Source organism: Schistocerca piceifrons, chromosome 7 (assembly GCF_021461385.2).
Source record: "Schistocerca piceifrons isolate TAMUIC-IGC-003096 chromosome 7, iqSchPice1.1, whole genome shotgun sequence".
In the NCBI taxonomy this organism is placed as follows: domain Eukaryota; kingdom Metazoa; phylum Arthropoda; class Insecta; order Orthoptera; family Acrididae; genus Schistocerca; species Schistocerca piceifrons.
The window spans coordinates 592,794,168-592,866,256 of NC_060144.1; positions in this window are offsets into that span (position 1 = coordinate 592,794,168).

Sequence of the window (72,089 nt, forward strand, 5' to 3'; positions counted from 1 at the left end):
GCTACCGGTGATTCTAAATTTCTTCTACAGTCTTTTCCTTCTATTTCACTTTCAATTTGTTTAACTTGTTTTCGTAAAGTCTCGAATTCCCTTTTAACGCGTTCATTAAATTTTCCCTGATTTTCGACATGTTTATTTATATTCTGGTACTCTTCTGTTTCTGCAAATGTCAATGGAGCTGTATCATCTGAATCTCTGTCCCCCTTTAAACCAAGACTTGTCAATTTATCTGATATCTCCTCAACTTTTTCCGTTAAGTCACATATTTGTTCTTACTGTTTATTTACGTCTTCCGTAAGTGTCGCGACTCGGTTTCCAGTATTGGCACATTTAGTAGTTAACTGTTCATATTGTTGTGTTAGGTTATTTATTCTGTCATTTGGTGCGGATTCCTCAATTCTTTTAAATATTTCTCGCTTATCGTGTGCTCGTTGTAAATTTAACTCTGAAAATTTTTGTACTATCACGCGATCTCTTTCTTCGTGTTCTCTATCCTTTTCCTGTTGTCTATTTTTTATTGAAGTTAATATATTATTGTGAGCATCCAAAACCGGTAGTACTTCTTCTCTAATTTCTTTCTTTAATTCATCTTTCATGTTTTCAAAACATGTCCCTATTCGTGAGTCTAACCCTGTTGCCATTGTTCCCATCTCTGTTTTAAATTCAGATCCTAACCATGTTTACATTGTTCCCATAACAGTTTTAATTGTTCCTATTTGTGATCCCAAATTTAATATTGCATTCATCAACTGCTCCATATTAACTGGCTCGAAATTCTTTTCGCCCCTAACATTTCCCGTAAAACTACCTTCCTTCGCAATAGCCAAAAAGCTATCTGTGTTCAATACTATTCCAGAATCTTCTATCATTAATCTCGTATTCCGAAAATTTTCCGATTGTGAAAAAATTTGAACTGGTTCCGGACTATTTTCCCGGCTTATTAAATTGTTTTCTACTTCGCTATTCACCATGCTGTTCTCCTGTGTTGGCGAGTTCGCCATGTTAACAATTTCGCTACTCTGACTATCCATCATTCTTGCCTTTTTCATCGATCGCGTAATCATTTACAAAACAGGCGAAACTCGTCACTATACGAAAACTACACATAATATATCACTTTATGACGAACAATATCATTCACAGGAAATGCTTCTCGACAAACACGATTAACAAACAATTAAAACCTTCACAATTGCACAAAACTGTCAAACCCGTACACGACGCATCAAAAATTAAATTCTACAAAAATACCATTAGAAGAATGACAAAACAACTACAAATGTTCAATTAGAAAATCTACATATACAATATAGACTACAATTACTGAACTACAAATTACCACAACACTACTACTGTCTACTATTTTTAATATCAAAAGAATTCCAAGGGACGATCCGAAGCAGCGGTCGACACGTGCATGGGGGCTTAAATAAAAAGAAAAGACTAATTTTAATGAATAAATGCAATAATTTTACTAGCTGTGTGACCGGTTACGAAGTCTCGTAACCGGTTGGCCCTGACTATTATTAGCACGCAATCTGACTGCATAAAATAAAAGTAAAGAACGACAAGGAATTTCCATTAACACAATTGATTAATTAAGTCCCCTGCAACTATAAAAGCTACTAAACAACAAAGCACAAGTGTAACTGTTCTGTGTGTGATAGTGTGACTCAATGTACATGTATCTGGCTCGGTTCTTTCTCAATACGACAAAATATTTTAAACACCATTTACAATGAACTTATTGAAAAACCAGAAATACTATAATTGCACATAGAAACCAGAATTACAAGTCTAATAAATGAACACGAGCCAGATGCTTTGTTGACTGTACCTGTGAGCAAGAGGGATTGTTATTAAAGAAAACTGTAATATCTTTTTACCTCATTATATATTGACGAAAATATTCAATTACGCCAGCATCATAAACCAAAAGCCCATCTACTTTCTCAAATATATTCTGACGCATCTTCTTCCATCTACACATACACCAACCGAAAAGTACAACATTTCAGTAAACATTCAGATCGTCTACTCTGTCGCCCAACAGAACAACGACTCCTCTCGACATCTTCTGAACTACTACTGCGCCAGTGGAGGCGGCGGAATAATAATCTTTGGCGCAATCTCTGGCTCTGTGACTCAGTGTAGCCACCTTTCAACAGTAAGGGATGAACATTATCTAGGCACCCACATGAAATGTGGAATTCAGCACTAGATGTTGCAAGTATAAAATGTGGAGGGGAGTCGCATGCTATTAGTTGACCAGAATGAGACGGTCAGGTGCGGAGCAACAAATCTATCAGCGAATTTTAAGTGTTCTAAAGCTCAGAGGTTGACAATACTGTTACAGTTGTAAGGCTCTTTTTATTTAATACACGACCAGTTTCGAGCTATTACATGCCCATCATCAGGTGTCATAACATTGTGCTGTGGCTCCGAGCGGCGCGGTGGACGAGTGACAGGACGCGGTGAATCACCAGCAAGGGCAGGGCTCGGAGCACTATGTTGTAGTTAACAAAATTGTAAGGATAAATTTCGCAGTATAGTTTCTTTTAATAAATTTAAAAATAAATTCCAAGATTTCGGAATATTTCACGAGCTTAAGAAAATGAAAATTTGGCTTTTTCTACTGTGTGTCTGTATTTATGAGAAATTTCGTACTTCATAAAGATAAAACCTTTGTTAAGAATTAAATAATTAATCTATTGTCAGTTGTCTGAAATATCGCATGTAAAGTATAATTTCAAAAAATGGCTCTGAGCACTATGGGACTCAACTGCTGAGGTCATTAGTCCCCTAGAACCTAGAACTAGTTAAACCTAACTAACCTAAGGACATCACAAACATCCATGCCCGAGGCAGGATTCGAACCTGCGACCGTAGCGGTCTTTCGGTTGCAGACTGCAGCGCCTTTAACCGCACGGCCACTTCGGCCGGCTACAATTTCTAGGGTACTACTTTCCTTAGTGCAAGATTAATTATGTTGTGCACGAATTTGGAAGTATGAGAGGTTTTATCAAATATAACAGTGTACAACGTAAAGATTTGGGAAACATGAAACACATAATTTGCAGCTGAAATTTAGTGATTTCGATTACATTTCAGCAAGATAAAGCCGACCCGCAAACTGTGAGAGTTTCTACTGTTTTGCTTTGTGGTTGTGAACCCCACCCCCCGTCCCTCCCCCCGCCCTAGCCAACAAGGTGACCAGGTCTCACCCCCATCGAGAAAGTTTGTAGCATTAAGGGCAGGGCCATTCAGCCATGTCGGGATTTTAACGTTCTTACTCGCCAATTGAACAGAATCTGGCACTATATCCCTCAGGAGGCATCCAACAACTCTATCAATGAATTCCTCGATGAATAACTGCTTACATAAGGATCAGAGATTAACCAACACATTACTGAGTTGCTCAATTTGTGAAGCTCTTTCACATGGACCAATCATCAACTTTTTTCTGAAATTTTAATGTTCGCCAGAAGATGATGGGTACGAAACTCATTGAAACGTTGCGATAAGATGACGCCACCACTCGGCTGATAACCCGAGAAGAATTCATCAGTTATAATCATTTCTTTGTCTGAACATGTACAACACATCTAGCGACTTCCATCCCATTTAGACAATTCCTTCGTGGTGCTCGTTTCCTTTTCTGTATTACAGTGTATTATCGAATGTCCAGTCTTATCTTCCATGGTAGTCTGGTCTGACTTTGTCTTCTAGGTCAATAACGTGTGTCACCTTACAGTGAAAAAAAGCCATCCCCTCTTCCCTTCACCTTGCTTACGTTGACCCATTCGTAGCCACAGCTCCTGCAAATTCATTTACCACCAAACTGCGTTGAATCGAGTGCTTTTATCACAGGGAGATGAAAATCCAGGTCACAGCATTTTGCTACTGCAGTCTTCCATGTATGAGTAAAATTCTTTTGATGTCTTGAGTGTCACTGCATGCGGCACTCCTAGCTGTGGAAATCTCTAGTCGTGTGCCATTCAGTTAGCTGGAACTGTTACGGGTGAAAACCAAAACTGTTTCTCACTTAATTACCCTTGCGAGATAACCTGCTATACGGTACGCTAAAACCCCACAGGAAATTCAGCAGAGGCATCCTAACTTCTTCCCGATGCTGAAAAATGCGTGTGCCGATCAGTAGTGCAGAATGGACCGTGATTAAATATTCTCTCTTGACATTAATTGATTGTTCCGCTCATTGTTGATACGATATTTGATACCTAATGAATGAGAAAACATGGGACGCTGGTAGAATACGACGTTACACCACTGCCGTGCGTTTCTCCATTCATAATATTCCCTCTTCATTACAGAAATTCCCAATATTTCTTTTTTTTAACTTCCGATTGTCTCTAAATCACCTGAATGCTTTAATCGTGCAAAGCTGTTTTTTAGTGTGTCTTAACGTCATTACTCAACAATCTCCCCTTTTAGTGGTCTGCCTTAGAGCACGTCAAAAGGAAAAAAAAAATAAGACGGATAAATACACCAACGTACAGTGGCCTGCGGAATACAGACATAGATCTCATCAGTGCTATTACACGTACATATCTACAGCTGTGCTCAGTTGCTTTCGATGCTACTTCCTTTTACTGCTTTTTTAATTAGTATTGGTAATACTTGTTGTGGTATCAACGTTCGATGCCACACTTGTTATGGGTTGCAGATATCGACCGCAGTCCGTAATAGATATCGTTGCACCCGCGAGTCGCGACTAGCGCCGCTCCGCGGCTTGTGACAAAAGTATCTAGCGAGCTCTCGCCCACTCTTGTTCGGGATGTCAACTAGGAATGTAGCATAGCCTTCAGCCGATAGGAAGCAACCTCTAACAAGGCGCTTAGTCAAGTATGGCAAAAGTGCCGGATGCTGTGCCCGAGCGGCTCTAGGCGCTACAGTCTGGAACCGCGCGACCGCTACGGTCGCAGGTTCGAATCTTGCCTCGGGCACGGATGTGTCTGATGTCCTTAGATTAGTTAGGTTTAAGTAGTTCTAAGTTCTAGGGGACTAATGAGCTCAGAAGTTAAGTCCCATAGTGCTCAGAGCCATTTGAACCATTTTAAGCATAAGTAATGCCTCTCTAGATATCTGTTTGTAGTTATATGTATGCAGTATTTGAAGAAGCCTGTAACACAAGTACATTATATATTATTTTTTGCCAACGGCTACTAATTATTTCAGTACTTGCAGATACAGACTATGGAGCCAGCTCCTTAGCGACTTCACTGCCAAACCTGCAATATATGTTTCTATTTAGCACTGGCCACCTTCCATCACAACAACTGACGACGAGAATCATAACACTTGTGCCCCTGTATTCTTCTTTACAAGAAGTAGAACGATATTGTGAACGTCATAGAGTAATCAATTAGGGTAACATCAATAAACAATATGGACCAATCTGATCCATAATGGAACAGTACCGCGTAACAAATAAATTTGTACACTAAGCATGTACGACGCACTGATAATAAATTGGTGAAACTGACCATTTGCTTATTGAAAAAATGGAAATGAAGTCCCATGCTTCTTTACAGAAAAATATATCAACGTGTGCCCACGTGAACACACACATTAAATGAAATGACATTTTTGACAGGCAACTCAAATGGTTCAAATGGCTCTAAGCCCTCGGGACTTAACATCTGAGGTCATCAGTTCCCTAGACTTACAACTACTTAAACCTAACTAACCTAAGGACATCACACCCATCCATGCCCGAGGCAGGATTCGAACCTGTGACCGTAGCAGGCTCGCGGCTAGAGTGCCTTTAGAAAGATGCAAATGTCGACTGTCTGACAGAATTACTGAATATGGAGTCGTTGATGACTGGTCGGATATCCAATTCGTCCAGAACATCTCGGTAGGCATGAAGAACAGCCAAGTTGTTCAATCATTTCTGTCCCATTGTTGATCGGGGATATGACTTCAGACGTCTAAGGGTGCTAAATGACCGTTCTGCTGTTGCCGTCGTGATTGGAACTACTTGGAGAAGCTTAATGCACATCACTACTTCACATAACATTTCTCCAACTGCAGGCTCTTGTGTAATGTACTTTCTTACATCACGCATGTTTTTTTAAGAGCTGTTGTTTTTTGTTAGCAATATCGTTAACATATTAAAGTGTAAGCGCAGTCTCTCAGTGTCTAGGTCATTACTGAAAAACTCAGTTGATTTTTCCAAATTTGTTTCACCTCTGTTTACTAAAAGCAAGCACTCTTGTTCAACTGCAATGAACTGTGTGAGTCCAGTTGAAGCCAACCGCTCAGTAATGCAAGACTGCATCGTTTCACAAACTTCAATGAAATATCTTTGTAGTATTCCTTTCGGGATTTGATAGTGTGCGGTGAGTTGGCTTCATGGTTTTCATACCTCTTTGGTATACTTCGATTCCGAGGAAGTGAAGGATCAACTTGTGAAGGTTTTTGTTTTAAACACAATTCCTAAAAGTGTTCAGAACTATCACACCTTCCATTCAATACACAAATCAAGCCCTCATATATTTTTTTCCAGATCAGCAACATTTATATGAGGGTATTGAATTTTTTCATTGACATCCTCTACTGGGTTCACTGCATGGCTATAAAGATGTAAAAAGAAATAAATCTTGAATTCTAACATTGACTCGAAGGTAGCCTGCACATTTGGAACATGCCTCTGTATTGTCCTCTGCAGAAAATGTTTCAGAAAACTCTAGAAGTTCCTCCAAGTTTTTTAATATTCTTAAGACACTAGATGCTCGCGTAGTCCATCGAGTAGGGCACAGGGGTCGTAGACCAGCTTGGTCGTTGGTGCTCTCACATCGTATGCTTCTGAAAAGTCCCATCCTTTTGTTGGATTCCCTTACAGTGTTTATTAAGTCCTTTGCTAAAGCCATAATATGTCTCATAGACGTAAGATGGCGGTCACTGTCTACAACTGCCAAGCTTAAACAGTGAGCAGTGCAGTGCACATAACGTGCATTTGGTTGTATATCCGAAACGAACTTACTTAGTCCTTTGAACCTACCTCTCATATTCTCTTAAGTTATCCATTGACAAATCAAGACGAGCAAAAACGTTGTAACCTCCCCACCGTAATTTTATAAGAAATGTAATGACAATACTTAATACAAATGGGAGCCGAGTGTAACCTCCCCACAGAAATTTAAAAGAATGGCCAATATTATTTAGGGATGCTAATGGACATTGCGCTAAACGTAACCTGCGCACAATGAAATGTACTGACAATGGCAACAAAAATGTGAAATTCGCAATCTGACTCAAATATAAATTCCTGATGAAAAATTAAAGTCCATTCAGTGATAAGAAAATTTAATTAAACCGAAATATCGGTCTTTGGCCCTGTGTAAAACAATCAGAATTAAAGTCTTACCTCAGAATAAATGGATGTCACATATCTGCTCTTGTTGTTGCGCACCGCTTGGAGGAACTGCATTGCAAATAATAATATTCTCTTTTTTTGTGATTTTAGTGGAGTTTTTCTTCAAAGGAAGTGGAATGAAATGGGAAGTGCAACGAAATCTTGAGTTCAATAAAAAATTAAATTTTTGAGAAAATGCTTTTGAAATAAAAAAATTATTATTGGGAGACTTGTTGGAGAATAATTACAATAAATAAAATTTTTCATTATCTAATGATTATATTAATTAACAGTATACCTTATTCCTCATCTTGACCAGTGTTGCCGACCGCCTACATCACACAACCGCACTGGGCTGCTACTACAGACCGACCGCTCTGCATGACGACTACAGACTGAGTACTGCTCTCAACTAGACAGAGCTACAGACTCGCAACGACTGAACTGACAGACTCGCAACGACAGACTACTGCTACTGACTAACTGAGAACCGCTCGCAACACTCGCGCGGTCAAGCGCATACTCTCTGGTCACAGATGCTACAATGCCTCGCCATCGCTGCTATGTTACATACGTGTTTCATAACCCTCCACTGGGGGGGCAAAAATTTGGCAGCGATGGTGAGTCATTTGGACTTGCCAAGCGCGGCAAAATTTTTCTTTAATTAACAAAATTCTACAACTTACAGAGTATTTAAATGTTGTGCACACGCACTAAGTACAAAATATATCAGACAAAGACAAAATGTGAGTACAAAACATAGTAGCAAATCAGAAAAGTATATACAAATTATTTGACAGATAAAGTGCACAGGCACTGAAAGAATTCTTTAGCATATTCAGAACAAATAAACAGACTGGCAAAAAATATTATGTTGACAAGTGACATAAGTGTACTCGCATTGGAGTTCAGCGAATCGAAAAATGTATAACCTATGAACATAAATGATGTTACCAAAAAATTTTTCTTTATGTGACAAGAATCAGGATAGGAAAGGGAAGGATTGCATCATGGTTGTAGCACTTTAGATTGCACACAGCTGCTCTGAAAGTCCATATCTTTCCACAGAAGTACAACACCAAGTGACACAACTTGAAGATCTTTTCCCATCAGAATTTATCAGTGTAGCAAAGACACTGAACTGTCGTAGTAATGTTCCATGTTTTCATTTTGGCAGTACATTAGGTACACCAAACAGTGGGACCATAATAACGTCTTCATTGCTCACGGTGGTGGACAGCATGTCGTGTCAACACCACACTCTTACAAGGCACACCAACGTAGAATTAGTGCAAAACCAAAGATAGTGCTCCATGATCACTAGGATAAACAGGACAAATGGACATTGCAGTAATTCAGGGTAGTTAGCTTATGAGGAGAAGGACATTATGTCACATAATATTGACAATTACAGACTTAATTAGTAGTTTGTGGCATTCATAGCCCAGTTATTGAGCATTTCTGTACCAAGTATGTAGTATTACAGAAAAATGTTCATTAATTGTTGTACATAGAATCAGTAGCCTTCTTTTCCTGGTTACAAAGCATTATGAAATAATCGCATTCTTTTCAGTTACAGAGTATAATCAAGAATCATTAACCTTCTCCTAATTACAGTTAATTAATCATTTGTCATTCCAATAATCATTAGCCTTTTCCTAATTACAGTTAATTAATCATTTGTCATTAATTAATCATTTGTCTAATTACAGTTAATTAATCATTTGTATAATTACAGTTAATTAATCATTTGTCGTTAATTAATCATTTGTCTAATTACAGATAATTAATCATTTGTCTAATTACCGTTAATTAATCATTTGACGTTAATTAATCATTTGTCTAATTACAGTTAATTAATTGATCATTTGTCATTTCAATATAGTAAGAATTATTAGCCTTAATTAATTACAAAGCATTATTAAACAGTACCATAGTTAATTAATTATGTGTCATTCCAATCTATTAAGAATCATTAGTCTTTTCCTAATTACAAAGCATTATGAAACAGTCACATTCATTTCCAACAACAAAGTATGGCATCGTTAATTAATCATTTGAAATTCCAATATATTAAGAATTATTAGCCTTCTCCTAATTACAAAGCATTATTAAACAGTCACATTCATTTCAAATTACAAAGTATCAACATTGGAAACAAGAGCTAATCAATGGCATAATTAATCACAATTCGTGCAGTGACATTAATTATAGGCACTCAGTGGCCAGCAAGTATTGAATAGAATCATCATTCAGTATTATTCAGATTATTACGAAGTCATTATTAAAAATCAGTTAATTACAGTCAAATCATTAATAATCACAGGCATTATAAGTGGTAACATTACAATAAACAGTGTTCCTCCTTCAGTAGTATTCAGACCATTACAAAGTCATTATTAAAATCAGTTAATTACAGTCAAATCATTAGTAATCACAGGCATTATAAGTGGTAACATTACAATAAACAGTGTTCCTCCTTCAGTAGTATTCAGACCATTACAAAGTCATTATTAAAATCAGTTAATTACAGTCAAATCATTAGTAATCACAGGCATTATACGTAGTATCATTACAATAAACAGTGGCAATTATTAGCTAGTGACAAAGCATTATTTTGAATATAGTCTCATTAAGTGGTCATTATTCAAGTGACATGCTATTCAGAGTTGATCAGTATTATTCAGAATTATCATAAACTAGTGACATTATGTGCGACTGGTAATACATTTTTTTTTTTGGTAGCAATGCATTGCGTTGCGATCGATAATTAATTGCTGAGGCATAACACTTTTTGCTTTTGACCTATTGCTGCAAATGAGGATAGTAACGTCATTCGTCATGAGTCAGCTGTAGCAAGGTTATGTAACAAGGCAGTATATGTGATCACATTTATAAATGATAAACACAAATGGGTAAAAAATATAAAAATGCAAGTACTAGAACAGGTATAATAAGTAACAGGTTTAGTAAGTATCATGAAAAAAACTTCTCCTGGAAAAATTACAAAAACGGATTATTGACCTGAAAGAAGAAACGCACACTATGCTGAAAAGTAGTGAACTTCGAATTAACAGGCAGTGAAGTGTGTATAAAAATGTGTTCCATAGCTGTCCTTTCCAAAACTTTCAGTCATCCTACTATGCAATGTAACACCTGCTGTCAAAGCAAACTGCAACAAATATTTAAATAACTACGTAGCATAAATACATAACTTCAACCTTATCCTCATCTGTAAAGAAAAAACTTCATTATTCATTATCCATATTATCATAACTTCATTATTATCATCACCTGTAAAGAAAAACTTCATTATTCATAACAGCATATCCTTCATCATTATTCATCAGTATTCATTATCATCTGCAAAAAATCACTTCATTACTCATTACACAACTATTCCTTATCACTAGCATATTTCATCACTAAAACTAAGATGTGTAGTTCTCTCTGACAGCCTGCATCAATCACCTTGTATTCTGAAAGAAAAAAATTAGTTAAGACTGCTATTCTGTGATGAGTATAGTATATTCTTGTTAATGTTTGTTAATCCTGATCCATTTACTCTTCCTCATAAAGTTATTGCATCTCCTTTCGTTTATTCCGTAGGTGAAATTCCCATTTATGTTAAATTTATTTCTTAGAATCATCATTCCTTTCTGAAATTGATGAACAAAGATTAATGTCCTGCATTTAAATCATATACCCACTAGATAATGACTGGTTTATGGTAACATAATTAACCCTACAGCATAACATGACAGAAAACGTAATATGTCAAAAACATTGACAGTGTTCAGATGCAAAAATGTACACAGAATAATACAATGCAGTAGCAAAAAAAATGTAAAACAGTCACGATGTTGAGATGTCATAGGGCAAAAAAAATGTCAAAGTCGACTGGTGTGTGTTATATCTTAACTATTTCACAATACATACAAACAAAACTGGAGTACAATCATATACACAAAAAAGTGGAAAATGTGCACGGTCTGATGTGTAACGACAAGAAAAGCGACCTGCTAACCTTACCTTGCCGGGCACTTGCCAAGAAAAAATACGATAATCATCAGTAATTAGTTAGGTGAATTAATTGCATTAGTAAATGACATCATAGTGTGTTGAATCATACAGTGGTTTCACTCAATAAACGGTTTAATGTTTGAGATATGGTGATTGCCTTTCGATTTTCTGGTTCTCAAAGTTTCGACGTGTACAACATTGGGGTGAGGGATGCTGCGAATCCGATACGGACCTGCGTATAGAAGTTCAAATTTACTGCACTTACCTTTTAATTTACTGGATAAATAGTGTGTACGTATCAATATCTTCTGTCCAACGTGAAAGTCGCGGCGTGTACAAACCTGTTTTTGCTGTCTTCTCCGGCGCTCTGCGGCACGTTTGATGTTCTTCAGCGCAATGTCAATTATTTCGTGGTGTCGTAGGCGACGACTTTTGGGAAATTCTATTAATTCTTTAATTTTGTTCGGTGGTTCAACGTTTTTCAGTATAACAGACGGAGATAGCATAGTGGATTCATTTGGTATGGAATTAATTACATCTTGGAATGAGAGTATGTATATATCCCAATCAATATGTCTTTTGTGGCAGTATATTCGGCACAGCTTACCAATTTCTTTCATTAATCTTTCACAGGGGTTCGAAGAAGCGTGGTACTTGGATATATAGATCGGAGAAATGTTTCTAGCTCGTAACATGCGTGTCCATACGCTACTACGAAATTGTGATCCATTGTCAGAAATTACTTTCATCACATGCCCTACATGAGATAGAAAATGTTTTATAAATGCATTTGAAACAGTTTTAGCAGTAGCTTTGCGTAATGGAGTGAAAGTAACAAATTTTGAAGTGAGTTCAACAGCGACAAAGATGTAGCAAAAACCTGTGTTAGTTCTGGGAATCGGACCAAAAATATCTACTGCGGCCATATGTCTTAATTTAACAGGTATAATGGAATATAAAGGAGGAATATGTGAAGTGGTGTCTGATTTAGCTTTCTGGCAAATTTTACAAGACGCTAAAACTCGTCGTATACGTTTCTCCATGTTGGTAAAATAACAGTTCTGTCTCAGTATAAGAAAACATTTTCTTGCTCCGTAATGTGCGTAACTTAAATGAGTGTACCAGATTAATTTGTTAACCAGTTCGTCAGGAATGCATAATAACCAATTGTTGCTGTCAGGATGAGAGCGGCGAAACAGAATGTCATTGCGTACAGTGTAGTGGTTCCTAATCGTAACATTATTCTTATCTTGCCAAAGGTGTTTAATTTCTTTCCACACGTTGTCTTTATTTTGTTCTTGTGCTATGTCCTGTAATGACGATGAAATAAAATTTTCAAATGCTACTTGCTGAATGTACATGACACTGAAATTTCTTTTGCAGAAGTTGGTTGCTACGTCTTGCTGCTTGTTGCTCAGAGAACGCGATAGTGCGTCTGCTATAACATTTTGCGTGCCGGGAATGTGAACTATTGTAAAATTAAATTCCTGTAAATACAGTTTCCATCTACTTAATCTATCGTGTGTGAATTTAGCCGAAAGTAAAAACTGTATCGCTCTGTGGTCTGTGTAGACGGTGGTATGTCTGCCATAAAGAAAGTGCCTAAATCTCGTAAAAGCCCATACAACACATAATGTTTCAAGTTCTGTAACAGAATAATTTCGTTCAGCGGGTGACAAAATGCGGCTTGCAAATGCGATGTTTTTAATAACTGTTGAACCATCTTCTTCAATTTCCTGAAAAATGTGTACGCCTAAAGCGGTATTGGAACTGTCGGTGGCAATGGAAAAATTTCTAGTAAGATCTGGGTGCGATAAAAGTGGAGCATTCAACAAAGCATGTTTCAGGTTCATGAATTCAGAATGAGCTTGCTTATCCCAAGACCAAATACTGTTTTTACCTGTTAATTGACATAATCTGGGTGTGTCTAAAGCAGAGTGATGAATAAATTTACGAAAAAAGTTAATTAAGCCCAAAAAACTGCGTAGTTGTTTCTTCGTCGTAGGAACACTAATGTCACGTAGAGCTTGAAGTTTTTCCGGATCAGGCGTAATGCCTTCTGCTGAAATTACGTGTCCAAGAAATTTTATAGAAGTTTTGCCAAAATGCGATTTACTGAGGTTAACTGTAAGTCCTTGTGCATGGAAAGTTTGTAACAGTTGTTCAAGAATCAGATTGTGTTCAGACCAGTTAGCTTCTGCGATAAGAATGTCGTCTACATACGTCGTAATTCTGTCTTTAAGTTCTGTCGGAAGTATTGTGTTCAAACCGCGAATAAAAGCTGCAGAAGAAATAGTTAAGCCGAACGGTAGTTTGCAAAATTGATAACAGTCGCCGAAACAAAGAAATGCTGTGTATTTTCTGCAATTCGGATGAAGTTGAATTTGCCAAAATCCCGATTTCAAATCTAGTGTAGAATAAACAGCTGTACCGTGAAATTTCTGTAAAAGTTCCTCTAGTGTCTGTGGTCGATCTGTTTCGTTAATAATAATGTCATTAATGTGACGTGAATCAAGTACAAGGCGAAGTGAGCCGTCTTTTTTCTTAACAATATGTAGTGGGTTTATGTACGGACTAACTGCTGGTTCTATAATTCCTTGGTCGAGCATATCCTGCAATTCTTTTTTAACTTGTTCTCTGTGAATATACGGAATGGGATAATGCTTTGCTTTAAATGTGTCGTGCGGTTTGACTTGAAATTCATACATAAAGCCGGACATAGTACCAGGAATGTTGTCAAAAACTGGAGCTTGCTGTAAAAGAATTTTGTGTAATTGCGTTCGTTCATCGTCTGTAGTTGCACTGCTCTCTTTAACCTTATCAGAAATTAACTGCATAACGTCGTAGTCAGCTTCGTCTGGAGTATTATAGTTATGTACGTACGTATCCGTGAACAATGTGGGATTACAGTCTATGTTACGTGTTGCGGAAATGACCTCTGTGCGGTTAATTGTTTGTTCTTCCGCAGATAAAGAGTGCTGAAATTCTAAAGCCAATTGTACATTTTCATCCTTTAACATTAAATAAGAATTCTGAAAATCGATAACTGCGTCGTGTTGTACCAGAAAATTCGTGCCTAAAATAATGTCTGTTGTCAATAACGGAACAATCCAAAAATTAGAGTGGAAAGTATGACCTCCAATACAAAATGATAAATGCGTCTGTAATTTAACGTCTATTCCTTTACTCGGTACTGCTCCCTTCACTTTTGTTTTGCCTAAAGGTAATGTCGGATAGGTATTCTCTTTGTTGCACTCATTAAAAGTCTCCTCATTTATTACTGATATAGGTGAGCCGGAATCAATTACTGCTGAGAATTTTGATGAACCAATTTTAATTTCGATAACAGGATGTGAAATGGTTTTCTGAATAACTGGTCTTTCCTGTAAAAGAGTGTCTCTGATGTCGTCAAAAGTAATTACATTTTCGTGAACAACATTTTGCGTGTCTAAGGTAGTGCTTGTATTATTGGAAGATGCGTCCTGTACATTATCTAGTCAGATTCTATCTGACGTGTTATTATTATTAGGAGGATTCTGTGGCATTTCGACTATTTGAACTGTCCTATTACTTCTTCCAGGCGTGTTACGCTCTGGATGGTACCTACTGTCGGGTTCATTCATGAGAATATGTTCTTGTGAATAATTTTGCTGTTGGTGAGACCGACTGTTATTATATGTACGCTGATAATTGTGCTCGTCGTTTTTACGTCTGTCGTAATAGTCATTCCTATACGGTGTATTGCGATGGGAATTGAAATACTGTCTTCTTTGTACATAATTGTTTCTCTGCTCCCGTGCGTTACTATTTGTTGAACCAGGGACTATACGTCCACGCGGCGAAACATTAAAGCCTGGTTGACCTTGTGTATTCCATTGTTGGTTAGGTATGCTAAGCGGTTGACTTTCATGCTATTGTGGTGGAAAACGTCTATTGTTACCAAAAAATGCGTTTGCTGTTAATTTTACACATACTGATGATTACGATTTTATCCGTTATTAAAATTACGCTGGTTCTGGAGTGCCTACTAAAATTGTCACATTCGGTAAAGATTTGTCACATCCGGTTTTCATTACTCGTTTCTTAATACTAGGTAGAGCAATAGTTAAAGAGCAGTTTTGATAGATATAAAGGATAGTAGAAGAAAAAGCAGCAGTGCAGAAAACTAAAGATGAAACAGCACTACTACAGCTCGGGGCCCTATGCTCGCTACGGCACATATTCATTAAAGCGTAATGAATCCCCTGAGGTCAATTACGCACTGCAAATAAATTTTAGCTTTTGCGTTACAGGCAATAGCGGTATAAATTCAAAAGCAAATAGTTGTATCCAAGTTAATTCTGGTTTCTTCATTATAGGCAATGCTGTTGTAAATACAAAAATAAATTGTCGCATCTGGTTCAAAGCTAGTTTCTGCATTACAGGTAGTAGCGGTGAATGTACAAAGATAAATTGTCGTATACAGTGCAAAGCGTGTATCTGTGTTCTCCCATTATTAAATTCCTTACATTTTCTTACAAATGCACACTGCTTATTATCAACGTTCTCGTCACTGAATTTGAGAACACGTTCGGGTTTGTGTGTGAATCTGTTTGTCTGTGTCGTTTCGTACTTCAAGTTACGTAGCTTTTCAGATTTTAAGTCGCGTGGCTTTTCGGATTTTAAGTCGCGTAGACTCCATAAATTGCTTAAGTTATACGCGCTGCGTGAGTCTGACACATGTTCATAAAGTGGCGTCTGTTGTGGCATGTTATTAACTGAAATGTTTTTTATCTCTGTTACTTCTTGTTGTAAATTTGATAACTTCCTACGTAACGTGTTGTTAGATGAATCGATCTCATTAATTGTCTGCTGTAAATTTTGAAATTCAGGTGTTTGGATAAATGAAACCGGTGCAGTATCGTCCGATTTATTGTCATTAGTATTTTCGATAACATCAATACGACTGGCCAATTCATCACATTTTTCAGTCAGTATTTTAACCTGATCATCGGTTTTAGAATCGGACGCATTAATCTGTTTTTCCAACTTGCGCGTAGTTTCGCTCATTTTTTTAACATCAGCTTTGATGACATCGCAATCCTGTGTTAGATCTAATTGTTCGAATCTATCTGTTACTGTTTGAATATTTACTGTGTGTGTATCTGTTTTTGCTTTAAGATCAGAAATTTCATCCCGTAATTCCGCGTTCAATTGTTCTATGGTATTAATTTTGTCGGACACTGTAGTAATATTATTGTCAACATACGTTTTTGCTTTCGCGAACATTTTACGTTTGTCCTCTTGTCTTTGTGCAGTGATTGTTTCCATGACTTGTCGTTTTACTTTGTTTTGATCTTGAATAAATCTGCGGAAACGCGTATCACTGTTCTGTATGTGCTGATTAAAGCGCTCGTTAATCTGAGTGTTCTGCTGTTCGAATTTCGTGTCTATCTTTGCGTCCATAGTGCGCGAAAGTTCTACCGTCATTGCTCTAAACTCGTCCCGTAATTGTGCAGCTTTTTCAGAGCATTGTTTAGCGACTCCGCTAATTTCGTCTCTGAGTGTATCTGTCGCGGCTGTTTGCATTTCCCTTAATTCTTGCGCAACAGACTTTATTTCTTCGCTATTTTTTTGTGAACAAGCCTCAATTTCCACGCGCAACTGTTCCTTAGTGTCATGGCACTGCGCGGCAACGTCTCGAATTTGTTCACTAAGCTGTCTGGAATTGTCGTCTAATTTTTTATTAAGTTGTTTGAGATTTTCGTTATTATTGTCAAGTTTTTCATTTAACTGTTTATTCTGCTCACTAAGGTTGTCTTGTTTTTCGTTCTGTTCGTTCTTAAACTGTAGCATTATTGCTATAAATTGATCCAAAGTAACATTGCCTACTCCATTATCTGTGCTGTTTGATTGTGTACCTGGAATTGTCGCGCTTTGTGTGACCATTTGGTCATTCTGCAATTTACAAAAAGGATTATCAGTCGGACCTACACTGTCACTCACTATTTCGGAATTAAATAAATCCGTCGTACTTTGTGTATCCTGTTCATTTTCATTAGACAAATTTGTCTGTACATTACTTGGATTTTCTAAATCGGGTGTGTTAAGCTCGGCAGCGCTCATTACTATAGAGCGTCCCGCGTCATCAATTGTCGTCAAATTAACAGACGAGACAATTGAGTTCGTTTGTTCATCATTAAGACAAAAGTCATCATTAGTGGTTGGAATGCACTGATTGTTAGTGAACGCAGGATTGTCATCATTACGTTGCGTATCACAATTACTATCGGTCACGTTGTTTAAGTCGGTAATTTCATTCACAATACTTCGCGATACACTATTCACAGTCTTTCGCGGCATTTTTACAATAGTCAAAATTTTTCACAAAACAAATCAACACAATGCAAAAGCAACACACAAATACAACAAAGCAACAAATTGCCGTTGACCTGTAGAGAGAAAGTCACAAGATTAATAAAAGCGTAGCGCCAAATCCTAATTATACTTAAGCAAATAAGAGCAGATATCTGACTGTTGCTCAAAAGACTCTCAACGAAATACGATCCTGGACTGGGTGTCGCCAAGTGTAACCTCCCCACCGTAATTTTATAAGAAATGTAATGACAATACTTAATACAAATGGGAGCCGAGTGTAACCTCCCCACAGAAATTTAAAAGAATGGCCAATATTATTTAGGGATGCTAATGGACATTGCGCTAAACGTAACCTGCGCACAATGAAATGTACTGACAATGGCAACAAAAATGTGAAATTCGCAATCTGACTCAAATATAAATTCCTGATGAAAAATTAAAGTCCATTCAGTGATAAGAAAATTTAATTAAACCGAAATATCGGTCTTTGGCCCTGTGTAAAACAATCAGAATTAAAGTCTTACCTCAGAATAAATGGATGTCACATATCTGCTCTTGTTGTTGCGCACCGCTTGGAGGAACTGCATTGCAAATAATAATATTCTCTTTTTTTGTGATTTTAGTGGAGTTTTTCTTCAAAGGAAGTGGAATGAAATGGGAAGTGCAACGAAATCTTGAGTTCAATAAAAAATTAAATTTTTGAGAAAATGCTTTTGAAATAAAAAAATTATTATTGGGAGACTTGTTGGAGAATAATTACAATAAATAAAATTTTTCATTATCTAATGATTATATTAATTAACAGTATACCTTATTCCTCATCTTGACCAGTGTTGCCGACCGCCTACATCACACAACCGCACTGGGCTGCTACTACAGACCGACCGCTCTGCATGACGACTACAGACTGAGTACTGCTCTCAACTAGACAGAGCTACAGACTCGCAACGACTGAACTGACAGGCTCGCAACGACAGACTACTGCTACTGACTAACTGAGAACCGCTCGCAACACTCGCGCGGTCAAGCGCATACTCTCTGGTCACAGATGCTACAATGCCTCGCCATCGCTGCTATGTTACATACGTGTTTCAACGTCTTTTAAAATACTAAACAGAGTTTGCGATTCAGTGTTGGGATCTCGTATAAGCAAATAAAGTCTTCCTTGATGATTAAGGAGTAATCGACTGCACGAACACAAAGTGACACTTGTTCGTGAATCGAAGAATCACGTATTTCGTCAACCATAACAGAAAAATGTTTAGTTTTCTGAATTGATGCCAATAGCTTTCACAACACAGACATTCCCAGTTGATCAATATCGTAGGACGTCCATTTCTACCCCTGACCCCCTAACCAATCTTTAAACGCAGGCATGTCATTCTTTCGGAGTTCCAACAACTGAAACAATTGAGTTTACATCTTAGTGCCCTCTAATTGCTAGTCCTTCTTGGCATAGAAATTGCGCGGTAGTGAAAATTCTTTCAAGAGATAAACGGCCTTTCTTCATATCACTATCTAACTTTTCATTCAATTGGAGACCACACTTTGGTTAGTGATAGAATTTAGTTTCAGAACATCTTCTTGATGCGTAAATGTATTTTCATGAAGACGGAATTTTTCCAAAGCCTTTTTTCTAGTTAGAAAACCCTACGGAAGTATATGCACCTTATTTTATTTTGGAAGAAAGTTATAATAAATTTTTAGCATTTGCCTCTTCGCGGGTTTTGCAAAACACTTATTCGGTAGATGACTCATAATCTAGACATGTATATTTTTTTAACCAAGACTTCTGAAATGATCTTCCCTTACCGAATCCAGGTTTCGGCTGTGAACGGTTCTCGCCTGAAAACGACGAAGCAATTGACGACACCATAATTGTCGGAGGTTGACTTGCAGTATCATCGGCTTCCAAGCGCGCCTTTTTAGTAACAAATTTATCCATTGTAAACCTAATACACGATACAATAAGAGACTTCAGTAAACGAATAAAATATAGTAACGTACAATAGTCCACTAGACACTAAAGTCTGAACACAAAACACATCTGCAGCATGCAATGAACTGAACTATCCACACTGAATGACTGCCACAGCAGGGTGGGCTTTATATAGCCGCGGCGTCGTAACGTCTCGAAGCGTCAAGCCGATGTGAGGCGGAGGATTCCAGGCGCTTCTGCTCCAGTCCTTTTGATGTCGCCCTGGCAAAAGCTCTGGCCCTCCGGCGCCAGACTTTACCCGAAGGTTCGCGCACCGGGACAAATTCTAAGTGAGCCTGCAGCACCAAAACGCAGTCATATTTCACACCACTCATTTTCAGTTAGCCTGATTACTACCGTAATAAATATTTGTTTTAACTCATTACTGAATGTATTTTAAAAGGTAACTATCGTCAAACAAGGAAAATAAAAATTCCAACATTATTTTGTCATTTTACAAAGCATAATATAACTACCAATTTTCATAAGTTATGTAGGGGGGGGGGGCTCCGCTCCCCCCCCCCCCCCCTAGAGGGGCTCGTGCCCCCTGGAGTGGGCGCTAGGGGTTACATGTCAATAACTGATTCCAGCATTCTAAATTCTTTTTAGGAGCCTAATTCAAAGAAATAACCTCAAGTGTAGAAGAGAGAGTTTATGCAGCCTGGACCTTCTGAGGAGACAAGTACAGTATTTGGGAATTTGGCTAGTGTTAATTTTTTTGAAGCAGGAGACCACTGTGTGTCCTTTCCATTGCTGTAACAACCAGGAGCCAGCAAGATTCATCGCAAGCAATTATAAATATTTTCCTGACGTAAGAAATTATTCTACTGTTATTGCTATGTTGATAGCGATAATATTATTATTTAGCAAACTGGACTAACGACATACGTGATCTGGTTTGCATTCAAACCCCTCAACCTTACAATGAAATAAGAGGCAAAGCTGCAAATTATATTGAAAGACATGTTATGATAAGCAAACATTTTTCCTACTCACTAGTCCACCATGATATTATAACACTTTGCCTCGCATGGCCGTTAAAGAACACGTGGTGACCTTACAGTAAAGAAGTACAGCCAGAATATTATGACCAGCTACTCAATAGCTGATAAGTCCACTTTTGGTATGGATAACAGCAGCGATGCGTCGTTGCATGGAAGCAATGAGGCCTTGTGGGGTAGGTCACTGCAGTGAGTCGGCATCACATCTGCACACACAAGTCACGTAATTGCCATAGATTCCGGAGAAGGAGGCAATGAGCACTAACGCCACATTCAGTCACATCCCATATAGCGTCGCTCTGGTTCAGATCTGGCAAGTTTTGGGGGGGGGGGGGCAGTACATAAATTGGAACTCTCCGTTGTACTTCTTGAACCACTCCATCACACTACCAGCCTTGTGACATGGCGCATTATCTTGTTGAAAAATGCCTCTGCCATCTGGAAACATTGTCAACGACCAGTGTAAGATACTCCTTGGCCGTCATGTTGCCTTGCATGAGCTTCACTGGATCTGTGGATGCCCATGTGAATGTTCCCCAGAGCAGAATGGAGCCGCCGCCAGTTTGTCTCCATCCAGCAGTGCAGGTATCAAGGAGTTGTTACCCTGGAAGACGAATGATTCGCGACTTCCCACTTTCGTGATGAAGAAGGTATCTTGATTCACCAGACAGTGCAATGCTCTGCCATTGCACCAAGATCCAGTGCCGATGGTTACGTGCTTATTTCGGTCGTATTTACCGATGTTGTGGTGTTAACACTGACGCATGCATGGATCGTCAGCTGCGGAGACCCACCGTTAAGCCGTCGGCACACAGGCCGTGCATCCGAACGTTGAGCGTTGAGGGTGCCGAGTTTCTGGCGTCATAGCGTGGAAAAGCACACGTGGGAGTCTTTCCGAACGTGCACAGCAATATCTGGCATGTCAAATATTCTGAGCGTACGTCTGAGCGTTGACCAATGAGATGGCACAACGCCACCTACGTCACAAGCACGCCGTCTCCCTTCAGTACAGAGTTGTGAGGCGCCATATTGGCACTTCCTTTCAATCCTATAAGTTTATATGCCTTGTCTGAGCTCAAGCAAATTGAGAATCACTGGAAAACCCGTTGTTAACTGTGTGATTCGTTCCAATAAAATAATGAGAAACGTCATATTAGTGGCAAAAGAATTATTGTAACTTGTGTATTATGAGAGTAGGTTATCTGAAGGCAGCGGCACACTGAAGATCACCCCAAAACGTATTGTTCTTGGTACAATTTATTATAATTAAATTTCAATTAGTAACATATCTACGATTAAGGTTTTCAGCAAGGGTTAACATAATATGATTAGACAGCTTCAGTGTGATGTTGGTTTAGCGTACAGAGTAGCATCGCTGTCCTGTGTAAAGATGTTTGTGGGGGCAGTGGTTTGCGTCTTGGCACTTCAAAATTTTTTTTCCTAACATTAGTGTTTTTATTAGTCTCGGATACTATATTATTAGTTTAATATAAATATATACTATAATATTTGATGTTATGTAAATATAAGTTCACCTTTTTTGTGGGGTGGCTTTGTTCGATTGGCTTAATCTACAGGACAGCTTGCGCTACTTGTATAAAACTATTTTGCTCCTTTTTCATTATACGTTTCGTAGTTCACATATTGCAAAGATTCTGCTACTGGGCAGGAACAGTGATCAACCCTTGGGGTTTTACTAAAACGTGGGAATGATGAAATAATGTTTGTCTTATGCAGAGAAGTATTCCAAATTTGTAATGCATTGTTTGTAATGGAACTTTTATAAGCCTGTGTCCTTATTGATTGGACATTGTACTTTCCTATTCGTGGACGAAGGAGGAAATGGGCGTTTTAATAGAGCTCACGTACGTGCGCCCGTTGAGTAAACAGTGTGATTTACGAACTAAAAATATCCCTCAACTGCCGCTGGATCGCGTATACCATTTGGGGCCCACGTACGGTATGCACAAGTTATCATTCCTGAGCGTTCAGCAGCACGTTGAACTTGGCACGCTCAACGTTAACATTCGACAGCACGGTGCCGACGGCTTTAGGAATGTTCGGGCAATGTGTGTTCTGACATACTTGTACTCTGCCCAGCATTAAAGTTCTGCGACAATTCGCCACCTGGCGTGTTTTATCTGTCTCCCTACTCTACGACGTTCGACATCTGTAATGAGGGATGGCCACTTAACCACATAATGTCTGGACATGGTTCCACCTCGTTTCGTCACGTTTTTAAGACACTCACCACAGCACTCCTTGAACACCTGACAAGTCGTGCAGTTTCGGAAATTTTCGTGCCGATCTTCCACGCCATCACAGTCTGCCCTCGGTCAAACTCAGATCGACCTCGCTCCCTCCCCATTCTACACAAGGACAGCGTGCTGACTGGCACTACGAGGTGTATTCAAGTTCTAAGGCCTCCGATTTTTTTTCTCCGGACTGGAAAGAGATAGAAACATGCGCATTGTTTTAAAATGAGGCCGCGTTCATTGTCAATACGTCCCAGAGATGGCAGCACTGTACGGCAGATGGAATTTTACCGCCAGCGGCGAGAATGAGAACTGTTCTAAATACTTAAAATGGCGACGTTTTCCTTACTTGAACAGTGTGCAGTCATTCGTTTTCTGAATTTGTTGAAGGAGACATGTGGTGATGGAGTTATGGATGTGTCGAAAGTGCGTTCGTGGGTGCGACAGTTAAATGAAGGCAGAATATCGTGTGACAACAAACCGAAACAACCTCGGGCTCGCACAAGCTGGTCTGACGAGATGATCGAGAAAGTGGAGAGAATTGTTTTGGGGGATCGCCGAATGACGACCTGAAAATGCGAAAAGTGTCATCCAGGTGGGTGCCACGAATGCTGACGGACGACCACATGGCTGCCCATGTGGCATGTTGCCAAACAATGTTGACACGCAACGACAGCATGAATGGGACTTTCTTTTCGTCTGTTGTGACAATGGATGAGACGTGGATGCCATTTTTCAATCCAGAAACAAAGCTCCAGTCAGCTCAATGGAAGCACACGGATTCACCGCCACCAAAAGAATTTCGGGTAACCGCCAGCGCTGAAAAAATGATGGTGTCCATGTTCTGGGACAGCGAGGGCATAATCCTTACCCATTGCGTTCTAAAGGGCACTACGGTAACAGGTGCATCCTACGAAAATGTTTTGAAGAACAAATTCCTTCCTGCACTGCAACAAAAACGTCCGGGAAGGGCTGCGCGTGTGCTGTTTCACCAAGACAACACACCCGCACATCGAGCTAACGTTACGCAACAGTTTCTTCGTGATAACAACTTTGAAGTGATTCCTCATGCTCCCTACTCACCTGACCTGGCTCCTAGTGACTTTTGGCTTTTTCCAACAATGAAAGACACTCTCCGTGGTTGCACATTCACCAGCCATGGTGCTATTGCCTCAGCGATTTTGCGGTTGTCAAAACAGACTCCTAAAGAAGCCGTCGCCGCTGCCATGGAATCATGGCGTCAGCGTTGTGAAAAATGTGTACGTCTGCAGCGCGATTACGTCGAGGAGTAACGCCAGTTTCATCGATTTCGGGTGAGTAGTTAATTAGAAAAAAAATCGGAGGCCTTAGAACTTGAATGCACCTCGTACAGTGTGTTAACTGTAAGACAGCAGAGTTGTGAGTGCGGGGAGAGGAGGAAGCAAGCATTGGCTGGGGAGGGGTGGGGAGAGGAGCCGTTGAAGGGGGGGGGGGAACAATGCACGCCCACCAATTGCAGTACTGGCACTACAAATTGCGCGTCATGCTTACACGAAAGGAGACGAATGGCTTCGAAGTAAAACTCGCCTTAAATGTTGTTCGTAAACGAAACTGAAATCGTCATGTACATTAAAATCTATATATATATAAATGAATGTATGTATGTTTGTCTACTATGGGCTCACAAACCATTCATCCGATTGCAATGAAACTTTGGTGAGTTGTTCTCTGAACGCCCGAAAAGAGTAATAGACTATGTTTCAATGACACGCTAATTGAAATCATCGATCATTACTTCGATTTCTCCACTTCTTTTCCTAAGTTAAAACAGAGAGAAAGATTTATAAGAAAATTCCTTCTGCACTGCATGTATTTTTTGAATTTGGAAATGTACTGTAATGTGAATGTGTTTCGAAATAATACAGTAACCAGTGGTGTTTCCATACAAAGCAATACGGTAGCAAGGAAAAATGAAATATAAGGTAATTCGGACGAAATATGGGGCTCCTTCAAAGTGATCGCGAACAAAATATCTGAAATGGAAACTCACCTTTTCTTGCCAGGCGTTTGTGGTGATAGGCCAGGATGATTCTTCGAAAACAGTTTGAATCTTCCAATGCTACGCATGCTTTGTCCTGTGTATGTAGCAGCTCTCGCTGAAGATTTGTAAATGGGGTGAAGCAATTTTTTCTGCTCCCTTTCCCTTTCGCAGCATTCAATCACAAACAATATAATTTTGCGAGCATCGCTACGTAATACTGGTTTCCTTCTAACCGTAGGCCTACCGGTAGGGGTTGTTGGCGACTCCCGAGATGGGCCAGCAACTGCCTCTTCACTCATTTTGATAATGTTTAGCACAACTGCACAATAAAAACACGCAGAACAGTACAGCGCAAAACAATAACGAAGCAGACGACAATGGCTACCTTGTACAACACAGCTACGTAATGTTGGCAGCAGTCGAAACTGCGTGCCTACCGAAGCATCCCGACGTTTACCAACTTCTGCTGATTCAGGACCAGGGAGAAGCCTGCCATCTAAAAGTTTACACACTGTACATGCACGGTGCGTGTGTCTGACTAGCATTCATTCCTCGCCACGCGACGCTCCTATCTCCTGGACGGGTTTATATCGATAGTATGTCGGTGGTAATAAAGTTGTATCTGCTCAATGTACAATGTTGTTTGGTCAGTGAAGCGTATACTATCAAATAGTACAGCGTGTCCTCATGGAATGTCGTGAGTAGTGCACGGCGATATTATACATAATAAAACAGAGGAAGATATCACAAAAGTGGGCATTCAGGTGAAAAAGGGCTTTCATTTGAAGTTGTACAATTTTCCAGGAAAAAAAAGGAGACTCGGGTAATTATACCTCTACAGATAAAAATTTTGAGGTCAGGAAAAATGGTACCGAAGTCAGAAATAACAGTAAAATAAATTTTGACAGACTAAGGAAGCGGGAGAAAAAAGTGGAAACTCCTAGAAAACAAAGGCGTTCTACAAAAGTGGTTTCCCTAGGCGACTTCGACACAGCAAATATTCGAAGAAAATTTTTCAAGCGTTATGACCAGAAGAAGGAAAACTCAGCCATAAGTAAGCTGCCTGTATTTTCGAAAACAGATAAATTTTCTGTGGGAAGCAGGTAATTGAAAGATATGAGATTTCGTTTCTAAAACTTTTGTAAATAATAGAACCGTCCAATGAGAACGTTTGACATTGTTGTAAAGCGTACAGAATACTCGAGAGCAAACAGAAATAATGAAAAGGTGCCCTGTATACAAGTGGTATACTCATTATACCTTGAAAAAGTGTTAGCAATATGAAAAATTTTCGGACGTAATGAACTAAAAGCGGTGTAGGCCAAAGGGCTATATTGTAGTCCGAGCTGGAGGAACGATGGGTTTCATGAAGGGAGCAGAATTAAAATACGATTCGAGATCTAAATCGCAAGATTATCACGATTATATGAATTGGGATAATTATCACAAATGGTTAGCAGGGAAAACGATTTCTGACGTATCAGTTGGGAGTATTGCTTTTTGTGATAATGCATCGTATCATACTGTTCGGACAAATAGATTCCTCACTACTGCAACTCGCAAAAACGGCATAACTCAATGGCTCATTCAGAACAAAGTTAGTTTTGAATTCACCTTAACAAGAAATGAGCTTTTATAAATTGTGTGCTATAAGCCAAACCCTGTTTTTAAAGCAGATGCTGTTTCGAAGAGTGAGGTGTTCACTGTTCCGAGGCTCCCACCTTACCGCTTTGATTTGAATCCTACAGAACTAACCTGGAACACGATAAATAACTGCAGGAAAATAGTTTCTTCCATTAATTTGACTACCCTAAAATACATAACCAACGATCATGTAAAAAAAAATTGAAAATAGATACTGGCTCAGAGATGAGTTGATCGAAGAAGCAACAAGGAATATAATGATCAATTTTGTTCTGGTAAGTGAAGGTTAATATGTAGCACATGATGACGCCAATGATATGGAAATTTACACGGCGGGTGAAATTGGAACGAATTCAAGTGAAACTGATACACCACATGAATTACTTGACGTCTGCCACTTGTGGTAGGGACCATGCACCTGATAGCTCTAATCAGTGAAGTTTTCATTGCACAACTATAGTTATATCGCCCTTCGTTCCCTCCGCAAACCCATTTACGCCATGGGTCACTATAAGTCGACCGGAGAGCCCTTTTTCCCAGATGCAATAATACTGTGCTCGACTGATATTTCCTCTTTTGTTTCCGTCACTCGTCACTGCAGTTGTTGTCCCAGTCGTCTAACTGACTGTTCCTCTTTCTTTAGAGGGTTTCAGAGTTCCTATTAAGTCCTTATACGTTACTAAATGGTCATAGGCCATTTTAATTCATTTTCTCTGTCTTGTTTTTTATGTTGTTAATGTCATCTCATTCCAATGAACAGATACTGGGGTGTACAGGAGGGGGTGAAGCATGTACAACAGCGCATACACAAATTAATGATAATTTATTAAAACTAAAGCGTGGCAAATATTTAGCATAGTAACAATTATTGTCCACACAGATGACATGTATTTCATGCTGTCGCTGACACGTATAACATTAGCACAGCGATATGATATAGGTGGTGACTGGTAAAGATAGCTACTCAAACTGGTGGAACTAATGTGCACTTCGTGCAACTGTTTCAGCGTCGTGATCGCCCTCATCTTAATGCTGTCGTTAGGCGTGTCAACGTAGGGCTGGAGAAGGCACGGATGGCAGAGGGCGTGGATCACGTTTCACTGGAGCCAGTTGAGTCTATTAATAGAGCTGGTTTCAAGTGGCTCTAAGCACTATGAGACTTTACATCTGAGGTCATCAGTCCCCTAGGCTCAGAACTCCTTAAACATTTCTACATGACTGTGCTTAACCTGACACACAATATTTTGTTAGCGCAACGCAATCTGACTTTCAAAATTCCCTACAAAAGAATGGCCCTGACTAACATTAGACTATACCTTTCACAAATCACTTACCTCACAAAAATCTTCGCTGCTCAAGCTACTGCAATACAGCGAGCGCCACTACTGCCAGCTAAATAAAAGATTCAAACTATGGAAGGCACTAACTACTGATAGGGATAGTTAGCAAATGAAAGATATTAATAGAGACCAAACAATGTATTTACCTTGATATCATCATATATAAATATAGCAGTTCATGACAAATTACAAAACTCTGCCATCTCTCTCCCCACATCCACCACTGCTGGCGGCTCACCTCCAACTGCGCAACGCTACGCGCTGTTCACAGCCAGCTGCCGCTGCCCAACACTACAATGGCAGACAACAATGCAAAGCAGCCACAGACTGCACACAGCACAGCCAGTGATTTTCATATTGAGCGCTACGTAACATTGCCAATAAGAAAACATAAACAGCCTACTTACATAGAGAAAACATAAACAGCCTACTTACATAGCCCCCATGCTCCCCACAAAAATTTTTACAAATGTTGTTGGGCACTGGCCAATACAGATTTGACAAAAATTTTTCACAATTACAGTAACAAAGATATAAAATGCACACACTTATTAATATTATGTTGGTCAAAAGATCAAAATTTCTCACAGTCCATAAAGACAGTCCACATTGTTCATCACAGTAAAAATGCAGAGTTTTTCTCAAAGTCCAAGCAGTAAAAGAAAATGCACATAGAAGTAGTGGATTTCCATGCAGTCTTGAAGAAGTAGTGTTGACCTTCCAACGGAAAGACAGTGCTGACTCTCGACATGCAGACAGGTAATGGGCGACAACAGAGCAAACCCACAGCAGAGTCATTCGAAGTTTGGAAGAATATTGGTAGGTAGGTCATCACAGAGCAGACCCACTGGAGTCCTGGTAGAGATTGTGGTATTGGTGGGCCACCAGAGGTGCAGACCCACTGCAGTCCTTGTAGAAATGGCCAGCAGCCATCTGTTGCGATTGTGCAGGTGCACATTCACCATCGAAGATTCTTGCAGAGAATATAGCAAGTCCATAAACCACCACTTGTGCACTCAGAAAGTTTTTCTTTTAATTGTCCTTAGAACCAGCAATGCTGTTATCCAGTCCCTTGCCGAATTACCAACACACGTGCAAACACTCACAGTCCCAACTTCTCACATATTGTCCATATACTATGACCAACAGAAACGTGTGCAGTGAAATGGAACTTACAAGTTAATAATATCATGAACTGGTGACAATTACAATTTTATAACAGAAGAATACAATAACAAAGGTACAAAATACATCATTAAAGAACATAACAATACAGATAACATTTGTAGTAAAACAGGCGTTACAAAAGAATAGAAATAAACATATACATCAGTGTTACAAAAATAGTGACATAAGTACATACATAAAATAATGAGAATAGTTTTCGAAACATTAATTTCACACATGAACATTGAAACAGAACAGAATTGTAAACAACTTTACAAAGAAAATAACATATTATTAATGCCACTTATATTTGAGGATAACAGTATTCCTCATCATAGTGAATGTAGCTTAATATTAAAAGAGAAAAAAAATTCTATGAAACTACACAGAGACAGGAAGAAAACAAATACACAAGGGTACACAAACACATAGTGGGGTAACACCAATAGGAAAGGACAGGGTTCGTTTTCAGTGTAACATTTGGTACTGCAGTCCAACCCAAAACTTCATTCTATAGATCTTTCGTCTTATTTCAACCTGTGCTTCCCCCAAAAAAATCTTATCCAAGCATGCTTTCTGTATTCTGTTCATATTTCTTTCAAAATAATTATTTCTGATTGTACAATACTCATTTGGGCCCAAATCCTTTTTATATAACTTCGCAATGCATTCTTTACCTATTCTCCATAGTCAGTTTCTCATATAGTCTACCCCCTCTTAAGCTAACTTAAATCTACTGAGCTCAGATGCTAAACTAAGGGACGAGGCAATGCAGCAGCACAAAACAATTAACACAAACATCAATGACAAAAATACAAATGCCAAAGCAATTGCAATATTACAACTCATATAGGGCACTGTGCAGCAAAAAAAAAAAAAAAAATAAATCTGGCTTAGCAGAGTAACACAAATTAAAGTTCAGTAGCACTATGCCTGGCAAACAGCAGCTTATATCGAAACATGACATAGCTCAAGTAGAAAAAATAGTACACTAAAGATAACAATGCAGATAAGGCAAATGTATAATCACATCTTAATGTCTAAGTAATTAAAGTGGTGCACCACAAGAAGTTATTCTACCAAAAAGTTACCAATTACTTGAAAAGAAAATTATGAATGCAGTTACTAGTTCCTTCTTATTGTTCTTTCCTTTCCAAGTGCTCCTTTTTTAAAGAATGTGGATCATAAAATAATTATTTAATAGATCTGTTGACAGAAAGTGTTCACATTAGCAAATGCATTTCATTTTATAAAAGCAATGCTGCAACACAGCTGAAAAACAGGTATCAAATGAAATAAGCAGTTACGCAAACCAAAGCATAAAAATATCATTCAATAGTCATGTGACATTTCATAAGTTAGTAGAAATTCTCTCAACTCTCGTAGAAAGACGCTTGTCGTAATCAGGTGTGCAGATGTACGAATATTTCCCATCAATTCATAAGCATTTCAGTAATTAGCACAAAGTGCGAGTAATCATATGTTTTCAAGTAACGAGGGTGTCGCATTAGCGATGAAAGGCACACCCTAATGGCTTGTTCTCCAGGTGTTTGACACGTCCCACGTCTCCTTTTTTTTTTCTACCTGTGCCGCTGAAAAGGGCTCGCAATAATGGCTTTTTCTCCAGGCGTCTGACACAGCTGGGTGCCCGCGACACATTACGTGCAGGTGGTCACTTAACTTTCTTACGGAAATATTTACCGCTACAGTGACAGCCTCACATAAAAATATTTCACAGGTCAAGAATTAGCGTTGCAAATCTGTAGAAACAAAATCCTATGAATATAACAGTGTCCAAAAAATGTTCAGTGGCATTGTGATACATTCACACATGATTCACACATGTCATAACTCTTAAAGTACGATTCTTGGTTTCCAACATCCTTTTTCACAAGTCAAGAGTCCCTACCCACTATTCATTACTCCTTACCTTATTACACATATACGTATCCATCGACACTCGTCAATATTTCGTCATTATAAATATGAAGCATAATCAAATAACTCATATAGTAGCCTCAGCCTATTAATCGTAAACATACCTCAGCAGCATAATACACATCGTCGTCGTAAAAATAACATCATAACACCTCGGTCAAATCTCAAAATCGTCGTAGCTTCCTCCAATAATTAAAAAATTCTCTGCTCATGTCAAAAGTGTCATCTGCCTCAAACGTACTTTAAAAATCATAATCCCTTTACCAAATACATCATTCAAAGCTCTCATAGTATCACAATGGTTCCAAAAAAATATGAAGAGTTCACACAGTACAGACAAAATACAATTTCGTAAGTGTGAAGTTATCCAACGGTGTAATTACGTAAACATCTGTCACTGATATAGTAAAATAAATGTTTGTCTCTCTCAGTTACATGATCAGATAGCTGTGTAATTTGTGTGTTAGAGAAATATGGTACCGATGTGTAAAGTTGTATAAGCAAATACCATATTAGCTAGGGTTCCTTGTGGTTGCCACACACATGGTACACAAAGTAGACGTGTACCCCCCTGAGGATTAATGTAATTATACCCTCAGGTGTTACAGATTACAGCAATGAAATGAAATGTATCACTGAAAACTTTCTTTGTAATTCAAAACTCTTTAAAAATAAATGTTTTAAGTACAAAATTAATCACTCAAATACGTGTCCTGTAGCGCTAAATATGCGTCTTGCTGTAAGATAATCTCTGGGAAGTGTCGTAGTTATTGTCCTCCGAAAGCTAAGTTCTGCAGAAGTCAATGTACTTACCTCATGATACACAAAAGTGAAATGCTTTGCGTAGAGATATCTTAGTTATTACGCTTATAGTTGTGATGATGAAAGTACTATGCTGTAACGTATTGTTGTGCTATGGAAAAGGCTGTCTCCTTGTAGCTATACCACAAAAGTTACTAATAAAACATGTTTTGATTTCCAGAAGAATTCAGAAAACTGTGCAGATATAAAACAGATACACCGCAAAAGCAACATTGTAAATTGTCACTCATTAGTAGCGTCGTGATAAAAATCGTGTAGCTGTCACATAAACTAACCTCTGTGTCATCTGGTATCTCTCAGAAAGTACCTTGAATCCATAATGTATTTGCAAGTAAACTAAAATGTTGCATTAAAATCTCATTAGCAGTACCAGTATGTGTCCTAAGTATGTAAGCCTGATAGTCGTTACGTAATCGTGCAACTAACAAGCAAGAATGTACAAATACAACACTGTGTCGTCTGTTCATTATAACAATGCATTCGTAATTTCTGTTTAAAAATTTGCCTAGGTTCTAGACTGGATATTTAACTTCAAACATTGTTGTATGTTAACAGATTCTAAGTCTGACAAAGCATACTAGCAACGTAAAGTGAAAAGTTATATGGCAAAGACAAAGGTAAAAAGCAGATTATCTTTCAATAAACGGTTTTACATGTGAAATGTGGTGTAAACCTTTACTCTTCCTAGTACTCAGAGTTTCAACATCAACCCAGTTATCGCGCGGTATACGTCGGTAAAGAATGCTAAAATTTTTCTCAAAGCTAGCGTCTTATGTTATTTTTCTCGGAGCCAGCGGGCGCACGCGGCTGCCTGCTGTGCGAGTCATTGTCTGTCTCTTTGTTGCCGCGCGTCGTTACTGGGATTAGGAGGCCTAACTTCCACAAATTCGCCTTGCCGAGAGGGCCCAGCTCTGTTTAAAGCTCGCCAGTTCTGATGGAATTCAGGTCTGTCGTTTTGTCGGTAGTTTACATAGTTTCTTGTTTGTCGGTCATGTGGTGGAGAATTTCTCCCTGAATCGTAACTCTGCGCCGAACTGTTGCGTCTGAAGTTATTCTGCCTCCCTTGATAATGCTTGTTTTGGTTCCCATATTGTCTGTCTCTGTGATAGTCATTACTACGGAAATGCGATCTTTCTCTGTAACTATTATTACTCTGCCAACGGTTGTCATACGGGTGGTGTCTGTTTTGGTCACGATTTGCGTTGTGAGAATAGCCTTGTCGTGTCCAGTTATTACTTCTTTCATCGCGGATTTGCGACGGATGTGACCTGTAATTGTTGTGTTCCTGGTTTCGCATTCCGCGATTGTCAGTGTCAATTTCTAATTCTTGTAACAGTCCCTGAAAAGTTTCAATGTCGTCTTTGCAACGTCCTGCTAAAATAATATGTCGTAAATGTTTAGGCAGTTTGATTAAGCAAATGCGGATGAGTTCTGAGGGGCTGTATGGGTTTGACAGGTATTGATTCTTGTGCAACATGTCTTCAAAATATTTCACAAGACTGGAAAATTCAGATTGTTCGAAGTGTTTCATCATTATGATGTTATGTTTTACACGGTCTTGTGTAGCTTGAGACCAATATGCTGAGAGGAAGGCATGGTAAAATTCACCCTCACTGTGGCAATCGTGAATGACCGATCGCATTCTTACAGCTGGTTCATTCTCTAAGTAGCCACACATAAATTCTAATCTGTGTTCTAACGACCAGTTATGAGGAAAACAATGAGAGAATTGATGGAGCCATGCTTGTGGATGAATGTCGTTGCCAGAATTCTTAAATGTTTTGAATTTACGTGTAGTAATGAACAGCTTATAGTCAAAATCGTCATGTCGGCGAGTCGCATATCGGTCATTGTTAGGTCGTGTCGGCCGTTCCATCTCAAAATTCGGTGCACATTGCCAATTTCTTTCATAACTTCCGAAATGCCCTGTGTTATTATTTTGCGGCTTTTCCGTGTTTCTAAGTCCCTCTTCCCGTGTTGGAGCGCGAGTGTCCTCTGAAATACGTAATTCTTGTATTACCTGTGTCAGCTGATCTTGTACTTCCCGGATTTCTCTTTTGTACTGTGTATTGATTTGATTTTGATTTTGTTTGAATTTTCTTATTTGTTCATACTCTTCTGTGTCAGTGAAGGCTACGGGTCTTGTGTCATTCAGATCATCATCTACCTTTGTAGATAAGTTAGTGACCTGATCCGAAAGTTCGGCTACTTTCTCCGATAGTGTACTTATTTCCTCCATGTGTCTTTCTGAACCAATTTTCAGGGTATCTACTGTGTCCTTTAAGTTTTCCTGAGTTCTTGCAAGTTGCGTAACCGAATCGGTAGATGCAACTGAGTCAATTTTAGCCCACAAGGTCTCATGATTTTCATGAACAATACTTTGCAGTTCTTTTATGGCTGCTTCGTGATTCTGTAATGCATTTTCATGCCGCGAAAAAATAGGCTGAAAATGCTCACAAATTTGTGTTTTTACGTCATTACAGACCTTTTGACATTTCGATTCGATGTTATGTAACTCAGTGGTTAAATCTACACGTGTTTGTTCAAGTGTAGTGTCTAACTTTTGAAGATTTTGTTCCATTGTGTCTAACTTTTCAAGCTTTTGTCCCATTTGTTGCATTAACTGTAATAACAATGCACTGGTGTCTGAAACATGTTCCTCAGTGCTTTTCGGCAGTGAATTTGCACCGGCAACATTCACATTTTGACAAGCGGAAAATGTGTCTTGACTCATTTGAGAAAACGGTGAGGACGCAAAACCTGAATCTACAGTATTTGCAAAATTGTGTCCTGACATTCCCGATTCCTGAGGCAAGCTGTTGCCGACCGATCGATCGATAATGCGTCCCTCTTCACTAATTGTTTCACTGTCCACGCCATTGTTTGCCGCCTGCTCCATTTCCCTATGAACAGTTACCAAATTACTACTTTGAACATCAGCTAATTCATTACTCGGTGGCGCTAACACACTGCTTTCATTTTCACTGTCATTTCTCAGTTTACTTTGGAGCCTAGTATTACGTTTTTCACACGCCATTATTGTCACAGTATTTCACACGACAACACAGAAAAACACAATTTGAAGATCAAAAATAAGAGAACACATTAACATAGCACTGAAAATAATATCTAGTTAATTGCAAGCGCAGCTGCGAAATACTTGGTGCAAATCTACATGCATGCCACAACTGTTTTACTGTACAACAATGAAAAACTACAACTACAAAGGAAATTCTCTCTATGATTACGCGCTACCAATAAACAATAGCTACACCAATTACACAAACTACAAGAAAAAATCAGAAGATTCCAGTGAGGTATCCTGGCAGGGTCGCCATATGAAACTTCCCCTTTGAACATTTCTACATGACTGTGCTTAACCTGACACACAATATTTTGTTAGCGCAACGCAATCTGACTTTCAAAATTCCCTGCAAAAGAATGGCCCTGACTAACATTAGACTATACCTTTCACAAATCACTTACCTCACAAAAATCTTCGCTGCTCAAGCTACTGCAATACAGCGAGCGCCACTACTGCCAGCTAAATAAAAGATTCAAACTATGGAAGGCACTAACTACTGATAGGGATAGTTAGCAAATGAAAGATATTAATAGAGACCAAACAATGTATTTACCTTGATATCATCATATATAAATATAGCAGTTCATGACAAATTACAAAACTCTGCCATCTCTCTCCCCACATCCACCACTGCTGGCGGCTCACCTCCAACTGCGCAACGCTACGCGCTGTTCACAGCCAGCTGCCGCTGCCCAACACTACAATGGCAGACAACAATGCAAAGCAGCCACAGACTGCACACAGCACAGCCAGTGATTTTCATATTGAGCGCTACGTAACATTGCCAATAAGAAAACATAAACAGCCTACTTACATAGAGAAAACATAAACAGCCTACTTACAAACCTAACTAACCTAAGGACATCACACACATCCGTGCCTGAGGCAGGATTTGAACCTACGACCGTAGCAGCCGCGTGGTTCCGGACTGAAACGCCTAGAACCGCTCGGCCACAGCGGCCGGCAGAGCTGGTTTCACTAGGCATGGCCTGCACCTCAGTAGGTATGGGAAGTGGAGGCTGGCAAAGCGTGTAGGTGACATTGTAGTGGGTGGTAGTGGGATCACTCATGGAAAAATTCCTGTAGTAGTTGGTGTTACAGCTGCACCCTTTGTAGACTGAAGTCAGCTGACAGGTATACCTACTTAAAGGAAGTCCCTGCAACAAAAGAATCGCCTTCAGTCGAGGTCAGGTATCCAAGTAGAGAAGGAATTAGCACATTTCATAAAAATATAAGAGCTATTAGAGATAAAGCTAGTGAACTGCTTATAGATATTGACACTTATATTGTTGGTATATCGGAGAACCACTTCAATAATTTGACAATTCACAGTCTTCCTTTACCAGGGTACAGATTAGCTGATGTTTTTCAAAGAGTTCGTAGCGGGTTGTGGAGTGGCTATGTACGCAAAAAAAATAAATAAATAAATTAATTAATTAAAAACCATTTGTTTTCGTAGAGGTACCACGGCACTGACCACGGCACTGCACTGAACAGATATTTCAATGCTGTGCAGAGGCAGTGGAATTTAGTGAAACTTAACTTCCAATTGTTGTTGTTTATAAGTCCCCTAACTCCGACCTCAGAGCATTTGTGCTCAAGCTGGAGAGGGTTCTTGGTTCACTTTATAGGAAGTATCAAAAATTAGTTATATGTGGTGACTTCAGTATTGATTTTTTATATGATGGTGCGAGAAAAAGGATGTTGGTAGATCTCCTAAACTCATATGATCGAAGGCAGACTGTGTTTCTTCCAACCAGGGAGAAGGAGAACAATAGCAAAACCATAGGCAATATTTTTATTCATTCTTCACTACTAGATGGCCCTTCTGTTAGTAACAGGGTGAATGGCCGTTCAAACAAATGTCACATATATTTACAGACTATGAGGGAAAGCTAATCCAGCGGCAATAGAGAGTTTTTAAACCTCGTTAAGGAACAAGAGAAGCAATATGTTTGTTGCTGTTGTTGCGGTCTTCAGTCCTGAGACTGGTTTGATGCAGCTCTCCATGCTACTCTATCCTGTGCAAGCTTTTTCATCTCCCAGTACCTACTGCAACCTACATCCTTCTGAATCTGTTTAGTGTATTCATCTCTTGGTCTCCCTCTACGATTTTTTCCCTCCACGCTGCCCTCCAATACTAAATTGGTGATCCCTTGATGCCTCAACACATGTCCTACCAACCGATCCCTTCTTCTGGTCAAGTTGTGCCACAAACTTCTCTTCTCCCCCAATCCTATTCAATACTTCCTCATTAGTTATGTGACCTACCCATATAATCTTCAGCATTCTTCTGTAGCACCACATTTCGAAAGCTTCTATTCTCTTCTTGTCCAAACTATTTATCGTCCATGTTTCACTTCCATACATGGCTACACTCCATACAAATACTTTCAGAAATGACTTCCTGACACTTAAATCTATACTCGATGTTAACAAATTTCTCTTCTTCAGAAACGCTTTCCTTGCCATTGCCAGTCTACATTTTATATCCTTTCTACTTCGCTTCGACCATCATCAGTTATTTTGCTCCCCAAATAGCAAAACTCCTTTACTACTTTAAGTGTCTCATTTCCTAATGTAATTCCCTCAGCATCACGCGACTTAATTAGACTACATTCCATTATCCTTGTTTTGCTTTTGTTGATGTTCATCTTATATCCTCCTTTCGAGACACTGTCCATTCCATTCAACTGCTCTTCCAAGTCCTTTGCTGTCTCTGACGGAATTACAATGTCATCGGCGAACCTCAAAGTTTTTATTTCTTCTCCATGAATTTTAATACCTACTCCCAATTTTTCTTTCGTTTCCTTTACTGCTTGCTCAATATACAGATTGAACAACATCGGGGAGAGGCTACAACCCTGTCTTACTCCCTTCCCAACCACTGCTTCCCTTTCATGTCCCTCGACTCTTATAACTGCCATCTGGTTTCTGTACAAATTGTAAATAGCCTTTCGCTCCCTGTATTTTACCCCTGCCACCTTTAGAATTTGAAAATGAGTATTCCAGTCAACATTGTCAAAAGCTTTCTCTAAGTCTACAAATGCTAGAAACGTAGGTTTGCCTTTCCTTAATCTTTCTTCAAAGGTAAGTCGTAAGGTTAGTATTGCCTCACGTGTTCCAGTGTTTCTACGGAATCCAAACTGATCTTCCCCGAGGTTGGCTTCTACCAGTTTTTCCATTCGTCTGTAAAGAATTCGTGTTAGTATTTTGCAGCTGTGACTTATTAAACTGATAGTTCGGTAATTTTCGCATCTGTCAACACCTGCTTTCTTTGGGATTGGAATTATTATATTCTTCTTGAAGTCTGAGGGTATTTCGCCTGTTTCATACATCTTGCTTACCAGATGGTAGAGTTTTGTCATGACTGGCTCTCCCTAGGCCGTCAGTAGTTCCAATGGAATGTTGTCTACTCCGGGGGCCATGTTTCGACTCAGGTCTTTCAGTGCTCTGTCAAACTCTTCATGCAGTATCTTATCTCCCATTTCATCTTCATCTACATCCTCTTCCATTTCCATAATGTTGTCCTCAAGTACATCGCCCTTGTATAGACCCTCTATATACTCCTTCCACCTTTCTGCTTTCCCTTCTTTGCTTAGAACTGGGTTTCCATCTGAGCTCTTGATATTCATACAAGTCGTTCTCTTATCTCCAAAGGTCTCTTTAATTTTCCTGTAGGCAGTATCGATCTTACCCCTAGTGAGATAGGCCTCTACATCCTTACATTTGTCCTCTAGCCATCCCTGCTTAGCCATTTTGGACTTCCTGTCGATTTCATTTTTGAGACGTTTGTATTCCTTTTTGCCTGCTTCATTTACTGCGTTTTTGTATTTTCTCCTTTCATCAATTAAATTCAATATTTCTTCTGTTACCCAAGGATTTCTACTAGCCCTCGTCTTTTTACCTACTTGATCCTCTCTTGCCTTCGCTACTTCATCCCTCAAAGCTCCCCATCTTCTTCTACTGTATTTCTTTCCCCCATTCCTGTCAATTGTTCCCTTATGCTCTCCCTGAAACTCTGTACAACCTCTGGTTCTTTCAATTTATCCAGGTCCCATCTCATTAAATTCCCACCTTTTTGGAGTTTCTTCAGTTTTAATCTACAGGTCATAACGAATAGATTGTGGTCAGAGTCCACATCTGCCCCTGGAAATGTCTTACAATTTAAAACCTGGTTCCTAAATCTCTGTCTTACCATTATATAATATATCTGAAACCTGTCACTATCTCCAGGCTTCTTCCGTGTATACAGCCTTCTTTTATGATTCTTGAACCAAGTGTTAGCTTCGATTAAATTATGCTCTGTGCAAAATTCTACCAGACGGCTTCCTCTTTCATTTCTTTCCCCCAATCCATATTCACCTACTATGTTTCCTTCTCTCCCTTTTCCTACACTCGAATTCCAGTCACCCAAGACTATTAAATTTTCGTCTCCCTTCACAATCTGAATAATTTCTTTTATTTCATCATACATTTCTTCAATTTCTTCGTCATCTGCAGAGCTAGTTGGCATATAAACTTGTACTACTGTAGTAGGTGTGGGCTTCGTATCTATCTTGGCCACAATAATGCGTTCACTATGCTATTTGTAGTAGCTTACCCGCATTCCTATTTTCCTATTCATTATTAAACCTACTCCTGCATTACCCCTATTTGATTTTGTGTTTATAACCCTGTAGTCACCTGACCAGAAGTCTTGTTCCTCCTGCCACCGAACTTCACTAATTCCCACTATATCTAACTTCAACCTATCCATTTCCCTTTTTAAATTTTCTAACCTACCTACCCGATTAAGGGATCTGACATTCCACGCTGCGATCCGTAGAACGCCAGTTTTCTTTCTCCTGATAACGGCATCCTCTTGAGTAGTCCCCGCCCGGAGATCCAAATGGGGGACTATTTTACCTCCGGAATATTTTACCCAAGAGGACGCCATCATCATTTAATCATACAGTAAAGCTGCATGCCCTCGGGAAAAATTACGGCTGTAGTTTCCCCTTGCTTTCAGCCGTTCGCAGTACCAGCACAGCAAGGCCGTTTTGGTTATTGTTACAAGGCCAGATCAGTCAATCATCCAGACTGTTGCCCTTGCAACTACTGAAAAGGCTGCTGCCCCTCTTCAGGAACCACACGTTTGTCTGGCCTCTCAACAGATACCTCTCCGTTGTGGTTGCACCTACGGTACGGCTATCTGTATCGCTGAGGCACACAAGCCTCCCCACCAACGGCAAGGTCCATGGTTCATGGGGGGAGGGGGGGCAGTATGTTTATACTACCGATAACATAGATGAAAAATATGATGCTTTCCTTAAGATATTGATCGTGATCTTTCAGAGCATGTTCTAAACGGTGTACTAGCAGTAAAAGGCAGCCTGGGTGGCTGAAAAGTGAGATAAGGATATCATGTAGAACAAAGCGGGAATTATATCAAAATATTAGAAGTATTCACAATCAAGCTACAGCTGCCCATTGCAAACAGGTGCTTAAAAATGATATTAGGAAGGCAAAGAGTATCTGGTACGCAAATAGAATAGCTAATTCACAGGATAAAATTAAAACTAATTAATCTTACTTTAACAACAGACAGTAAAAGGTCATTATTCAGAATGTTGAGGAAGGCTGTGATGTGGGGTCTGAGTGGGGTACAGTCATTGAGGGGTGGCCCAGGCATCAGTGATGGGGCTACCCCGTCCCTTATTTGTATAAATGATACGCCCTCTAGTATTATGGGTAATTCTAAAATATTTCTGTTTGCTGATAACACTAGCTTGTTAGTAAAGAATGTTGTGTGCAACATTGGCTCTGTTTCAAAATGTGGGGTTCATGACATAAGTTCATGGTGTGCAGAAAATAAACTAACGCTAAATCACAGTAAGACACAGTTCTTACGGTTTCTAACACATAATTCACCAAAGTCCGATGTTTTAATGGTTCAAATGGCTCTGAGCACTATGGGACTTAACATCTGTGGTCATCAGTCCCCTGGAACTTGGAACTACTTAAACCTAAGGACATCACACACATCCATGCCGGAGGCAGGATTCGAACCTGCGACCGTAGCAGTCGCGCGGTTCCGGACTGAGTGCCTAGAACCGCTAGACCACCGCGGCCGGCTCCGATGCTTTAATTTCACAGAATGGTCATATGATTAGTGAAACTGAACACTTCATATTTCTAGATGTTCGGGTAGATAGTAGACTGTCGTGGAAAGCCCACGTTAAGGATGTTGTTCAAATACTTAATGCTGCCATTGTTAATTATTCGAATGGTATCTGGAGTAAGTGATTGTTCCACACGAAAATTAGTGGACTTTGCTTATTTCCATTCTCTTACGTCATATGGTATTATATTTTGTGGTTAACTCTTCCCATTCTCAAAGGATATTTTTGGCTCAGAAACAGGCAGTCGGGCAATAAGTGGTATAAGTTCGCGAACCTCTTGTCGACCCCTGTTCACTAGTCTGGGTACATCGACATTGGCTTCTCAGTGTAGATATATATTCTTTACTACCGTTTCTTGTTGACAATATCAGCTTAGTCCCAAGAATTAGCAGCTTTCATTCAATTAATACTAGGCAGAAATCGAACTTGCATTTGGATCGCACTTCCTCAGCTCTTGTGCAAAAAGTGGTGAGGTATACTGCTTCATCCATTTTCAATAAGCTACCTCAATAATTCAGAACTCTTAGCAGTAATCCACGCACTTTCAAATCGAGACTGAAGAATTTCCTCATGGGTCACTCGTATTCTGTTGAGGAGTCCCTTGAAAGATTAAGCTGATTCTTGTGTTCTATACTTCACTGCGTTTACTTAAACTTATGGCTCGACTTTTTTTGAGCTCACAAACACTTCAGTTTACCTTTTATTACCTTTATGTTGTAATTTCATGTACTGACGCGTTCCATGACCTTGGAGATTTGCTCTCGCGTTCCATGACCTTGGAGATTTACTCTTCAGTTTGGTCCTATGGAACTAGACGTGTGAATAAACAATAAATAAAAATAAAGTGAGTGTTTGACGGTGTCCAGCTTTAAGTTCAAGTTGAACAGCATCGAAAATGCCTGACAGAATGCCGTCGGACGTAAGCAACAAAGCAATCATTTTGTAATGTAAGAAGTCGCCACCGTTTACGCTTAGGACACAGTGCAGAGCTGTTAATGATGATGGTAAGTAAACACGCGTTAGCAGCATTATGGGTATATTCTATTCATTGGACGCTCATGGAAACTGGAATCTAGCGTCAAACGTCGCGACCACGGAGGAAAGTTTGAGAACGAAGAGAGAAGGAAATGGCACACGCGGTAGACGCGAGTCCTTATCTTCGCGTTACGGTCCATTTGCATACGCGGACGGTGACTTCGAACTGAATCACGGAAATGTGATACCTACACGGAACTGAATTTTGTACATCCATCAAAGTGTGAACCTATCTCCTACGTTCTATTTTTATTTATCAGGAATGCATCATACCCGGCTGCCAATACGCATGGAGGCTTTTCGTCCTTTTTGGCATCGACTGTAGTTCCGCAGGCGTAGATATCGGGATCCTGCGGGTCAGTTCACTGTGAAGACAGCCATAAAATGGCTCCAAAAGTCTCCTCAACATAGAAATCACGGAACACTCAAAAAATTACGAACAGTAATTTCGCAGTCCTTAAGCAAATAACTATTTAAGAGACTATCAGGGAACCTAGCACGATCAAAGTACAATTAAGATTACTATAAAATACAACCAGAGACATTAGTTGCTGTTCCTAATTAGAAATCACTTACACGTTGGGCACAGTTCAAACGTAATGAATCAATTTAATTGTGTACGTAAGTGCTAGCATGACAATTATAAACGTAACAGTGAATATGTACTTCAGTCGAAAGGAAGGTGAGTGAACTCGTTTCCACATAATTCTTTTACGACCATACGGAATACATATTTACTGGCGACATCTGACGACATTACTTTAGATCTACTACCAGTTCAGTAGATGTACACTGAGGAGATCCCCTGGGGTGTGACGCCATAAATAATACATAATACGTATTTACCACAAAAGTTTCGTGCAAATGTTCCTTCCAAAAAGATACTAAGTAAAATGGCCCTCAACGATGTGGAAAAAATAAAAACGTCTTAAACATATTTTCATATAAGAGATAATCACAAGCTTGACACAAACCGTCTAAATGTGTAATACATTGAGTATTTTGATTGCTGTAGCAACGCATCATCAGATACAGGCAATCTGGGAAGGAATGGTAAATGTTCAGGGATATGACCAGAACAATTCATCGAAGCAAAAATGTCTAACAAACATGGACTCTAAAATGCATAACTTGGAGACCTATGTGGGACACATTCTCATCTACCATACAAGTCTTCATAGATCTTAAGGCATACATTTTGAAGCCTATGTTTACTTGTCAATTGTTTCTTAGTTTCATCCACACTGCATCATCCCAAAATATGGAAAGTAAAGAGCTTGCAGTAGAAGAAATCTGTTTCAGAACACCTAAGATGAGGAAATGTTCATAGTTCTAAAGGTATTAATTTTTGAGTCTATGTTTGTTAGACTTATTCTTATACTGCATTTGCTCTTGATGATCATATCCTGGAACATTGACCATTCCTTCTAGGACACCTGGGATAAAATTTATTACAACACTTTCGAGTAGACTATTTAATAGAAGTATCCGAACACCTCTAGGTAATGCGGAATTGACCACTATATGTCGCGAAAGGCAAAGGTGCCAATGTTAAGCGCAATGGAACTGGTCACTGCTCATATTTATTTCTCTGATCGTAGTATATGACACTCGCATTAAATTTACGAAATGATCAACGGAAACGATTTTTGTTTTCTAAGAACCAAAATTATCCTATTTTCCATAAATAGAACTTCTGCATAAAAATAGCAGAAGATTTATTGCCAAATTAATTTAAAAATTGTGATTACAATTTGAAACTATTGTAATTGTTCGTATTTGTGTGATTTACTGTGATATACTTTTGACCAGAGGTAGTAAATTGTATTAGGCTCTTTGGATATATGGATCGATGTATTAATCAGTGAGTTAGTATTTCTTCAGTCAGTTAAAAGTATGTTTCATTGAGTTGTGGAGGTAGGAGGATGGAAATTGGTGTGTTATGGCGTGAAATATTGTGAAGTATCTCTCAAGAAAATGTGATATTAAAGGATGGATATCGTATCTGTTACGTTTTAAAATATGACATTGTAAGAAGTGCGTCAGAACTCTCCATTACGTTGATTAAATATTACATTACGTTGATTAAATATTACATTGAGTAGCACTGAATAGGGGATCATGGAGGAATTTTATAAGGGGGACTATGCCCGAGACTGAACGCTGAAAGGCATAATAAGTCTTAAATGAAGATGATAATGATGATGATGATGTATTGAAAACAATGTAGCCAACTTAAGGCTATTCTTTGCATTCTGTAAGACTGGAAATAAATAAGCAGTCAGATATCAAGAGTAACAATCTGAGGGTGAAACATGGGAGCGCTATTCTAGACATCGTTGTGAGACGAGGTCTGTCTGCGAGAGTATTGGTCGAGAGCTCGGATACAGAAGACGTATCACGCTGCCCACAGTTCGGTGACGGCAGATCTTACAACACTCAAGGCCTGATTTCATTCATATGGCCAGGAGGGATTTAGATGGCTTAACTACGCTTTAAGGTGGAATTCAAGGTAAAATTCACAAGCATAAGTAAAGAGCAGTTGCTGGTTTAGGCTAGTGATCAGAGTACGCAATAATCCCATGTTTTGGTTGTCAGTACTCTCCACATCTAATTCATAAATATGCTATGGTTATGAAATGTTAATGTAACTTTGAAACTGAAATAATTTGTTATTCTGGCATTCATCCATTATCAGTACTTACAAGGTCATTGTCAGGCATTTCTCCATTATTAATACTCGTCAAAATATTATTGGTTATGATGATTTCTGAAGTTTTTAAATAGACTTAATTTATGAAATCCCTTCTTACAAGTTATTTAGTAGTTAACATGACCCAAGCAAACTCCTTTTTATTAAATTCATTGTTAGTAACAATTAGCTGTAGCCGCTGCTGCGAATTTCTGTAAACCACTTGAAAAAAGGCCGTCATCTAAAGAGGTGAATTCAAAACTTAGGGCCAAAACGGAGACACTGACACACCATAACACGTCATGCAGTCTAGTCCAGTAAATTCTGCTGCACAAGTCAGATTTTGTATCACTTATAAATTCATATTCAAAAACGCCATCATCTAGCTTTCCAAATAATAGTTTTAAGTTTTTCATGTAACGTTTCGTTGAGGGCTCAAATGACAGTGAAACTGACACTCATACAACACGCACACAGTCTTATGCAGGTTAGATTCAGATTGCTGATAGCTCAGGCTGCTTATCGTGTCCATTTTCACAGACGAACAGAGGCTTTATTTCTTGTAAGTTACAACATGAAGGCAATAAAAAAAAGATGAATGAAAATTCATTACGCAGAGTCTTTATTTGTCGACAAACGAAGTCATCGTACGCACTAGACAACGATTATTGGACGATCCATAATTTCGACAAAGATCTACAAGAACCAGATTAGTACGCTTTTTCTAGTTTTTAGGTGTTATTACGAACTTCCCTATCTCCTCGCAATATGATTCCTAAAATGTGCACGAGTACGATTTATGACGTTTTATTTGTAACGGTGGGAGGGCTCGTGATAGGGAGTTGGGGAGTCTTGTACCGTCAGTCAAGAAGCGGTGACAGCAGAATGGAAAGGAATCACCCGTGAGTCAGTGTAAAGAGCGACGACAATGGACCCTGGATGAACAGAAAGACGTGATTCGGAGTGATGGATCAAGGTACACCCTTTGACAATACGATAGAAGAGTCTGGTGGCGGTAGAACGTTCCTAGCCATCATGTGAAGTGTCAGTAGTGAATTACGGAGTAAATGGTGTTACGGTAAGGGGGTGTTTTTCAAGGAGGATCAATTTAGCAGCTCACTGTGCAGCAAAGAGTAAACGGGTGACGAAATTGGTATTAGTGGCCCCAGGAGCGACTAGAACATCTCAGCCGGGGAAGTGTCATCAAAGCCAGCTCTCTGGGTTCAGTAAACGAATTCAGATATAAGGCAAAAATTTTAAGTAAATTAGAAAGTATGATTTTTTAAACTTGAAGATTCACGTCAACTCTAATTAAATGTCGTCAGCGCTACGTGGGCCTGTTCACTGCACTGCGACTGATATTCTCATATAGCAGCAACAAGACGCGTAGCAATTCACACTAGTGAGATGAGAAATAAAACATGTATGGGTAACGTTCTCTCCAGTTAGTGGTCGGAAAGATACATTATATTTCTAACTACATACTGGAATAGAGGACACTTCCTGTTGTTTGGAGGTAACAGAAACCCACATTATCCTATACGATTTCCTGGTGAAATATTTAAAATAAAACTGATCTTAAAAGGAAAGTGAGAACGACTTGATGACCTGCTGGAATGAAGGAAGATACACTGTAGACAGAAAGGAATTGGTACACCTGCCTAATATCGTGTAGTGCCCCCGCGAGCACGTAGAAGTGCCGCAACACGACGTGGCATGGACTGGACTAATGTCTGAAGTAGTGCTGGAGGGAACTGACACCGTGAATCCTGCAGGGAAGTCCATAAATTCGTAAGATTAATACGGGGTGGAATAATGTTCACGTCTGGAGAGTTTGGTGGCCAGCGGTAGTGTTTAAACTCACAAGAGTGTTCCTGGAGCCACTCTGCAGCAATGCTAGACGTGTGGGGTATCGCATTGTCCTGCTGGAATGCCCAAGTCGCCGGCCGCGGTGGTCTCGCGGTTCTAGGCGCTCAGTCCGGAACCGTGCGACTGCTACGGTCGCAGGTTCGAATCCTGCCTCGGGCATGGATGTGTGTGATGTCCTTAGGTTAGTTAGGTTTAAGTAGTTCTAAGTTCTAGGGGACTTATGACCACAGCAGTTGAGTCCCATAGTGCTCAGGGCCATTTGAACCAATTTTTGAACGCCCAAGTCAGTCGAAACGCACAATGGACACGAACTGATGCAGGTGATCAGACAAGATGCTTTCGTGCTTGTCTCCTGTCAGAGTCGTATCTGGACATATCACGGCTCCCATATCACTCCAACTGCGCACGCCCCACACCATTACAGAGCCTCCTCCAGCTTGAGCAGTCCCCAGCTGACATGCAGGTTCCATAGATTCATTAGGTTGTCTCCATAGCCGTACACGTCCATCCGCTCGATAACAATTGGAAGCGAGACTCGTCCGACCAGGCAACATGTTTCCAGTCATCAACAGTCCAAAGTCGGCGTTGACGGCCCCAGGCGAAACCCTGCAACTGTCCCTCACCGCTACGCAGCAGTTTCAAATTTAGCTCATAGGTGCCTACAACCTACCTCTGTAATGGTGCCAAAGCGTGGCGGCCCTGTGACGTCACCCTAGTACTCAGCGACGCTTCAAAAAGCAAGGTGTCGACACATACGAAAAAGAAGGCCAGAACACAGAAGTGGATTTCAGATGTAAGGTGGCATAATGGTGTCACACTGGTGCCAGATTTCACCACAATTCTGCCCAACGCCACCATGGAAATGTCACTAGGCGGGAAGGTCGTCGCAGCCCCTGTTACCCACATTACACCCCTTCTTTTGACGCCTTTCCGATGGAGGTTAGAACTGCTACTTCAAGCTTTGCAATCGCGCGGTTATCTAACGGGTGGCCGAGGAAAATACACACAACGCCGCTTATAAACGACAAGAAGAATGTATAGGAGATTGAACCGTGGATTTATTTTCAAAGAATATACTTCAGAATTTATTTTATTTACTAGCAATTCATCAAGAACATTAACACATTTAATCACACTATGTGAGCGTGGAATTAGTTGCCAGGGAGTAACTGATGAAATCATAAGCAAATTCCTTTTTAACAAATGGTAATTTATCCACTTTAATGGTGCCTAAAGCATTTTTTAGAAGAAACAGATTTAAAATTATAATCAGAAAGCACCCTCTAAATATCAAGTTACAAATTATTCAGAGGCAGAAAGAAACAAATTTTTTGACTGTATGAGCTTTCGGGCTGAGAAACTTGCCGCTCCCTTTTGACATGGCTATAGTTACGACCGCTGACAACAGCCTCCGAAAGACTACACTGGTGCAAATCTGCAACACACCAGATTACTTTAAACTAAAAGTCTTAACAATTCACACAAGCACACAAATTATGCACCCCGTAGGAGGGATGGAAATGGTACAAAACACTAAAATTAAAATATTAACTCTGCCACCGAAGGTGCTACTTGATTTTAACTTCTAAGAAAGGTCTTACGGTGGAAGGGTGGCAACTTCATACGCTAAAAGGACCATTTAATTAAAAGCCCATGAAATGCAATCTTATATAAAATTATACAAGGTTGGCCAAACAAGTTAACATGCTCTAGAGTACACAGTATCAAGATGATAGGCAAGATCAAAACATATTTCAGGAATTAGGCCGTTACACTCCAAGCAATAAATTCGTTAACACACCGAATCCGACAAACATGACAAAGGCAGCCCCGAACGACAGACCGACTCTAACTGCCTAACAAATGCGGACGAGAGACAGACGAATAAGCTGGGGACGAGAGACTGACCAAGAAAACAAGTTGAATTTAACAAGAGTAAATCACACAGTATATCACCAATCACTTAACTTCCAACAAACTGTGATTTCTGGAGAAGACCTGGCGCAGCACCCCCAAATCGCTCCCCCGAACCGTCCGCTGCCTGCCGCTTCAACGAACGCAGGAAGCCGCGCCGATCTCCCGTCTTTCCGGGTCCGCACCAACCGACCGACTGCCCGCTGCTCCGTCCGCGACTGCTGCTCCGTCGCGACTGCCCTGCTGGTGCGTCTCCCACTCACTTCCAGACACACGACGGCGGAAATACTGGCTCGGACCCAACCGTGCAGAGGAAACACGCCCACTGGCAAAACGACATCCCTGCAACCGGAAAGGACCGAGCCAAGTTCCACAAGATGGTAACTGAAGGGGCCCAGAAGCGCTCGGAGAACCAGTTCGGGCGCTAAAGACTACACTGTTGAGCGCCCATAACACCATATCCATCCATCCAGAACCAGTTACACCACGGCGTCGAAGCTTGCACCAGCCAGACTGATTTCGTGGGTCGACTCCTGTTGCTATCCTGTGGACCGCGAAGTCACTACCACTCGCTATACGCCAAGGTCCACTGGACTCACATGGCGACCTCACATGCGCCGACGCTCAAGACGGACAAGTCGTCTTGTGTCTCAGTGCGCGACCGACCAATCGATCGATCCATCCGCCAATGACCATTACCTCAACAAACTCGAGCAGACTGGCGGACCAACACACAGACTCAGATGCAGGAACTAAGCCCCGACCGGGCGACCACTCGCTGAGTTCTCTTACTGGCGGAGTGGAAAGACTCTCATTTTGCCGGCTTTAAAGGTTGGTCCAAACGAAAGACATACTAGCACTCCGGACGACAGACAAACTGCCTCACAAATGCGGACGAGAGACAGACTAGCGAGCTGGGGACGAGAGACTGACCCAGACTGACTCCCTCGGACAGACTGACTCAGACTGACTGACTCAGACTGACCCCAGACTGAGTCTGACTGACTTCTGGCGGGGTCATAGCGCCCCTTAAATGCACGTGAACAGGCAACCTTTCCCCTTTCCCACCCAAGGGAGACATCAAAGCTGCGATTGCCACAGCGGCGCCACCTCCAGAAACGGAGGGCGACTGCTTCACACTACGCGCTGCGGCGCGCTTTTCAAAACAGCAATTTTTATCACGGCTCAGAGGTGGCGTAAAGGGCGTTAATGAAACAATATAGGCGCTGATTCCCAGACATTTCGCAGTCGAAATTAACACTTCGCAGTGGGATGAGATATTGGACTTATGTCCTTGATAACCTTTGACACTGCCGACATCCTTCGGACGGTTCAATCTTCTCTTAAGACATCGCGGGGCTGCAAACGCCATGGAAGATGATATGATTCTTTTGCAGAATAGTGCTTCCGCAATTCTTTTTCTTTCGTACACAGGAAGGAACCACTAGGGACCGTTCAAAACCATTCGACGATCTTTCAACGTGATTAGAAGTAGCAGAGATTGTTCCTGGCTTTTCAGGTTTCATGTTTCGCGCCACCCCATGCTATTCTACACTGCACAAAGCACACACACACATTTCTGCTTCAAATGTCGTCGAATGGTTTTGAATGGTCCGTGGTGGGTGGTGGGCACACCCTACACATCAAAGGAAAGATTGCAGTCTCACTGCACTCCAAAGGGGTGTCATTACGATCAGTGTGGTTGTAGACCCACGATGTCCTCAGAGAAAGGATGAATCGTCCAGGAGAGGGGGCGGTGGGTTATCTACGTTAACGTTGGAAGCTGAAGGAATGGAGTTTGTGTTGGGGACGGTATTTGGCTTCGCTAGTTCATGTAGCTGTTTTCACCAAGATATTGTGGTGGTGTAATGGTCAGCATATCTGCTTAGTAAGCAAGGAGAACAGTGTTCGAGTCCTGGCCGCAGCATAAACTTCAATTCAGTTCTTCAGCTTCCAAAGTTATCACCGAAAAATGTCGTTTTTGTAAGCGTAATGTGTGCGAATCAACGAGGCAAGGGAACAGGGAGTTTAATTAACACTTTTTATGTCACCCCTAAGCCTTTGCGTGTCGGTTTTCAGGGGCGGTGTGTCTACAATTTTGTCTCCTGCGGCGCGTAAGAAAATCACGTGATTTCAGCGCTGGGCGTCGTGATTCTGCCAATCCATCAAAGAGGCGTCAAAAGAAGGGGTGAAATTGGCGTAGGAAGGTGTGTGAGAACCTTGTGTGTCACGTCCACTGTGGCGTGGGGCAGAACAGTGCTGAAATTTTGTGCCAGTGTGACGTCATTAACCTACCATACAACTCATTTGAACATCTGAGCTCTTAGCTTTTTTTCACATGTGTCAACACATTGTTATTTGAAGTATCGGCGAGACCGAGAGAGATGTTGCATGGTGCCATCCTTTTTCATCGTAACATAAAAAGGTTGTAAGTACCTTCGAGCCAAAGTTCAAACTGCTATGTCACAATCGGACACAAATACAAGGTTTCGAAAAAATGACGTTTCAATTGTGTTGCACATTGTACTATGAGAATTTTGTTTGGGCTGTTCATAGATAGGAGAGATTGTCACAGAGCACTGATAACAAATATCTGCATGTACTACCAAATATCTTCAAGGGCGAATGATGTTTTTTTAACATTCGCCGTGTAAGCAGGATGTATCATCAACAAGTGGTTGCGCCAAAAACCACAGATAAGTGGGATCCGAATCCAGTATGGGTCTGGGACAGTAACAACGGGGAAGACAGAATGCCTCAGATGTAATGCTACAGATGATTTGAAACTTCCTGGTATATTCAAACTGCGTGCCGGACCGAGACTCGAAGTCAGGACCTTTGCCATTTGCGGGAAAGTGCTTAAAAACTGAGTTACCCAAGCACAAATGGTTTGATTGTGTAAGGAATGAACACGTCCCGCAATAATCCAGTTATAAATACAGGCGTTATAAAGCCCATAATTAGTTTAAGAGTTACAATCTGTGGACACTTACTACAATATGAGTCGTTACTGAAAATTATAGCTGTTAGGATGACGGAAGGATAGACTGGCAAGGAACGCTTCAATACCTGTGTACGGATATAGAAGAGTCCTCTGATAATGCAAGATGTAATCATTAAGATAAGGTGGTAGTTGGTAAGTGAGGAGAACAGAGACCAGCATCAAACCAATCTCTTCTACACATAAAATTAGTGGTTCTCACCACTGACACGTCGTCATAATCTTGTCATCATTCAGCCCTCTTGAAACTCCGCTCACTTGCATGTTTTTCACAGATCTCCCTCACAACAGGCAGCGCATCTCTCGCAGAGCATTCCACATATAACTTTTACCATACCTCTACCCGATGATGAAAAATAAATTACAATCTAGTAATACTCCTCAAAATATTTGTCACATAGCCTACCGACTGTTTCACAGTCCATTGTAGTTTGCTAATAACTTTGGCGACAGAGACTACAAAAATTTATAAACGTTACTTACTAACAAGGGAAATTCCCCATTGCAACCACCTCACATTTAGTAGTAAGATGGCACAGTGGATACCCCGTCAGAAACCGTTGGTATAACAGTTGCAAATTGTCGTAGCTCTGTTGGGAAAGTGCCAGAGCTCCAAGCGCTAATGGAAAGCACTGATGCTAAAATTGTTACAGGCACTGAAAGCTGGCTAAAACCGAGATTTTTTCGAAGAACCTATCGGTGTTCCGAAAGGATAGGCTAAACACGGTTGGCGGTGGCGTGTTTGTTGCTGTTAGAAGCAGTTTAACTTGTAGAGAAATTGAAGTAGATACTTCCTGTGAGTTAGTATGGGAAGAGGTCCTTGTTGGCAACCAGAATAATATAATAATTTGATCCTTTTACCGACATCCCAATTCAGATGATACGGTTGCTGAAAGGTTCAAAGAAAACTTGAGTTTCATTTCAAACACGTACCTGACTCATATGATAGTAGTTGGTGGTGATTTTAATTTACCATCGATATGTTGACAAAACCACATGTTTAATTCCGAAGGTACGCATAAAATATCATCCGAAATTGTGCTAAAAGCATTCACTGAAAATTATTTCGAGCAGTTAGTTCATGAGCCCACGCGAATAGTAAACGGTTGTGAAAACACACTTGACCTCTTAACAACAAAAAATCCTGAGTTAATAACGAGCATCAAAACTGATACCGCGATTAGTGAACACAGGGTTGTCATAGCGAGATTGAATATTGTAATCCCCAAACCCTCCAAAAATAAGCGAAAAATATACCTATTCAAAAAATCAGATAAAAATTCCCTTGACGCCATCCTGACAGAGAACCGCCACTCATTCCAAATTAATAATATAAGTGCAGACAGGACGCGGCTTTAATTCAAAGAAATAGTAGCGGCAGCAATTTATAAATGTATGCCAAATAAATTAACAAACGACGGACCTGTTCCTCCTTGGTACACAAGACGGGTTAGAAAACTGTTGCACAAACAACGAAACAAACATGCCAAATTTAAACAGACGCCAAATCCCCAAGATTTGTGATCTTTTACAGAAGCTCGAAATTTAGCGCGGACTTCAATGCGAGATGCATATAACAGTTTCCACAACGAAACTTGGTCTCGAAACCTGGCAGAAAATCCAAAGAGATTCTCGTCGTATGTGAAGTATGTTAGCAATGGAGATACTATCGAAGACAGTGCTGCCAAAGCAGAGTTACTAAAGACAGCCTTCCGAAATGCCTTCACAAAAGAAGACGAAGTAAATATTCCAGAAATCGAATCGAGAACAGCTGCCAACATCAGTAACGTAGAAGTAAATATACTCGGAGTAGTGAAGCAACTTAAATCACTTAATAAAAGCAAGTCTTCTGTTCCAGACTGTATACCAATTAGGTTCTTTTCGGAGTATGCTGATGCATCAGCCTCATACTTAACAATCATATACAACGGTTCGCTCGACGAAAGATCCGTACCCAAAGACTGGAAAGTTGCATAGGTCACACCAATGTTCAAGAAAGGTAGTAAGAGCAATTCACTAAATTACAGGCTCATATCGTTAACGTCGATATGCAGCAGGACTTTAGAACATATGTTGTGTTCAGACATTATGAATTACCACGAAGAAAACAGTCTATTGACACACAGTCAGCATGGGTTTAGAAAACATCGTTCCTGTGAAACACAACTAGCTCTTTATTCACATCAAGTGTTGAGTCCTATTGACAAGGCATTTCAGATCGATTCCGCTTTCTGGATTTCCGGAAGGCTTTTGACACTGTACTACACAAGCGGCTTGTAGTGAAACTGCGTGCTTATGGAATATCGTTTCGGTTATGTCACTGGATTTGTGATTTCCTGTCAGATAGGTCACAATTCATAGTAACTGAGGGAAAGTCATCGAGTAAAAAAAAAGTGATTTCTGGCGTTCCCAAGGAAGTGTTATAGGCCCTTTGCTGTTCCTTATCTAAATAAACGATTTGGGAGACAATCCGAGCAGCCGTCTTCGGTTGTTTGCAGATGACGCTGTTGTTTATCGACTAATGAAGTCATCAGAAGACCAAAACAAATTGTAAAACGATTTAGAAAAGATATCTGAATGGTGCGGAAATTGGCAGTTGATCCTAAATAACGAAATGTGTGAGGTCATACACATGAGTGCTAAAAGGAATTCGTTAAACTTCGGTTACACGATAAATCAGTCTAATCTAAATGTCGTATTTTCAACTAAATACCTAGGTATTACAATTATGAACAACTTATATTAGAAGGAACACACAGAGAATGTTGTGGGGAAGGCTAACCAAGGACTGCGTTTTATTGGAAGGACACTTAGGAAATGTAATAGATCTACTAAGGAGACTGTCTACACTACGCTTGTCCGTCCTCTTTTAGAATACTGCTGCCAGGTGTGGCATCCTTACCAGATAGGACTGACGGAGTAAATCGAAACAGTTCAAAGAAGGGCAGCACGTTTTGTATTACAGCGAAATATCGGAGAGAGTGTCACAGAAATGATACAGGATTTGGGCTGGACATCATTAAAAGAAAGACGTATTTCGTTGCGACGGAATCTTCTCACGAAATTCCAATCACCAATTTTCTTCTTCGAATGCGAAAATATTTTGTTCACACCGACCTACATAGGGAGAAACGATCACCAAAATAAAATGATGGAAATCAGAGCTCGTACGGAAAGATGTAGGTGTTCGTTCTTTCTACGCGCTATACGAGATTGGAATAATAGAGAATTGTGAAGGTGGTTCGATGAATCCTCTGCCAGGCACTTAAACGTGATTTACAGAGTATCCATGTAGATGCAGATGTGGAAAAACTGAACATAGATCAAGCATGAAAACAGGATGAAGGTTACTGAACTGTGAAAAGGCTAAAACAGAAGCAGTGAACAGTCCAAGCTTAAGTGGTGTACTATTGAGGGGAAAAAAATAGCTGCGACATCGGGGTTAAGTGATCACATTTAGACCTGTGACCCGAATGAGTCATGTTCGAATCTATCTCATTTCAATTGGTTTTATTTTTTCACAACGTTATAAGCTGTCCGTCTGGTCATTGAAATGTTTTTTCTGTTTCTGTAGCCTCGGCAGTTGTCATACAATAGACTAGTAGAATATGAGTTATGTATCAAGAATACGCTACCGTCGCAAGTAAACGTGATGAATAGTGAGAGCAGGCGAGATACCACATAGACATCTCACAGAAATGAAAACAACAAATAAACGGATCTGAACTATGTTACAACAAAGGAATTCCAGAGTCATAACTTCCAAAACGCAACACAACTTAAAAAATACTAAAAACGTATGTTTTGACAGAGCACAGACAACGTGAGTGATTGTGAAACGCGTTTTTTGTAGCAGCTTATGTGACAAACTATTATGTTTTCATCATTTCCTTGTGAATAATCACATTCACACTCATACGAACACCTAAACTGGACGAGGAGGCATATCTCACTTGTATGACGCACCAGACGTGTTTTCCGGTGGAGGATTCGGTTAACACGTCGTCTTGTCATCAAACATTTGCGATTCCCATTTGAAAGTCATTTTCTATCGTCTGGTAACACAGTAGTTGTGCAGAATCAACTGTCATTATGGGTACCTTACTTACACCTCGCTGTTGCAAACGGACGTTGCACCACGCCACAGACACAAATCTGAACACTGCGAACAGCGGAAAAGGGGGAAAAATAAATTAGCCAGAGAGGGATTTGAACGCGGCACGCCCGCTTGACTGTCGCACACACCATGACCACTTTAACCACGACGCCTTTGCATATCTACACTGCTCTGTGTTACGCTTCAGGCTCTTCGACCGTTCACCTTCTTCCTGTTTTCATTCTCGATCTGTGTTCAGTTTCTGAAGGGCTGTCCGTTGAGCCCTCTTACCTCTAAATCTGACAGGGATGCGATGGGGAGTCTCCATTGCAAGATGTAGATTTAATGAATAGCACATGTAACTAGGAACATTGTATATTTCACACTTCTAGATGTTTGGGAAGAGTGAAAAAGAAGAAAAATGTATAAGCATAAAACGCAAGTAGAATGATTACTTATTTGTAATTTCTCCTACCAGCCACTCTTTTTTTTTTAGTTTTATGTTTCATCTAACATAATACAACGCGTTTTGAACAAGTCCTGTTCATCTTCAGGCGTTTATACATACATACATACAGATAAATGTTACTTAAAAATAAACCGTCTTAAACTAGATTAATCTAGAACTCTTTGTTCATTGTCTGTTACTGTAGCGTCTGGTGCGGCATTTGGGGGGGGGGGGGGGAGGAGGAGGGGGACAGTCGATGTCCAGAAATCGAAATCGTGATGTCTTTTGCTGCTTTTTTTTTCTTTCGTGTGGTTGACTATGTACGATATCACAGCCTGTATAGGGTGCAGATAGTTTTGCATCAGTTGTATGTTACGAAAATAGTGTGAAAGGCTTTTGTATGACAGTTGATCACTTACGATTTCATCACCTTGCAGCTTCACTTGCATCACTGGTGTAAAGGCGGAGCTATTGATTAACATTACGCTATTGCACATTGTGTTTTGCCACTTATTTCCAACGTAATTCACTTTACAAATTGTTTCGACATACATTTAAACATTATGCACGTAACACGAGATGGCGGACTTGTAGCATGTGAGTCAGTATCGATTATCGAGGTTTTGTATCGATCTTCTTGGTAATGACAGAAGAGTAGTCATTTATTTACATTGACACATCTGGAATCTATTGAGTTAGAACTGGCTTAAGACTGCTGAAGAATTTTGAGTTTTTGAATTCGGTTATCTCATTAAGAATGTTATCTCAATGCTTCGTATTATGTATGAAAATTTCCATTTCTTCCACGATATTCACTCTTTTACTTTTTCCTATTTTGCGTAAAATTTCAAGGTTGTGTTCGATTTTGAAAGGGTGGTCTGTGTCTGTAGTGTGAGTTGCTAGTGCTGATTTATCAAACCTGTAGCAGTGTAAATGTTCTCTGAATCGGGTTCTGAAATTTCTGCCTGTTTGGCCGATATAATATTTATTACATTGGCTGCAGGTAATTTTGTAAATGCCAGATACATCAAGACTTGTATCTGGTGGGTTTACGTAGTTTGAAACGGTTTATTTTTAAGTAACATTTCCGTATGTATGTGTGTATGTATAAACGTCTGAAGATGAACAGAACATGTTCAAAACGCGTTGTATTATGTTAGATTAAACGTATAAAATAAAAAAGTCTGGTAGCAGAAATTACAAATAAATAATTATCCCACACAGTCACGGTTCACAAACATAGCCATTATGGCCGTGAATAATAGAGCTACCAGATTGGCCTTTTACGAACGGAACGAGACTGAACATTCATGTTAATTTTTCACTTAGATTTATCTCATTTTTACTGTTTGTGATACACTGTGCTGTATTTGAACTTAATGAGTTAGTTAGCGGAGCCTTTGAAATGAATATACGTCTACATAATCGATGCTTTCGAATTGTCCTACCGGGGTGGCAATTTTCCCACGATTAGTCTCCGTTGTTACGAAAACCGACAGTCCGAAGTCAACAATACAAGGAGGGAAATTAATTAAATGTATGCTTTTTTGAGTTTGTGCAGATTCATTCTCGATCTTGCACTAGTATAGCATTATTAGTGATAAAGCAATAGTGAGTATAGTTCTTTGTGTACAAAGATTGGGCAATTAAAATCACCTGGATTTAATTGTAACCCTTCCTAGAAGTCTCGCTGCAAACATTCCAGGATTTCAGTTCCTGCAGAAAGGTTGACGCCATTTCTGCTGTGAGTCCGTGGGCGGCATTCGCTGGGTTTCTCGCTGGAGCTGACCTCCAAAAGTTATGAAGCTTTTTCCCTTTCATTCCAGCAGTTCTGCAAGCGGGAGCCAACTCTTATGTTTTAACATATGAGCTTGTGAAGGTGTGAACGACGCCATTCCACTAGCCTTGTACGGCTTTATGGCGAAATCTGCAGTAAAAGTTTCAATGTGGCAGCAGAACTCGTATTCACTCACATCCGCCTGCTGTTAGCCCTGTGTTACACTGTCAAAAAGTTCTTTGACAAATCTTTTATGGACGCAATGCTCCAATTTTTGTAAAGGATATCATAAATGTAACCCAGTACACCGTCAACGGTTGTATGAAATGACCTTTGTAAGAGATATTTCACAAAGGTCTTTTACAGCGTGTTCCGGGCCTCACTGAACCGTACGCACGGGTCTGCATGCGGCAAGTTAAGAGGGTTTGAGGTTTCGCGCTGTTTCTGAGCAGCGAGTCTGTCGTAAGGAATTTAACGTAACCATTTCATCATGCAGGCCGTCGGGATTTCACCTGCGAAATGATGAATACAGATGAATATTTGCAACCTCATTGTTAAGGTACCACGGCGTCGCCATTAACGTAGAAACAATTCGGAATATTTGACAAGCTGTCCAGCATGCCGGAAATGAAATATTAGGGCAACATGAAAGTAGTGTCATTTTTAACATTAAATCCAAGCAGATAATATGTTAACAAATCGTTATTTTTAATAGGTGGTGTAAAAATGTTCATCATCAACAATCTTTTACAATTTAGTGTTCAAATTTTCAATGCCGGATCGACAAACATCAATTGGTTTTTGAGTAAAATATTTATCGCTGGTATTTTGGATATCGTCCACATTGTATTATGTTTTGGCTCTTAGGAAACGTCGTTGCGATTGGAATAAATAAAAATCCGATGGCGCAATATCGTGCAAGTATGGCGGGTGAGGCAATAGCTTCCAACTCACTAATTTTTTCGAGGGTTAGTCTCGCGCACGGCTGCCTTGCTTTACCTTGTTGCACATTAAATGCTTCTGAACAGGGGCGCTGAAGCGGTACGTTACTTGTTGCGGATCGGTTAGCTTCGTCTTTACCAATCTGCTGCTAACATTCTTGGATGGTCGGGCAATATAGATTAAAAGTGTTCCGCAGTTCCTCGACTGTTCGGCACAGAATTACTTCCACGTCCGCCCTTAACATGCCATTGTCTAAGGACGTCGGTCTTCCTGATTGGCACGAGTCGATAAGATCAAAATTGACTGATTTGAACTTAGACAGCCACCGGCAATGTTGCGTCACTACCCCTGCGAAACCCAAAAAACATGCTACGCCGGATATGTACTTGTTTCTGTATTTCACTGGCCACTTAGAAAAACTTATTTGGTACGAATTTGAAGTACTGAATGAGCGATAACCTTCCATTTCTTCTAATACAATACGTCTTTCAGTCAGAAGAAGAAAGGAGATGAAAACATTAGAACATGGATAAAAATACATCAGTGGTATGTATTTATAGTACGCTTGTTACGTTGCAGCTATCCACGGGAATGTGATCGTTTCTCTACATTTTGTCGTCTACCACGAAGAATATCCTTTCACAGCTGTGAACGCTCCTGTTGGATTTTGTACAATAACAGTTCCTCAGCTGCAGAAACATTTGCTTCTCTGGAATAAATGATGACTAACTGAAACCCTCAGCTGCCGACTGGTGTTGTTGATATACCTCGATGTGGACAGCTGAAAATGTGTGCCCCGACCGGGACTCGAACCCGGGATCTCCTGCTTACATGGCAGACAGTTGGGAATGTGAGTCTCACGGGAAGCGTGCAAGGGATAAGTCCCTGCAGTCGCGCTATTTATCTGTGTCCTCGGTGGCTCAGATGGATAGAGCGTCTGCCATGTAAGCAGGAGATCCCGGGTTCGAGTCTCGGTCGGGGCACACATTTTCAGCTGTCCACATCGAGGTATATCAACAACACCTGTCGACAGCTGAGGGTTTCAGTCAGTCATCATTTATTCCAGGGAAAAGCTGCACGGTCATCAACAGTATTCTGTTCTTTCGGGGACAGTTACCGTCTTCATATATACATTTGCTTCTCATTGGCGTTTCAGCGGTACGCTACTATCGTCAGGTGCCCCAGAGATACCGATACGTCAACTGTTAATTACAGATTCACGTGAAGCGCCATCACCAATTGAGCATCTGCTGGCAGTGGCTCCGAAGGTCGACTCTTCACTTGTTCTGAGGAAATTAGTTCTGGTCAAATGACGGTTGTTACAATAGAAGAGAATTGCCACCAAAGAAATTTCAGTTTGGTTTGTTATTATTTATTCGTATAAAAACTGCTGAGTCTCCAACAACTAGAATTTCTTAATAGATATACTGCAGAACAGTCAATAAGACACTGAAGTATAACAGAAGAGGAAACGTACAATTCTGCAGTGAACAAAAGCCTGTAACGTATTACTATCTTTACGCCGTTTCTCAAAGAAAAAAAAAAAGAGAAAGGTTCAAATGGCTTTGAGCACTATGCGACTTAACTTCTGAGGTCATCAGTCCCCTAGAACTTAGAACTAATTAAACCTAACTAACCTAAGGACATCACACACATCTATGCCCGAGGCAGGATTCGAACCTGCGACCGTAGCGGTCGCTCGGCTCCAGACTGTAGCGCCTAGAACCGCACGGCCACTCCGGCCGGCTTACGCCGTTTCTCATCGAGCCGTATACGTTATCTCACATTTCTAGCTGCTTCTCTTACACAAATAATGATAAAAATTCAGAAATTCAGGGTCGCCACCAGCACAAGCCCTTCCTCTCCATTTAGAGGGCGCTGATGACCTCGAAGTTGAGCGCCCATAAGCCCCAACACACACACACACACACACACACACACACACACACACACACGCACACACACACACAAACACACACACACACACACACACACACACACGCCTATTCATTTAGAAAAAAAAACGGAGCTATAAAATTATTAGTTTAATTACTTCGATAATTTAATTACAAGTATGCAAATTTCTTTAAGTAGCCAGATAATTAGCACTCCATGTCGTGCGTGAAGCAACTTGATTAATTCATGATTGGAAATCTGAGTAAGTGGGTAAGATCAACACCACAGAATTTAATTTTCACGTACATTATTTACTGTATCTAAGTATTTGGTTGCACATCCTAACTACACATTACTGGTGCCTAACTAGAAATATTTAAGTAAGAATTACGTGAGAATGTAACAGAGCACAATTTAACTACAGCAAGAAGAAACACAGAAAACGGGGGTGTGAGACAATGATACTATCATCTCCTTTGCATTCATACTATAGAAATATCTCAGTGAGATTCACAATACGATTCTGCGCATGTACTATTCCGGAAAGAGGTTTAACCAATGCACGAGGTTGTGCGATAATTACTCAACATACTAACTGCGTCTGCTGCTTGCAAACGGCCGAACTAGAGCACGTGGTGCATTCCGAATCAAACTGTTGTGCTGATTTGTAGAAAGCGCGCAAAAGAACAGATATTCTTGCAGAAATTATAGATCATGAAACAAGCAAACTGTTAAAATAAAGCCTATTGTGGTGCCGTGGTGGACCAGAAGGATCATTTATTACCAAACACGTGGCACAAAATCGACACACAAAGACAAAAGCAACTTTCACGAAATACACTACTGGCCACCGTAAATGCAACACCAAGAAAGACAAGAGGTAGCACAACAAAATTTATTATGTAGATAACATGTTGATCAAGTATCAAATGATTACGTTTACAGACGTCTGTGACATGTGGTTCCTGCCAGTGGTGGTGGTGGTTAGAGTTTAACGTCCCGTCGACAACGAGGTCATTAGAGACGGAGCTCATGCTCGGGTTAGGGAAGGATTGGGAAGGAAATCGGCCGTGCCCTTTCAAAGGAACCATCCCGGCATTTGCCTGAAGCGATTTAGGGAAATCACGGAAAACCTAAATCAGGATGGCTGGAGACGGGATTGAACCGTCATCCTCCCGAATGCGAGTCCAGTGTGCTAACCACTGCGCCACCTCGCTCGGTGTTCCTGCCAGAATCAGTAGCCAGAGTAGCCGCCATTGTTGGAGATCACCGCTTCCACACGTCTCGGCATTGAGTCAAAGAGACGTTGGATGTGTTCCTGGGGTACAGCAGCCCAAGCAGCTTCCACACGTTGCCAAAGATCATCTGGTGTGGCAGCTGGGGATGTAATCTGGGTCACTCGTTGAGCAATTGTGGACTACATGTTTTCTATCGGCGAAAGATCCGGAGAGCGAGCCGGCCAGGGAAGCACTTCAATCTGGACAATGCGTGCCACGTGTGGTCGCGCATTATCCTGTTGAAATATGGCTGTGGCCGGGCCCTGAAGGTAAGGAAGGACAACTGGCTCCAGCACCTCGGATATGTAGCGCCGGCTACTTGAAGTACCGGCAATGCGTACTAGAGGCGTGCGAGAGTAATATCCAATACCGCCCCATACCATAATACCCGGTGCAAGACCAGTGTGGCGGTGCATAATGCAGCTGTCCAGCATCCTCTCTCCACGGTGTCTCCACACTCGAATCCGACCATCGTGGTGCTGCAGACAGAAGCGTGCCTCGTCAGTAAAGACAACGTCATTCCATTCTGCCGTCCACATCCGTCTGTCATCACACCATTGGCGACGGAGACGTCTGTGGTTCTGCGTCAATGGTAGACGAAGCAATGGACGTCTTGCGGACAGACCACTCTGCTGTAAACGGCGTCGAATGGTACGCACAGACACTGGATGATGCGTTACAGACGCAATGTGCTGTGCTATGCTTCGGGATGTCACTGAGCGATCCGTCACTGCCACGCGCACAATTTGCCTATCAGCACGTGCAGTGGTGCACCGAGGTGAATGCGATCGGCCACGTCGGTCCGTCGTACCCTCCTGCATCCAACGGTCACATATCCGCATTACAGTTGTTTGGTTTCGTCCAACACGACTAGCGATTTCTCTGTATGATAATCCACAATCTCTGTAAGCCACTATCCTTCCTCTGTCGAACTCGGATACTTGATCAAAAGATGTTCGCTGTTGTCTACGAGGCATAACTGATCGTCTTGTGAAACAACCACAAGGTAAACACACGTGCCGAACGTACACTCGTCGACATTGCCAAGCCTTAAATGGCGCTATGAGGTGGCGCCACAGGCGCGCGTGATGTGCGTCTGCGCTGAAATTCTAATCAGTTGCATATCTCATCGCTGCAAACCCATGGTGTAAATTTCACTTGATTCGGATGCTTCTTTCAGGGTATTGCATTTACGGTGGCCAGCAGTGTATAAGATTAAAAATCATACTCGCTTCACACGCCTCAGTTAAGCTGAAGTACTTAAGGATTTCAACACTTAAACATAACGAAGTCCTAACTCAATCTGCTTCCTATCACCTGAAACCCCCCCTTAAGAGCTACGATCCGTACTCACCAAGCGTTCACAGAAGAGTGCTGCCTTCGCTTTCGGGGTTACCTAGCTCCCTGAGCATCGGAAGCTACCAGAGGCATAGCCCTCCGTCACCAACCTCACACACAAAAACAGCCTTCGACACAGCCTTCGACTGAGATGGGTAAACCTCTCTGTTCAGGTACTGGAAACCTAAGTTGGTCATTCTGTGCTCTCCTTCGAACGAGAAACAACATCGTCTGTTCCCAGCCGACGATGACCAACTCAGCTTTTCCCACAAAACAAAACCGAAACCCCACATTAAAACACACATATAATATTCAATAGGCCTTATTTGAGTGCTCAGTCTTTTTGGAAGAGTTCATGACTTGAGCTAAAATCAGGTTGTAAAGTGAATAAGTGGCACCGAATTCGACAAGCGTCTTATGAAACGACTTCACAGAGACGTTTCAAGTCATTCTGTATCGTGTGGTTTTATTTAACGTCTATCAGCCTAGATACGTTCGTTACTAATTGTACTCCTTCAGCAAACCACTGTCATGTTCCTGAGTCCACGCGTCACGCAAGCCCAAAGTGTGAGAGGGTGAAGTTCAAGAACATCAGTCTTTCGAGTGTGGGACCTTTCGTGAGAGTACCTGCAGTGTTGGTCACTTCGTTCTTATGACTAGGCGCTTTTTCAACTACACTGACATCTACATACGTACTCCGCAAGCCACCATATGGTGCGTGGTGCAGGGTACCCTACCACTAACAAACAAAGTGAGGGAAAAAGGACGGTCTGTATGCTTAGGTACGAGCTCTAATTTCTCGATCCGTATCTCTGTGGACCTTACTCGAAATTTATGCTGGCAGCAACAGAATCTTTGTGCAATCTGATTCAAATGCGTGTTCGCTACATTTCCTCAACAGCGACCCTCGAAGAGAACGTCGCCTTCGCTAGAAGGATTACCATTGTAATTCACGCAGCATCTCCGTAATACACTATGTGATCAGAAGTATCCGGACACCTGGCTGAAAATGACTTACAAGTTCGTGGCGCCCTCTATCGGTAACATGGGAATTCAGTATGGTGTTTGCTCACCATTAGGCTTGATGACAGCTTCCACTCTCGCAGGCATACGTTCAATCAGGTGCTGGAAGGTTTCTTGAGGAATAGCAGCCCATTCTTCACGGAGTGCTGCACTGAGGAGAGTTATCGATGTCGGTCGGTAAGGTCTGGCACGACGTCGGCGTTCCAAAACATCCCAAAGGTGTTCTGTAGGATTCAGGTCAGGACTCTGTGCAGGCCAGTCTATTACAGGGATGTTATTGTCGTGTAACCACTCCGCCACAGGTCGAGCATTACGAACAAGTGGTTGATCGTGTTGAAAGATGCAATCGCCATCCCGCAATGCTCTTCCACAGTGGGAAGCAGAAAGATGCTTAAAACATCAATGTAAAAACAGCAAGGGGTGCAAGCCCCTCCACGAGAAACACGACCACACCATAACACCACCGCCTCTGAATTTTACTGTTGGCACTACACACGCTGGCTAATGACGTTCGCAGGGCATTCGCCATACCCACACCCTGCCATCGGATCGCCACATTGTGTACCGTGAATCGTCACTCCACACGTTTTTCCACTATTCAATCGTCCAATGTTTTCGCTCCTTACACCAAGCGAGGCGTCATTTGGGATTTACCGATGTGATGAGCAGCCGCTCAACCATGAAATACAAGTTTTCTCACCTCCCGCCTAACTTTCGTAATACTTGCAGTGGATTCTGATGCAATTTGGAATTCCTGTATGATGGTCTGGATAGATGTCTCCCTATTACACATTACGACTCTCCTCAATTGCCGGCGGTCTCCGTCAGTTAACAGACGAGGTCAGCCTGTAGGCTTTTGTGCTGTAGATGCCCCTTCACGTTTCCACTTCACTATCACACCGTAAACAGTGGACCTAGGGATGTTTAGGAGTGTGGAAATTTCGCGTACAGACTTATGACACAAGTGACACCCAATCACCTGACCATGTTCGAAGTCCGTGAGTTCCGCGGAGCGCCCCATTCTGCTCTCTCACGATGTCTAACGACTACTGAGGTCGCTGATATGGCGTACCTGGCAGTAGGTGGCAGCACAATGCAACTAATGAGACGAACTTATGTTTTTGGGGGTGTTCGGATACTTTTTATCACATAGTTGAGTTTTGTTCGAACCTACAGGTAAAAAATCTAGCAGCCCTCCCGTGAATTACTTCGATGTGTTTCTTTAATCCGACATGGTGCTGATCCCTAACACTCGATCACTACTCGAGAATGGGTGGTACTAACGTCCTATATGCGGACTGCGTTACAAGTGAAGAGCACTTCCCTTAAAGTCCCCGAAAAACCGAAATCAACCATTCCTCTTCACTACTTCAGTCCTTACACGTTCGTTCCATTTCACATCGTTCAGGAACGTTTCGCTTACATATTTAAACAAAGTGACTCTGTCAAGCAGCGCTCTACTAATGCTCTATTCGAACATTAAGGGCTTGTTTTTCTCACTCAGCTGCATCAACTTACATTTAGAGCTAGCTGACATTCATCACACCAGTGAGAAATTTTGTCTAAGTCGCCTTGTACCCTCATACAGTCTCTCCACGATGACAGTTTCTCGCACGTCATACCATCATCAGCAAACAGGCGGAGAAGGCTGCTCAACCTATCCCGCAGGCCATTTAAGTATGTACAAAGTAACAGCGGTCCACACTTCCCTGGGGAACTCTTGACGATAGCCTCGTCTCCGAAGAAGGCTCGCCGTTGAGAACAGCTTACTGGATTATTATACTTAAGAAATTTTCAAAAAATTCACGTATTTGAGAATGTATTCCGCATCCTCGTACCTTCGTTAACATTGTGCAGTGGGGCATCGTGTTAAATGCTTTTTCAGAAATATAGGATAATGGAGTGTAGCCGAATTAAATCAGGTAATGCTGTGGGAAATTAGGTTAGAAAACGAGAGACTTAAAGTGGTAGACGAGTTTTTCTATTGGGGAAACAAAAAAAGTAATGATCGATGAATTGGAGAGAATATAAAATGTGGACTGGCAAAAGCAAGAAAAGTGTTCCTGAAGAAAAGAAATTTGTTAACATCGAAACAGATTTAAGTGTCAGACAGCCTTTATGATGATATTTGTATGAAGTGTAGCCATGTACGGATGTGATACATGGATGATAAACGGTTTAGACAAAAAGTGAATACAATCTTTTGAAATGTGGTGCTACAAAAGAATACTGAAGATTAGACGTGTAGGTCAAGTACCTAATGAAGAATTACTCGACAGAATTGGGGAGAAAAGAAATATGTGGCACACAACGGCTAGGAGAAGGGTAGGTTCATAGGATACAATCTGAGACATCAAGGGGTCGCCTACTGAAAGGAAATGTGGGGAATAGCAATCTTAGAGGCAGACCCAAAGACGAATGCAGTAAGCAGATTCAAACGAGTGTAGTTTGTATTAGTTATTCAGAGATGAAGAGGCTCGCTCAAGATAGAGCAGCATGGAGAACGGCATCAAACCAATCTTCAAACTGAGGACCACAACAACACCAGGAATATGAAATTTACCTGTTGCCCTTCATCCATTGTTCACATGGTGTCACGTGAAAAGAGGGCAAACTTCGTTTCGCACGAGCGATGCTTTCTAAAATAGTGCTGATTCGTGCAGAGAAGCTTTTCCGTTTCAAGGAATTTATTATATTCGAACTGTGAATATGTTGAAGAATTCTTCAGCAAACCCGTTTCCTGGAAAAGTAAATAAGTAAAGCAGTCATGGGTTCGAAGACTGTTTTGAAGCCCATAGTGCTATACTAGGCACGGTTGTGTTGGAGGAGGTATGGGGTTCGCTTCCTCCGACCTTTGAACTGACTTACCCATCCAGTTCTAGGAGGACCTACAGTTTAACGTGGATTACGACCCAGGGCGCATTTCTCGCGTCAACAAACATTGCCAAACGTGAAAAGAGCGATCAGTGACAGATAAAAATAATTCTAGGATATACCAGAAACTGAACTCGAGACCTTTTGATTTCTAGTCTGGCACTTTACCACCTTCTCTTCGATCTGTTTCTTTGTTGCTATATTGTCAGTGGTTCTTCTCGCGTGTCTCATGACGTGTTTCACATTCTATCGTGGAATTATTTCTGTTTTTTCTATTGCAGACGGCGGCGATTCTTCTAACCGAATACGCTGAGCCACCGTGCCGACTGCAAAAAGCCACTCAGCCGTCTAGTATGAAACAACAAATATGGGCCTAGATTTATTGACATCTGCTAGCTTGTGTCGCGGTCGATGTTAGGAAGAATTCCGCTAACAGCTGGTGAAACAGCTGTTTATTAAAACACAACAGGTTTCGCCGCTTAAGACCGCCTCCTAAGGTGCAACGCACATGGTAAAAAGCAAACTACGGTGTCACCACATTTTGTGGGTATTAAAATTAATGAAGGAATTTCTAAAATAAACTCACACCGATGAAAGATGATAGGCATACCTGCAGCTCCTAGTCAAACTTTACTATTCATTTAATATCGTCATACTATGGCGAGCAAAAGGTAACGAAGACGTGCTCCATTCAATAAAATTTGCCTGCATCGAAAAAAAGAAGAAAAACGTTTTATAGAGAGCGACGTTAGAAGTTCTAAAAATGGGACGGATTCGTGAAAAAAAATTGTCACTGCTAACATGATTAATGGCTGCGCTATACAAATTACTGTATGGAATGTTTCAGGTGGCAGGGCCTCACCGGTGTGGTTGCATGGCAACCTGGTTTTGCGCAAAGTAGAAGCTGCCCGCACGAACGACAAAGAGAGGCTACCTGGCTGGCTGAACGGAAGCTATTCATATGGACAGTGCGACGCTATATACTCATGACTAGGAGCGCAGAGTAGCTACCTTTACAAGCGAGAAAAACAGAGAACTTTATTACGTACTAACACCTAACAGTATAAACAATCAGCCCGAATGATAAGGAGCTTTAATTCAAGTTCTTTATTCGAGATGAACTGCGCATTTTCATTTTAATAGCTAAAAAATTTTACTTCCTATAATATATTCAAAATATGGCATTTTTCTTTTTTTAAAATTTGTGAAGGACTTGTGGTGCTTTGTCCCTTTTTGCGTAGTGCTCTGTTAATGCAGATCGGGTTAGTTAGGATTTTCCTAAAATCTCATTCGAAATAACCTATCGGTTTGCCCTAAGTATGTGTTAGGGCAATCAACGCATGTAATGCAGTATAGACCCGCTTCATCATATCTACTTACTACAGCTTTTTCCTTGTGCCTGAGTTTCTTCCTGGATCCGAAAATGTAAAATACGCTGGGATAATGTTGTTAGGTCTCATAAATCAGCCAGTTTTTTCGGATAGTGCACCCAGATATCGCATTCTACAAAAAATAGAGAGTTCCTTGGTGCACTCAGCTCCTTGTCGATGTCTGTTTCTTCAGGTGCACACGCCAGGGTTCTCATGCGCGAGTCAGACGCACAAATCATTGGTATCCACGCGATCATTTTCGGCTACCTAGGATCAGTGCAAACTGTTGCTTTTCTGCCACGAGTATCGCTTTTTTAACGGTATGTTGACAATGTTTACCTTTGTAGAATCTATCTACAACTGAATGAAACAAATTTTCGTGCCATACGCGTTTCGCCCTTATACTTTGCAAGACATTTGCAGTGGCAGGTTCCGTGGATGATTTTCTACATCTTGTGGTTTTGCTCCATTTTTTGCGCTGGTCTTCTTCTTGTAATTGCCATTTCGGTTTTTGTTTTTCATACTTCACAGCACTGGTAACTGAACACTTGTTTTTGTGTTTCAGTTCCTGGTGCTGCGAAGTGTGGAAAACAAAAACTCAAATGGTAGTTATAAGAAGAAGAACAGCGGCAAAAATGGAACAAAAACTTTTGTGTCGTCGTAGTTGACACTGTACAGTCTTGTACAAGGGGAAGCGAGGGAGAGGATGTTGTTTCATGGCTGGTATCCTCTTTCTGCAACAAAACTGCAGACATGTATTAACCGGGTTCATTATTTACCTAAACAGGAAGCTACTTAGCTTAAGCAAGTTGTTGTGGTATAAGCTGTTCAGTGATAATCCACGTTAGCCTCACTGCTGGTGAAGTACAAGTTCCTCTATGTACACTGTTCTGGTCGCCAGGTACAGACTGAGCCTGAGCTAGAGACGGTGACTCTGACTGCGAATGGAACTGACTCTGTCTGCGACTGGGCTGAATGTCTGTGACTGACAGAGCCCTCTGGTTCGCGGCAGCGATCTAAATACAGGCAGTCAAGAGGGCGTTGTCGGCGCGTTGCTTGCGAATCCATCTCTGGCCTCTCCCCTGATAAGCGTGCTTTTAAGTGTCGATGTTCTTGCAACCTTCTTGCCGACCGGGTTGCTGGCGACAGCATACGCCAGCACAAAACCACATGTAGAAAATCATTCACGAGACCTGCCATTGAAGATGTCTTGCAAAGAATAAGGGCGAAACGGATATGGCACGACCATTATTTTTCGTTCAGTTGTAATTAGACGTTACAAAAATAAATATTATCAACATATCGAAATATTACACATAACTGAGGATAATAGTACTGCAAAAGTTGAAGAGTATTGCTCTTGTTCAATGGTCGTCAAAGTGCGGTCTGAGTATACTTGTGACCTGCTGTTCAAAGCCTGCATTTTATAATGCGAAGAGCATTCAGTAAGCAATGCAACACATTTCTCTCGTCAATTTTGGGATAAAAAATGCAGAATTTTTGTGGGACATCTTGGAATATTTCCTCTCTGGTCCCTAAAATTTCATTATGTTCTGACAGTCGGCGGCGCTTTATGTAGCCTTCAAAATGATGTCTGTAGTAGAGGTGCATTCCAAGCAGTGAGCTGTAATTTCTTTCGGCAGAAAACCAGAGCATCACAGATGACTGTAGGCACCTACAGAACGTCTACAGATACCTGTCAGCGAAGAAAAGCATGGAGAGTGATTTGATGAGGCGGCTATCATTATCGCAACGAAATCGCTTAAATGTTTTTCCTCATCCACCCTATAGCCCCTATATCGCAACTTTCGACTTCCATCTGTCTGGCCCAGTGAATAATGCGATGTGGAGGTTATTGATGCAGCAAGTCGTTGGCTCCGGTAGAGTGGTACCATATGGACATACAGGTCCTCCAAGTAAGGTGTTGTTAGGCTCTTGGACTCTGTGGAAATTATGTTGAAAAATAGGGTTTTGTTTTGCCAAAAGAGTGGGTACACTGGAAACCTGAATAAGACCAACGTGCTTTCACAAAACGTGTGTTGGATTATCTACTGAACCCCGCTCGCAATAGGCATCTAGCAACTAACAGCTGAATCCAGAAATGCCAACTAATGTTAAAAGCTTCAAAGAGTTTAATTTTCCTGCTCAGTATGAAATAAAAATACTGTCAGACACTAATATTGTAACGCGTGTTTAATTTTAACTGACGTTGATGAATTCGGCCTTGAGCTAAGTAAGCTTGGTCGCTTATCCCGGGAACGGAGGGGAAAGTAGCGCGGCCACAGCAGGGTTGGAAGATGTGAAAGACGGGAATATTTTATTGTTTGTCTTCCAGTACTGACAACTCACGACTGGTACTGTTCGATTGCCATGGTTTAAATTTTGATACGGAAGAAACATGGGTTCGCGAGTGCGCATTACAGAGACCATCATTTTCAAATGGGTACTTTTTTGCAGCAAGGAATATGAAATTAGATTGTGACCATTGTAGTGAACTCAGTGAGTGTAAGAAAAACAGGAGAGGTTGTAGGAAACATTTGTGATCGTCTCTTACATTTCACAACGAATTTAAACTTGAGTACAATTACTGTTATTAGTAATTAATCATTTGCTCACACAGACAAGACAACAATCTTGTAATGTCACAATTTATTATGAACAATTTTATCAGTGAAATGACTGTTTGACACTGTGTGATGTATGTATAACCTTGCAGAGAGGTATGACCAACACTGTCATTTCTGATTCATATATAATTTTTGTCGTTATCTGGAATGTTAATTGTTCTATTTTTCTTCGAACTACTGTTCTCGTTAAGATTATCTTGAAACTACTACAGCTCTATCGATAGATTGTACTGCAGCAGAAGAAATAAAAGAGCTCATCATAACTGATTAATAGGTGAGTCTCGAAGTTAATTATTCTTTTACAATTAAGTTGTCATAATTATCTAGAGTGTTCCAGATATCTTCATAGACGTACATTTGGCGAGACGCTGGAGACCTAACGAATGAATCTGCAATCACACGGCAATTCTTTATAGACTCAAGAACTCGCAATTAAATAGCGTTAACAGCGCTTTGCCAATATTTCGTCATTCAACATATTACGCAAACGACAAGTTCAGTTAACACTGCATCACTTGAAAGCCAACAGTACAAACCAAAATCAAGTCCAGATAACATTCCAACACACCAACACAAAAAAACACCACAACAAATAAAATAATATAACTGTATGAAGTCAGACAATTACAGTGTTACACATTGGGGTCGTTGAGGGTGGCAGCAATGTGAAACAGAGAACAGTCGACACGAAGTGTTCCGAATGTAGCCGACTTTTAACAGCCAGTAGCTGGGAGCTGG